The sequence below is a fragment of the Lycium barbarum genome, chromosome 4 (assembly GCF_019175385.1).
Source record: "Lycium barbarum isolate Lr01 chromosome 4, ASM1917538v2, whole genome shotgun sequence".
Taxonomy (NCBI): Eukaryota; Viridiplantae; Streptophyta; class Magnoliopsida; order Solanales; family Solanaceae; genus Lycium; species Lycium barbarum.
The window spans coordinates 142281637-142353725 of record NC_083340.1 but is presented as its reverse complement, the minus strand read 5'-3'; the positions used below and the strand labels follow the sequence as shown (position 1 = coordinate 142353725).

Below are 72089 nucleotides of genomic sequence, written 5' to 3'. Positions count from 1 at the left end.
AAACATATACATATACTTATATCGAAAAGCCGGCAAGGCTATCAAATGTATCAAAAGCCGACAAGGCTATCAAAAGTATCAAAAGCCTACAAGGCTAACAGATGTATCAAAAGCCGACAAGGCTAACAGATGGCGCAACGGCCCAAAACATATACAAAGTGCACGCCGACAAGGCTGCCATAACGAATGGGATCATACCAAACACACCCATACAAAAGTAGGCACACACACCCACAAATACGTCTACAGACCTCTAAACAGACCAAACGGATCATATGGCGGAACAGGGCCCCGCCGTACCCCTGAACAAATATATACATATGCATCAAACAAGTATATATACCAAAATGTAGGCTCCGGAATAAAAGGAGCACTCCAAACAGCAGAAGAGGATGTCCTAAACTGGTGGATCACCAAATTGTGCGTCTGTACCTGCGGGCATGAAACGCAGCCCCCCCGAAGAAAGGGGGTCAGTACGAAATATGTACTGAGTATGCAAAGCAGAAAATACAGAAACAAATCTGAGGCATAAACGAAATAGTAGTACAGAACATAAGTATAAATTCAACATATCAAAATGTTTACTTTAAAACATAAGTCATGCGTAGGGTACAGAAGAATATGGTCGCCCGCCCGTCGATGGCGCCATAACACAGCATAACACCAGAAAGTTTCAAATCTCCGTATCCCCGTCACATATCACCTCACAACATAACACCAAATATATGTGGAACCCGACCCTCTTTTGCGAGTAGCTCGGTGAACCATAAACACAGCATAACTCCGGAGTATATCAAAATACGCACGATAACATAACCGGCCCGGGAACCGGCGAAAGATACAACAGAACGCACGAGCAGAGTCATGAGTAACCATATGCATAAAATCATTATCATAGACTCAAATGCAATTAATATAGCCATACTTGCAAATCGAAGTAATAGTCATAACAAATTCTTTCAAAAGTTCTCCAAATTACATAAGGGAAGGTTACGGGACCCACGGACGGGTATTGACTCGAGTCGGGCCCGCCTATGGAAAACATAATCATCATACGCCATACAAACTTCTACGAACATATCAAAGCAATCCGAGCCTTTCTGTGAAAGATACGGCGTTTCGTAGTTACGAAATTCTTTAAAACAACTTTTTTTTTTGTACAAAGTTTGGAAATCAATTCTTTCGAAAACATAAAGGTTCATATTTCATCATATCATACATAAGAATGCCAAGAAATAGATATAAAGATCATAGAGTACTCGGATTTCAAATCTTAGAATTTTCCTCAAGGCTCATAACCTAGCCTATTGAAAACTAAGGCATGCCAAAAGAAAGAAGGGTTGCGCTTTACATACCTCGAACGCACTTCCAAGATAGCCAATCTAAAGCTAATTCAAATCTACGCCTCGGGCTCCCCAAGGTCTACAATTACGCCAACGAATACCAATCATTAGCTAAGGGCACTTAAGCCATTCATTCCAAACTAATCATTAAATTCTACAGAAAATTCGACAGCACTTCCCCTGTAAATAGGCCATCCCGAGAATTTATCTCGCTCAAAATCAACAACAACAACCACAATAACCAACCTAGTAACATTGATAACCAATTCGAAAGGCAAAATAATAATAGTAACTCTCTTTTACATCATTCAACAACTTTCATAAATTCAACTCGACGACTTACCTTCAAGCCAACATCGATGCTTATATATTTAAATACTAACCCGAATCCATACCAACAATACTTAAAGACATTCTAAGCAATTCATACAACATTTCCAACAATCCAAAATTTTTCCCTTCCTTTCCACATAATGTAACTCTTCCATTCTAACTTCACACCATCCAACTAATATCAACATTTTTCCATATTCATTAACTAACTCAAGATTACCCAAACATATTTCAATAACATTTTAAACAATATCCAAGGATTCGAACCATTCCGCCCATTTCCATATTCCATTCGAAACTTCTACAATTGCAACGAAACTACCAAATCGCATTGTTTTCTTCCAAATTCATTAATAACAACCATAGTTCACATTTAGCATCTTACTTTCATAATTGCATAAAAATTATATAAAAATCACATAATTTCTCATAACAACATACAACCAATTTCAACACCAACTCAACTCGTTAACCCTTTATCTACGTCATCAATGTCACAACGACACCTCTAACAAGCTAAATAAATTTTTAATTCACCATTCTCTTTCATTACTATGGCTCACGGCCACACTCCTCTTCACACACCCACACGACCTCTATAAAGTTTCTAACCATTAAATTCCTTCATAATGCTACTAAAATCAATTCATCATTCTTACTCAAGACACCCCCCTTACACGGCTCAATTTATAATTCAACATCAACATACATAACCCGTTTGTATTCAACACACATCTACCAAGCTATACAAGTCTAAACTACCTCCAAAACATGTAGAAAAGAATTAAATCTTACCTTAGAGACAAGCTCTAATTTTTCACCATGAAATGTCTTCAAGAAAGCCATAGCCGTGAGTTGCCATGGCTACCATGATCTCCATATTTTTCCTCCTCTTGATCTTCAAATCTCTCCAATTAATTGTGTAGAAGGGGGCAAAAATGGGTTGGTGTGAACAGTGCCCATGAACAGTGCCGCCGCCCGTGAACAGTGGCCGCCGTGAACAGTAGCCGCCGTGACCTTCTCTCTCTTTAGGCTTGAGAGCTTCTCTCACTAACTCTACTTTGATGGATGAGTTTTGTGAATAATGGAGGAATATAAGTCTATCTTATGCTTTATATAAGTAGCCCTTAACATTGACACATGTCCCACTAATTTACTTGGCTAACTTTAATTAATCAATTTTTGTGATAATCAAAGTTGAAAATTAAAAGCTCTTATTTCATGTCCGAAAATAATTCCTCCTTTAACTTGAGTCGATTTGCTTGCGGATAATTTATCGTATAAATGTACGGGGTATAACAGAAAGGTGTCACATAAATTGAGCCAGAGAGAATACATCATCTAGAAGTCCATTGTATTACACTTTACTATTTGATGAGGGTCTACAATTCAACACTGGTGAGTTTGAGTATAAATTGGCTTCTTTCATAGCTTCAGTTGGATCATGCAACACAAGTGCAAGTAGATATAACAAAAAGAAAAGTCTTTAAAGAAAATACTTTGGGCAGCTTATCTATCTATCTACATATATTAAAAGCACACAAAATTTTCGCTAAATGTTGAACGACCAAAATATTATTTAAATGTTGATCGACTTTTATGTCCTTAAAATTTTAAGTTAAGTAAGGATAAAATTGTAATCACCATCAATATTTAATTTTTGATTAACTAAAATTTAGAATTTTGAGGTTAATTATGAACTTTCCACTGCGAATAAAATCCTACTTCGTAATTGTTAAGCTTCAATATCTTCGACTTTGAATTGAACTAGAAATTGTTATCCTTAAAATTGGTAACATAAGCCGTAATATTATGTGGATTAGTCGTAATATGAGTGGACTGCTGATTACATGATTCTTAGTTTTAATAGAAGTGTATCATCTTTATATAAGGTATACTCATTTTTATTATTAGCCCACGTATTAATAGAAGCTTATGGGTTTATTGAAGTATATGACATGCATCTTTATATAAGGTTCAGATCTTTGTAATGAAAACTGCAGGTACGAAGTTTAGCCAAGCATTGAACATTTCTGGCATAACCACATCTATTAATTAAAATTACTATATAATATAAGAGGGAATGTGAGGACTTTTGTAGTCCTCACAAGAGTTTCCCAAATTTTTAAAAACTTTTTAATTAATTACTTTTATGTCCTAATTTTATTTATTTAAGTAAATTTTTTAATTTTTTATTTTTAAGGTCTACTTTTCAAAAGCTATCGAACCTGGGGACTTTTGTAGTCCTCACAATAATTTCTAATTCTTTTAAAAAAAAAATTAATTACTTTTAGGTCCTAATCTTATTTATTTAAGTCAATTTTTTTATTTTTTATTTTTAAGGTCTACTTTTCAAAAGCTATCGAACCTTCTACCTCATTTTTCATGTTCTTTGATTTTCTGGTTCGTGCTCGATATCCACATTTAAGCCCAATTAATCTAGATAATTAGCAATTTAGCACTGTATCGCGCCTATTCGGAGGGAACGCTTCCTCCAAAGATTTTTTCCATATCCATGTTCGAACCCCTAATCCCTAATTAAGAGAGGAGCAGCTCCATCCGCTGCACAAGTTAAATTATGTATTTGTCTTAAAAGTTCATTAACTATGTATAGATTATTTATTTAGAACTAAATAACTTCAGAAAATTAGGATACATAAGTTATAAATGTCAAATTCTGGCTCCGCATTTGATTTGAAGTAAATAATTTTATCAAAATGGAAGTTAAAATATTAAAGCAGTGGAATGAAAATTTTGCTTTTATATAATTACCCACTTGTGGGACTACAATGGGTATATGGTTGTTGTTGTTGTTGTTGTTGTACACTTGTACTAACACAGATTATATTTTTTTAGTTAAAATATCTACTTTTATATCTTGAGTTTGGGTCCGGGCTTAGCACGGGCCTCACATAACTAGTATATATATATATATATATATATATACTCCTTTGCACATGAGTAGGTAATAATTGTTAGACCATATTTTAACAAGCTTAGGTGTTCTTAGTTTACCTTTTCCCTCTTATGTTTGAGGTTAAAAATAAAATAAGAGCCACTAAATTAAAGTATTTATTTCAAGAGAATGAGTAAAATTAATATATCAATGTTGAATAAAATTATAATTTTGAAAATGTTATTCAATATCTAGGGCTCTGAATTCCTAATTAACTAACAACATAATATTACTATATTAAGCTACATAATAAATTCGAATGGGTGGGGTTACTTATGGCTTGTAATATCTAAGTAGACCAATAAATTAGTACCACCCATTTAATTAAAGTCATACGTATGACGTCTTATAATTCCATTAAAATGAGGGATATTTTAACCATAAAAGGAAAATTGAGTCCAATAGGTGGAAGGAGGGGCATTTTTAACTTGAAAACTAAAGTTAAGAGCAGTAGGGACATCTTTTACCCTTTCCATTTTACATTTAATGGCATTGCACATAGGTAAAAATGTGTGAAATGTTGATTGATTTTTATGCCCTTCAAAATGATACTTATTATTTTTGAAGAAAATTATTTTATTTCGGATAAAATTGGAATACTTGATAATTATTTTTAGAATATATATAAATTGAAAGTTTTTTTTTTTAAGTACGCATTTCATAGTATTTGCACAGATATATTCATGCAACACACAAATATAGAGATTAGTTAAACCAAAAGCACTGATAGTTGGTATATAACAGACATGTTAAGTTAAATTAGACCATGTTAAAACGGATCAAATTATAATAAACGAGTGACAACCCAATTCACTTGAACTTAATGTGAATTGGTTAAAAACGAGTCATAATCTAACTAGTGACAGTAGACAGAGCCTAATTTAACGAACTGAATTCGCCGAAAATAACTGTATTGTGTGTATAGGTCAAAAAATCTATGCACATGTATATAAATTGCTAAATTTCCTAAATACAAGAAAGTAATTTTTTTTAAAAAAATTCCCTTAACAAAAATCTTGTCGGTACCATTAAATCTAACCCGCTCATTTGAAACTTTTAGGAAAATATATAGAAATGTGATATTCATGTCTTCTCAGATATACAATGTACGTGATAGTTTTGTCCAAGACAACACATACATGCCTAGATAATTCCCTTAAATTCAATGACATCATCTTTTTTTTAGTACTAGAAATTTGACTTTTTGGTGATTTATATTTTCTAAGAAATTAACAAACAATTCGATAATTTTAACAATAAAAAATATTATGACTTTATTAATATAACTTAATAAAGTTGAATAATTTTAGTGATATATTAAATAATTTTCTAATTTTATTGATACAACATGTAAAGTTAGCGACCACGCGTGTGCTTCACTCTTTTTCTTCTTTGACCTATATATATGCTTCTCATTTTATTATGTAGGCGTTTGGCCATAGAAATCAAAAACTTTTTTATATTTTTTGGAGTTTTGGAGTTGGAGTTGGAGTTGTGTTTGACCATAGTTTTTGCAAATAGTATTTTGTTGTTGAAATGTACTTTTTCAACAAGGTTTTGGTCGTGAAAAATAAGGTTTTGGATGTTTTTCAAATTTCAAATGCAACTTCAAGTTGAATTTGAAATTTTCATGGCCAAAGACTAATTTTTGGAAAAAGAAAAAAAAATCCGGAAAAAAGTGAATAATTCTTATGGCCAAATGGGTCCATATATATCTTTTATTTTCATTTCTAAGCAGTAAAAGATAATTTGTTTATCACCAAATTAAATGATGTGGTGTATCGGATGTGACTATTCCTCCTTTAATTAGAGGTTTTGGGTTCAAATTCTGAGTATGAAAAAATTCTTTCCCGATTATATTGTACGCGGTACGTATTTAAATTTAATTGAGCTTCAATACGAATACAGACTACCAGTTGAGAAACCATAATTTTTACAAGTAAGCTAATTCTACCAGTTGAGAAACCATAATTTTTACAAGTAAGCTAATTCTGTCGGCGGTTTTGTTTTTGGTAGAAATCCTGGTGGCTGCTTCTACTCCTGTTTTCTAGATTCTACTAATGCAAACATTCTAACTACGTAGTACCAGTAAATAGTACACGTAATTAATTAAGAACCTCAACCACTACGAAAACACATCATCAAGAATTAGGGGTGTTCATGGTCCGATTTGATTCAATTTTTAATTAAAATTAAATCAAACCAATTAAATTGATTTTTTTTTAATATTCAAACCAAATCAAATCATTATAGTATAAATTCTATCAGTTTCGGTTTTGTCGGTTTTATCGGTTTGGTTCGGTTTTTTCGGATTTTAAGAATGTATTAATACAAAGAATCTTTGATTCAAATGGTAACTAAATACGGCTTTGACCGTGATCCATTCAAATCTAAGAATCTTCTTAATTAATTCATTAACTTTATTTAGGTATAGGCCTATGATATGAGTATAGGAATTATAGAAACATAACATCTAGCTTTCATGATTATAGTTACCTCCCTACATATAGCCTTTTGATATTACGCAACCCTCTAGAATTTTTGTTAACTAGACTCATCGTGTTTATGAAGCATTGAGAAGAAAGCACAGAAGTTAAAACGGAAAATGATAAACAGAAAGACAAAGTCATCTAGCCAAAATTTTTAAATTCCAATTGCCATTTTCTTCCCTTTAATTTGTTACGGATAAAATACTAGCTTATTAGTAGTAATTTAGTAAATTTCTTTTTATTTTACCTTAAACTTAAATAGGCTACACTTTTCTTTCTAATTATTTGAATTTGTATTGGACTTGGAATGAGCCAAATTTTGAAGAATATATATATATATATATATATATATATATATATATATATATTTACGTATGTATCTATCGGTTTGGTTTGGGTTTTTTTAGTTTAACACCAAACCAAACCAAACCAAATGTTATCGGTTTTTTAAAATTCAAAACCAAATCAAGTCAAACCAAGCTGGTTTTCGATTTATTAAATCGGTTTGACTTGGTTTATCGATTCGGATCGGTTTTCCGGTCTCATTTGAACACCCCTATCAAGAATTTTGACTAATATGTTGTTATTTTGTCTGTTCCACAGTATTTTTAGTAGCCTGGGACACTCAATAGGAGTTACTAGTACTAATGTCTACCAGTGGCGGAGTCGCATAGAGCGAATGTCTACCAGTGGCGGAGCCACATAGAGCCGAGGGTGTTCATCCGAACCCCATCGGTGGAAAAAAACACTGTTTTTACAAGGTTAAAATTACTTTTTATGTATATATTAGTAGATGTTGAACCCCCTTAAGCTTCTTCGCATGTTAACTTTTTTATATTTTGAACCCCCTTGGTGGAAATTCTGGCTCCGCTACTAATGTCTACTCATTGAGGAGGTATATAGATTTTGAATTGAGAGAGTGGATAATATTTAACTCTATCTACATATATCTAGTTAAGAAGCTGATTCAGAATTTAAATTTGATAGGTTTGATTTTTGCTATTTTTAGCACATAACTTATTGTACTTTTAAAATTGTGGAGTTTAGATATATGGTATTGCTTGAAATTTTAGTGAATTTTCTCATATGTGTTTATGCACCGCATTAAAAATATTGAATAAGGATGAACCCGTTGCTGGAGAGCTACATCAGTTGCGTGGTTGGATGGCAATTGATAGTAAATCGTCCCTTAGCCACCCAAATAATAATAATAAGATGTTTATTACTATGTATTAATTACGTTACAATTTGACCCATAAATTATTTTAGCAACCTGCCATGCAACAAAAAATCAAGAGAAATCATACCCAATCATCAAGTGTCTGCTATCCTTGTGTGTTATAGGAGTATTTATTATTCAAGAGTCAACTCGATTTGGAAACAAATTTTAATTTACTATCAGCCTCACAAGTCACAATCTCATCATTTAATATATGCCAAAGACCGCATGATTCACTATGTCAGCTAAACTCGCCCAATGAAAGAAAACTAACATTTCTTAGAAATCATAAGAAATTAAAGACATGCTAAACATAGTTTATAAGGCCCCATTAAAGTTTATAAGCCTACGATAATGGCATTGATCCAAATGAACATTTGCTTTTACATATCAAAGCATTAATTGTGACCCCCCGCTTTTATTTAAAGGTTTTTGGATTTGGTCATGAAAATTGAGAATCTTTTAGTATAAAGTGCTTTATCCGCTTCATTGAGCCTATCTCATGTAAATTTAAAGTAGTCGAGCTAGTGAGTTTCAGATACTGAACGCTTAAAAACAAAAAAGAAAAGAACAAAGGCTAAAAATATTCTTTTGCTAAACAAAATATCTTAATTTTAACGTCCGTTATAGTTGGGTTGTTGACACCCAATTTTGTCTCTCCTTTATTCCAATTTATTTCCTTGGGCTTCTAAATTTATTAACGAGTTAAATACTTTGTTTTCGCTACTATTTTTTTATTTCTACTGCTATTAATATCTTTACTTTCATTTTCATCATTTTTACTATCAACATTACGAGCATTACTATATCACAAATTTCCAAATGGTTCGTCATCATTTTATTTTTGGATTTTTTGCAAGTTAAATTAATTATACTTTATCAAGTCTTTTATTTCTACATATTAATCACTAATTATCATAGTATATATTGTACTAGTTATTAAATTAGAAGCCCAAAAATAATTAAAGTAAAGGATGAAGGATCCATATTTTCAGCCAAATAAATGGCCCAAATTCGGATTCCCCACCAGCCCACATTTTAATCCATTACCTTTTAGCCCATTACCCTTTATACCCGACCAGCCCATCCACAACACCCGACCCGGCCCACTATTTTTTTTTATTCAGCTAAAACCTAAACAAAACAACGACGCCGCACATGACCTCTCTCTTCTCCCTCTCTCTTCACGGCTCACCCCTCATCTCTCTCTCTCTACCTTCCCTCATCCCCATTTTAGCAAAACCTTGACCATCTTTAGCCATGGCAGTTCTGCCTATGCCATTTCCACACAAAAAAAAATGTCCGCTGTACATCTGCTTCACCCAAGCTCTGTCGTTGATAGAGAAAGGGTTTTCCCTTTTTTGCTTCAAGACGCAATAATCTCCAAAATCAGAGAATGGTCGACCCATTTTTGGTAACTCCCGAAGCTGAATCACGTGAAGATTGGTTGGGATTTCAACGGATCGATTTTTGGATTCGTTTTGAAAAAACCTAGACCAGAAAATCCCGCCCAAAATCGAAACCCTAGACTTTAATTTTACACCTATAAATACATCTCTAAGTCTTCAGTGAAGGGGGGAGTTCTTTGGAACCACTGAATACTTTACCATATTCAACATTTCCACCTACCACTTTAAGTCTTAGCTTCGTTCTAATTCCATTCTGTTTCGGAGTTCTTTCAGCCACCTTAACCCTTCCTAAATATTTACATTTTTTTTCATTCACTATTTTGGTAACACCCACTTGAAAGATTAAGTCATTTTGTTCTTTCGGCTGTTACTTTAAAAAATCGAGTGTAGATCGGGACTGAAAGCCTAGTTCACTGCACTCGAAGAAAGTAAACAATCCTTCCTAAGTTAGTGCAATTTCAGTTTTTGGTAATTTGGTAAATGTTTATGTGTTCATACATGTCTGTCGTTTCAGCCAGTTTAGTTCGTTTATGTGTGTTCTGTTGTCAGTTAATCTAATCTTAGTTAGTAGCTTGATCGGATTCGTGTATATTTTGGTATTTAGTTAATTGCAGTTTAATGGTCGATACTACTTGCGCATTCATATCTTGGTTCGGTTTCAGTCAATACTTTCATATGTTATGCTTAGTATAGTGGTTGATTGGTATGTGTTCCTATTCATTTGAGCATGATTAGTTAGCTGTCAAACTCATATTAATTCAACTCACGTGGCTTGGCATCTATGTCTATGTGTGATCATTGCTTCGTGGTTTGCCCAACTCTGTTTATGTCCCTGCCCTTTTAAATCTGTGTGTGTTAGTTTTCCCTGCAAATTTGGATAATCTGAGACTGTTATCATTCCACGTGTTTAACTCTTAATCAAAGTCTGAAATGTCAAAAAAAAAAATACTAATCCCTGTTTACCTAAAAGTTTTGTCCAACTGTTGGTATTTCAGTAGCTTTAGATTGAACAGCCTTTCTTGGTCCTCTCAATCATGGTAATTGTTTGTTTCTTGAACTAGCATGCATCAGTTGACTTCTGAAATTGCATTAAATAACTGAAAGTTTAATTCAATCCTGTCTGTTGTGTTTAAGTGTCCATTGAAGTATTAGTTTGACATCGTGACCTGAGCATGAGGTTAAAGTGTCAGTTTGTAGTTTGATTTGGTCTGTCTAGTAATGCATTGGATCTGTGTTGGTATACATTGTCAGTTTCCTATTCTTCATGGCATAGCACTCTTTAAAATTTGATTATGATGGTCTCTTCTTGGGCCAATCTTGGTGTTAATTCTTATATAATTGGAATCTCTGTGTTATTCTTTTTGAAAACCTGGATTGTGACTTGTAATCTTGACAACACTTATGCTGTATTTGACTATTTTGGTGTCATGGTTTCAATGTTGTTTTCAAGTTCAAGGCATGGTATTTATTTCTCATTCAAAATACCAAAATGTGTTCGAGTGTTTTCTACTCATGTCTGAGTCAAGCCTATTTCCTCTATATCCTACGCGTATGTATTTTAATTACTGTGTGATACCTCGCTACATGTCCTATAATTTCAGACAAGCCCTCCAGGGTATAACATAATTGCTGAATGCTTCTTTATGGTTTGTTTAGACTACTTAGTCCATGTTCTTTTAGTAACTTGGAAGACAACATGACTGTCACATTTGTTTCTACCTAAATAGGATTCTTTTTTGTTCAAAAGGCACAGTTTTCAAGTCCTTTGGCTCTTTGATAAGCTAAAACCAAAATGACTGCTTTGCTTATGATTCTCCTTTTTTTTTACAAACCAACAGCCCTTAAAAAAGAAAGAGACAGACAAAATATATTTCAGTTTCTGGTTTGCGTTTTTGCACCCTGCATACACGACCCACTGGTCTGTTTTAAATTTTATATCATATATGGCTTGCCTCTCTCTATGTTCTGTTATTGGGCTGAGTTTTATTCCATTAGTAAGTTAAATCTATCTGAGCTGCCATTATTTATGTGATGTTTTTTATCTAAGTTTCGGTTGTTGCTTTTCTTTTTTATATATTTGAAGTATAGGTCTTATAAATCCTCACCGTACTAATCATTTTCTTTTCATTTTTTATGCATGACATCTCGCATACGAGTCCAATGGACTCGTCATCTCCCGCATTCGGTGTTGGGCCAAAGCCCAACAAAATCTTCTTCTCGAGTCAGCCCAACCCGCAGTGTATAAAAAGATTCTTGGGCCAAAGCCCATGTGGCGGAAGGAAAATTTGCAGCCGTGCTTAAATGGGCTAAGCCCATTTAGTTATATTTGTTCTTTTACTTTATTGTGTGTGTTTAATTTGTATTATACGACTAGCACTTTATCTTATTTTTGTTTTTTTCTTGACTTAGATGGATTTTGGCGGGGTTTATAGGAATTCTAGTTTTTTGGAAGATTAAGTAGAATCGTTTAAAACTTAGAATGAATTTAGTATTAGTATCTACAACATTTTGGGCTACATGAAATGATTTCCCAAAAGGATGTCAAAGGATAAATAATAACGATACCTTCCAAACAAATCATGTTGATTTCAAAATATTTTAAATAATGAAGACTTGAATCATTCCTTTTTTATTAAAATCCTCTCTCCGATTTCCGACGATTCCGTCATATTTTAATACCGTAAAACCTTAAACTTTACCGCTATTAATCTTACAATAACTCTTTTAAATTTGTTAGTCGGCATAACTTACTTTCTCCAAATACATATAAACGTTACATATCCCGCTTCTTTTAGTTTATTTATAACTAAGCCCTTTTTTATGCAAATCATTATTTTCTACAAGTCCTATTTTAAATAGCATTCTTATATGTCTATCTATAACTTTAATAATACTTAAAAAATATATTTTCTTAAATATTGCAAAATATTATATTCTACATTTTCAGCCTTAATTAATTAACATAAGTCCGGTCGGTTAACCATTGTTAATGGGTCTTAAAGGATGCCTAATACCTTCCCTTTAGACTAATTGAACTCTTACCTAGATCTTTTTGGTTTCGTAGACTTTAAATAAAATCAACTTTAGATAATTACTTTAATTAACCTTAGGTGCCCTAATTCACCATAAATAATTAGGTGGCGACTCCTGTACTTTAATTAACCCCGGAATTATCAGGATGTTGTAAACTATTTTGACTTCGGTTAAAATAGGGTATAACATGGGTGTTGACACCCAATTTTGTCCCGCCTCTCCTCCGAAATACCTATTTACGCTTCTAATATTTTGGGAAAATTAAAAAATATATATTTATATTTTTACTATAATTTTTAGCCTCTTATTAATACTCACGTTTTATTATTCTATTACAGTTACTATTATTATTATTATTATTATTATTATTATTATTATTATTATTATTATTATTATTATTATTATTTACTATTATTATTATTTTTATCATTTTAGCACATTTTACCGGTTTACGCACTCACATCGCATTTATCTTCGCCTAATTAAATAATAATTTTATTTACTGTGGATTTTCGAAATATTATTGCACGACTATTACAACGCCATTTTTATTATCTGAGCACTAATAATTGCATATTTTATATTAAGTAATATTTTAACACAAGTTATTTAAATAAGTCTTTTATTTAAATGTAGTAGCCCAATCAACCCATACTATTTTCGGACCAATTCATAAATCAGTCCACATTTTAATTTACCAGCCCAATTTAATTCATCTTATTCCAAATAATTAACCAACACTTCGGACCAGCCCATTCATTTAATACCCAGCCCAAAAATTGATCCAACCCATTACCCACGTTACCCGACCCGGTCCAACCCCATTTCCTTATTCTTTTACCCTAAAAACCTTTCCTTCTTTTTCTTTCCCCTTCACCCTCATCGCCGCCTCCCTCACTCTCTCTCTCCCGCTCCCTTTCCCTTTTCCTCCTCCTTTCTCCCTCTTTCTCTCCCTCCATGCTCCTCTGTCACCCACTATTCCCTGTTCCCCGCCACCACCGCCGCCTACCCCACTCCCATTTCCCTCTGTTCCCCACTCGTCTTGTCCCCCCCGCTCCTCTCTCTCTCTTCGTCGAAGAAAACCCTAATTCGCCCTATATATAATCGTTGTCCAAGTCAAGTAAAAGGAGGATTTTTGGATGGGTGAAATCCCTCAAGAACAGAGGATCTTTGTTCGTTTCATAAAAATTCCTCCAAGAATCCGTTTTCTTTTAGCCATAAAATACCCCCTGAAAATTAAAGGTTGGAGAACCCCCAAAATTGCCTTGCAAAAACGAGCTAGTGGAACCCGAAATCCCTAAAAAATAAGGAGGATCTTTTGATTCAGAAAATCCCCTCAAAAACTGAAGCTTTCGAATCGGTGAAACCCCCAAAAGAATAGGACCCTTTTGATTCAGAAAATTCCCAAATAACTGATTTTCCGGTTCAAGAAATCCCCTGCAAAGTATATTTTTTTAGCTGTCACAATATTATCTAATATCGATTCAAAAAATACCAAACGTTTTTTTGGTTTATTTTCTGTTGGCTGTTTCGAATCCGAGAGGATATCGACTTAGAACTTGGTGGTGTTTCGAGGTTGGTCGGAGACTCGAAGCCTCACTTCGCTGCACCCGAAGAAGGTAATTCTCCCTCCCTTTTTTGCTTTATATATGTTTTCTGCAATCGTCGCGTAGTTTTAAACATGCGGATTTAGTTAGGTAAGTTGATTAGCATAATGTTTATGGCAAGATTTGAGTGTTGTTAGCTTTTAAATTTTATTATCGGCATGTGTTAATTTTGCTTTCATCTGCTGAGTATGTAATTTAAGTTTCCTGTGGTTAATTAGCTTGTTGGTTTATTTATGCTTAATCTTCATTAATATGTGTGGAATTTGCTCAATCTGATTCAAAGGTGCTTGGCAGCATATGAACTAATATATTTGCTTAATCTTCTCTTTGGCTTAGATTGATGTGTAAATTGATATTGATGCCTAAGGCGTGCTCATGTTTGTTTAAGTTAAGTTCAAGGTCACTTGTAAACTATGGTGTTTGATAGACTGGCATGGTTTTTCTCTGCGATGGGTTGGTTGAGCCATTGTTTGTTTTTTTTTTCCAAAATATGTTGTTGATACTAGGATAGCATCTTCACGCCTACTGGACCTGAAACTAAATTCATTGGAGTAAAAAATATTTACTTTGATTCAACAAGATGCACTAAACCTTTGCATGCCTATGTGGTCTTTTTTGTATTTTTTTATTTATTATAAGCCTCGGATTGTATTTTCAAAAGAGCTCCAAGCATTTTAAAGTCAATTCAGCATCTGTGGACTTGTGCTCTTACTTTGCTGAGTACTGTAATGGTGATTGAAGCTCCTGTTGGCAGGATCTGTTAGTCATGCATCAGATAAACCTGTGGTTTTACTTGGCTATAGTAACAACATTTAGTTTAGGTTCATTATTATCCCCATACTAGTTTAGCAGAAGTCTTATTGGTACAATTGCATATGTTTATTCAGATGTTTTAGTAGTTCAATAAAGAATGTGAATGTTGTTTCAGTTTAGTGTCTCTTTCATATTAAGTTTGGCATAAGCATATTGACCCTTGGTATCTCTGTAGTTGTTGGTTTGATTTGAACCTTGTTTGGCAGTTGTATCATGGTAACCTCACTCAAAATATGAGAATGGCCTTCCTTATTTGATTGCAATATGTTGTTAAGGTCAGCTGGTAATAAAAAAGAAAAAATGAGTTTCAACATGTTAGATTAAGTCATAGTCCAAATTTGTTTGTAGAAGGTCCGGCAGAGTCGAACTGTGATCGTAATGGTCTGAAATGTGATTTGCGTATAAATGATAGGCTCTTCTTTTAAGCCATTTATTTGCCTTGAGCATTGAAACAGAATGGAAATTATGGTGAATAAATAAATGTATACATCTCTTAAGTGTAAATATCTTGTTCAACAGATTTCAACAGAACCAGTAGTTCCAGTACTTTTTTTTGACATCAGAAAATTCATTTTTGAACCAAGTAGAACTTCTAGGAATCATTTCATCTATGGATTATTGTTAGCCCTGTTTGTATTTCCCACATCATGTTGTATAAGCTAGAAATGACATGTCAAGATTCTCTCTTTTCCAGTCAACTGCTGCTGGTAGGCTTTAAAACAGTAGTAAAAATGACTCTAAATTCTAAGTCTTTAAATTTCGGACTGATCTGTTGCTGCTTGATAAAATCATTATTATAGCTTATTGTTTTGGTTGTTGAGTCTTAAAAGGAAGAGCAAAGTTTAACCAGAGATGGGATCTTGAATCTTAAAATCACTAAAAATGAATCATCTGATCACTGATCGCTTAAAGTCTCTACCCTTCAAAAGCAAGACTGATTTCCTGTCCTTTGCCATATCTTTTAGTTTATAGCATGTGCAAGTCTTGAATTTACTTATACATTTCTTGGTATCATTTTGAACCTAGCTAAAACTTGATGTTGTTCTTATATCATGCCTGAATAATTGAGCCTGTCTGTTGGTGTTTTTACCAAAACATGATTAGTTGAATAAAATGTTAAGTTAAATGAGTGATGAGTTATCTGAGGTTGGTATAAAGCCTATTTGATCATTTGTTGACTTAGACTGATAGAGTGTGATATGATTAAGAGAAATCCTGGTCTAATTTGGAGTAAGCTTAAAATGCCATCCGTGATAACGACATATAGTGTCATTACGTATGCTTAAGAGTTAGTTTAAAGTGGGACCTGAGTATGCTGAATTTGTCTTAATGTGGTTGTTCCTATATGTGGCTGCCTGTTACTATTGTTTACTACAACATACCACCGACGGTTTGCTGTTTATCTGGTTGAATTACTACTGCTATATATCCCTTTGAAGGCAAAAGAAACTTACTATTTGAAACCAAACCTATATCTGGGGCCATGTCTTTGGCTAGACATTGTTTGACTATTGTTGGTTGTTGCTCAATTGTTATGGGCTGCTGCTCAGTTACTCTTATGGCTGTTGAAACTCACTTTGTGGCACTTCCCTGTTGCACTTTATGTTACTTTGCTGCTGTTCATTGCTGCTACCTAAGGCTGCTACTTGGTCTGCTTGCTGGTGTTATTTCTTGCTAAAAAATGAACAGATCACTATACTAAAAAAATAAAAAATGAACACATCCTGTACTTGGTCAAAGATCGTTGATTCGAACATGATACTACGCTTGGGTCGATGAAGAGTTGTCTAACTTGAGGCCTCACTTTTAAAAGAGCGGATTTCTATACTCGATATTATTGAAAGGAATAAATATTCTACTGAAAAGAACAATACTATATTTGATCCACACCACAAGTTTTAGTAAGCAGCTGTGTCTATTTACTGCAATGTCTTATATATGAGTGTTTCGATACAGTTGATGCAAATCGCTGTTGCAATTTTAAGTTTGCAACTCTGCACTTGGTTTGGCAGATCCTACGTCGTAGTATAATAAATTCTGTATTTCAGTTATTTGTTGATCTAAATAATACTATCAAAGCTCGATAATGTATACACGCACACCATGTACTGTTCTGTTTATAAGATATATATGCATATACACCAGATATAAATCTAATATACACAATCTACCAATCTGTTTCGAGTTTATTTTTTTTTACGTCTAGTCTTATTATTGATTATATACTAATCCTTTTTCTTTTGTTTTATGCATGATCATCGCATACGAGTCCGAGGGACTCGTTCTTCTCCCGCATTCTGTGTTGGGCTAAAAGCCCAACGACGTCTCCTCCGTATCTGGTTCTACCCGCAGCAACATATAAAAGAAATCTGTTGGGCCGAAGCCCAATAGTAAACAGTTTCCAGCAGTCCCAAAACGGGCTGGACCCATTTGACATTATTTGCTCCTTTATTTTATTTTCTGCATTTAATTCATATTATGCAACTGACTCTTTGTTTGTTTTGTTTGTTAACTTAGATGAACCTTAATGAGTTAGTAGGTTTAGTTTTAGTAATGGGTGGTTAGTTTAAGGAAGACCAACAATTAATTCCATAAGTTATTCTCTTCTTTTTATGTTTTATTTTGGAATAATTAATTTGCAAAATGGCATGATTTTATATTTCGAGTTAAGAGAATCGTATTTTATTCTTAGTATCCTAGAAATTTCAAAACATCATTAATATGCAAACATAAATTCAAACACATTTTTAAACTCTTCAAATTTTTGAGTCAATCACGCATATTCTTCATTAAGCATAGTTGATAAAGATAATAAAAATGGATAAAGGAAATCTATTAGCTATTTTGTATTTTTTATTCACACTTCTAAAACTCAAAGTCAATTAATACCTCATTGCTTAATTTTTTATTAAAACATTGCATAAATCTGCATCTTCTTCTACTTATATGTAAGTTATCATACTTTGTAAACTTCATTTTTATTATGCTACTTCCTTTAAATCTATTAACAACTATTATAAATTTTATTCAAATAGTATTTTAAGATTTTCTTTTATACAAAGTATTAGTCTTATTTTAATAACCTTCTTATTTAAAACCTTAACAATATTCATAAGTCGTGTTTTCAAAATGACATTTAAAGTCTCTTTTATACAAATTATTGTATTTTCTGCAAATTTTATTTTAACTAACATTATTTTCTTTTAAAACTTTAGCAATATTTTTTTAAGTCATTTTCTAAAATTTAAGCATTGTATTTAATCACTAATTAATTAACCTAAGTTTGGTCGGATAACCGTAAGTTAACGGATTCTAAAGGATGCCTAACCCCTTCCCTTTAGGATAATATAGAGCCCTTACCTAGAATCACACTGGTTAAGCAGACTATTAATTGAGGTTTAGTTTTAACTTTCCCTTAGTTAATATGTAGGTGTCCTAATTCACCGTTAAATTAATTAGGTGGCGACTCCTTAAAATAAAACAAATAAATAGGAATCACCAATACGTCATACTTCCTAATTTTGATTCCGGGTTAAAATGGGGTGTGACAATGGGTCATTCATAAACTTGCCCTTAACATATTGTCTTGCATTTGTTCTTGACTCTCACGAAGCTCCTACTCATAGTATTATGAATGATAATTTTAAATTAAACCACGATAAAAAAAACAAAGAGATATATTCAGATTTTTCTCGAAATATTTTAACATGTTAAATTCACTCAATTTACATTAAAGCTCCATGAAATTCAAATACAATTAAAATACAAGACAATTTGTTAACTAACAACCCAAGAAGTAGTCACCTTACACATGTTGAATGATATAGATTGTGGAGAGGCAAATTTTAAATTGAGTTTTGGTATAGAAGAACTTAATTTTACAAGATTTTCATTTATTGAGGCAAGAAGAAGCTTTATACAAGCAAAAGTCTCATATATGTTGCTACACCTTATAAGAAACATATCACATTTGAATTCTTTTACCTCACTCTCATTCAATCAATCTACTATACCTCCATGTCAAATAAATTGAGTGTTCTATGAATTTCTATTAATCATTTGCATCTATTTAAATTCTTTTCAACTTTATTATAATTAGATTATTTTTACCATCATTGCTGACATATCACAATATTCATTTTTTATCCAAAGTACCAAATTCTTAAATTTTGCCGCAAGAGAATTTAATGATGTAAGAAGAGATAGAACAAGTGCAACTCCATTTGGTACGGCATCAATTATGTCTAATCATAATTAGATTATATTTATTGTTATAATAGATAAAATTTTATCAACTAGAATAAAAAATAATTTTATAACTTTTTATTGTCATAATAAAGAAAAAAATCAATAATCGTACGGAAAATTTACGCGATAAATTGAGCATGTTTCCATCCCACCACATCATATGGGCCATAGTGTGGTTGGGCTCTTATCTAAATGCTGAAGATGCTTGGGCAATTCGCAGAATTGCCCTTCTTTTGGAGTGGTCATTAAATTTTGCCCCTCATATTTGAAATCTTTAAGTTTTGCCCTTCGGCTAAATTCCATGGGTTCCAGGTTCGAACCCCCACACAGTCAAAATTTTAAAAAAAAATCGCAAGGCAGAGTTTAAATTCGCTATGCCCCCACCGGCATACACTTGTGAACGTATTACCAAAGTTATGCTGGATCCGACATACTTATGCCTTATGGGCAGACTTGGCATAAGTATGCCGGGTCCGGCATAACTTTAGTAATTCCTTCACAAGTTTATGCCGGATCCGGCATAAAAGTTTGCCCATTAAAAATATGCCTCCAACGACATAAACTTGTTAAGGAATTACCAAACTTATGCCGGTCCCGGCATACTTATGCCTTATGGGCAGACTTGGCATAAGTATGCCGGGTCCGGCATAACTTGGTAATTCCTTTACAAGTTTATGCCGGGTCCGGCATCAAAGTTTGTCCATTAAAAGTATGCCCCCACCGGATGAGGGTACCTAGGAAGAATTTCATTGTCCTCCTTCCAATATTATTACAGAACTAAAAGGCTTCATGGTAAAAACTTTGTGCGTGGCCTCTTCCACTCATCGTCATGCAAATGCTGTCAACAATTATCATAGTGTTAATACTCATGAAAAACTAGGCTTAGATATAATGGAACAAAATCACGACAACTACTCTTTTCTAACACTACCCCATAATATATTAACAAGAGCAGTTATAATATATCCAATACAGGAAATGTAGCAAAGAAAGTCTTTAGGCCATATTGACACAAAAACCACTTGAATTTTAATAGAGCATTTTGATGTCACAAAATCTGTAAAAAGTTGACATCAGATCTCAAAGTTATGCCGGACCCGACATAAACTTATGAATGAATTACTAAAGTTATGCCGGACCCGGCATAGTTATGCCAAGTCTGCCCATAAGGCATGAGTATGCCGGGTCCGGCATAACTTTGGTAATTTCTTCATAAGTTTATGTCGGGTCCGGCATACACATGACCCAAACCTTGCCTTGCAGTTTTCTTTTTTAATTTATGCTTGAGCGGAGGTTCGAACTCAGAACCTCATGATTTCTGCGTGAACGCTCAGTGTTGCAATGCGAAGGGCAAAAATTAAAGACCAGCAATATGAGGGGCATAATTTAAAGACCACAAATATGAGGGGCAAAATTTAAAGACCACCCCAAAAGAAGGGCAATCCGCGCAAAAAAATGAAGATGCTTAAGCCCAGATTCTAATAGGCCTATGAATTTTGTGACGAAATTGACAGTGCCGGTATTAAATTTTTATAGGGCTATTTGCAGGATTGGCCTTCGTTGGGGATGGTATTTAATTTTTGTCCCTCAAATCAGTAGTCTTTAATTTTTGTCCTTCGCTAAAAGCCTCTTGGTTCCGGGTTCGAACCTCCGCTTAGCTAAAAATTAAAAGAAAAAGAAAAATTGCAAGGCATAAATTGAGATTCGCTGGGCATAAGTTGGGTTTCAAACTCTGCCTTAAGGCAAAAAAAAATCTGCTAGAATTTTGCAAACCTCTGCCTTAATGCAGAGGTTTGCAAAAATATTTCAAAATAGTGAAATATTTTGCACATAACTTTTATTTTATATGCAAAACTAATTTATGTGCAAAACTAATTTATGTCACAACTTATGTCTGATGAGCAACAGAAATAAGTTGTAGTTTTTGCTTATAAAGAAGAATTTATGGTCAATTGAGCAAGTTCACAATCTTGAAATATCTTGAACTTTGACCTCATAGTTAAAATTAAGGGGAAACTATATGATATAACAAACATATAGTGGGTATTGACATTAGTAGCTACAGTTTAACTTAATTACTTTTCATAGCAGACATTTGTATATTAATGACATTTAGTGACTATATATATACACACACTAAGTAGAATACCCATCACATTATTCACTTCCAACTCAACTTTCTCATCTCTCTCCCCTCTTCCCCACTGTTCCGCCGTCGGCCACCACTGCCGGAGCTCAGGCGAAATCGACAAAAGTTCATTTTTGACCAGAAGTTTAATGCCGCCATGGCTGCTCTATTTTTCATGGTTTGATAGAAGGATGTCGTGTAACTGCTGTAGCCTCGGATTTTCAGTTTGACGCCGCCATGGCTGCTCTATTTTGACCAGAAGTTTGACGCCACCATGGCTGCATAGCCAGAAAAGAAAGCAACGGCGCAACAGATCTGAAAAATTCCGATATGAGAGGGAAGTTTTTGACCCGAAGTTCAATGAATTTTTGACCGGAAGTTTTTCTCTAGATCTGTGTATACATACAGTTTTTTTAGATCTGTGTATACATACACGGTATATAATATTTTTTGCATTTTTCGAAGAAGATTTTTTTGTATACAAATGAATAGAGTGAATTTACGCATGTATACAAATGAATACAATCAATTTTATTTTTTGTATTCAATATTTTGAGTGTATTCATTTTTTTTTGGTGTACATATGTTGTATACAGTGTTTTTCGCCTGTTTTTATTAATATTTTTGGTGTATCTATGTTGTATACACCTGTTTTTGTTGTATACATATCGAAAAATATGCTATTTGTTAATTTTTGGTGTACATATGTCTTTATGTATTCATTTTTCACTCGCTGTATCTATGAATACAGCAAGCCAATTTATGAATATAGATAATCATTCTCATGAATAGTGAAAAATAGGAAAGTTGTATTCATGAATACAATGAAAATAAAAAATGAATAAAGTGAAAAAACGTATACAACCATTGGTAGCTAGGTTATTGCTATAAAATGTAATTAGTGAAACATATGCTATGTGGCTTGAGTTAAGCCCAAAATATTTATCATTTATGTAGTTTCCCCTAAAATTAATTTACATTCACAATTTATACCTCATGAGCAACACATGCTTTTCCTAAATTGATTAAATGAGCCCCTATAAAACATAACTAGCGCCTGTGTCTTAGTATTTCAGAATCGGCCTTTATTGAAAACTTAACCCGAAATTAGCAAAAGCAAAGCCCAATTCTTGTAGACGGGTATCTTCTCCTTTAGGGCACAATTCAAAATATCTCCGACACGGAGAAAATGAACGGCGATCTGCAAATCTCCGTCGATAAACTTCCGATCAAACGGCTAGAATTCATTGAAGAACAAGGCGCCGAACGCTTCCCTTCGTACTCTCTCTCTCTCTCTATACATTTTTCGTAATTGTTGCAGTGATATATATATATATATATATATATATATATATATATATATATATATATATATATATAAGTTTTTGAGCTGGATATTTGTGAGCTAATTATTTAGGTTTAAATTTTGCTTAATTGTTGAAGTGATATAGGATTTCTCTATAGATGAAGAATTTATGCATAATTAGTTTTTTTGGATGATGTAAGTGTTTTATAATCACAAATAGTTACAAAAGAGGGGGAAATAACAAAAAACCTATCATAAGTCTAGAGAGCTGACAAATCGAAGAATCTGGAGCTAATAAAATCCAAAAAAGAGTCTGGGTTATATGCGAGGTATAACCCATTGCAAACCAAACAAAGTGAGGAGCATATTCCACACATCTGTAGCAACTGGACAGTGTAAGAACAGGTGGTTGATGGTTTCAGAGGTGCAATGGCACATGTAACATCTATTAGCGAGATGAAATTTCCTTTTCATGAGATTGTCCAGAGTTAAACAAGCCCTTTTTAGAGCGACCCAGCAGAAACAGGAGACTTTAGGCGGTAAATTGACTTTCCAAGGCCCATTGGTCAATCAGGTCCTTGTTGGAGCTCTGAAGCAGGTAGCCTTCTTTGACAGAATAAGAACCGTCCTTGTTACTGCCCCACTTAAGTCTGTCATTTCTCTGAGTGAGAACTGGACTGTTCTGTAGACACCCAATCAATGCTATCATGTCCTCTATTTCTCAGTCATTTAGGTGTCTCCTTAGGTGCAAATTCCATGAATTGTCCTCCCAGTTCTGAGCAATTGTTGAATTTGGGTTAGTTGTTATAGGGAACAACCTAGGAAAAGCATCCTTAAGAGTAATAGAACCAGGCCATTTGTCTTTCCAGAATAGAAGATGAGCCCCATTTCCCACTTGGAAGGAAGAGTTGAGAAAGAACTCATCCCACAATCTCCTGATATCTTTCCATAAACCAGTTCCATAAGGAGCTAAGATTGGGTTGGAGCACCAATGGCTAGTGCTCCCATATTTAGCTTGGATAATCTCCTTCCAAGGACCAGCATCATCTTGGTTAAACCTCCAGTGCCACTTCATTACCATACATTTGTTGTGTACTGCTAAATCCTTTATACCAAGACCACCTAGATGTTTACTTTGTCCCACTCGACTAGATGATAATTGTGATTTTCGCTATTACCTTCCCATAAAAAAGTCCTCCTTAGTTTGTCAAGTTGATATTGAACCTTTGATGGTATTGGGAACAGAGACATGAAGTAAGTAGGAATACTATCCAAGACACTATTGATGAGTGTTACTCTGCCACCAAGAGAAAGGTACTCTTGTTGCCAAGAGGACAATCTTTTCTCAAACTTTTCAATGACCACATTCCAAATCTCCATTGATCTGTGACTAGCTCCCAAGGGGAGTCCTAGATATGTGGTGGGGAAAGTGCCAATGCTACAATGCATGATGCTGGCCAAAAACTCTAAATCTGGAACCATATTAACAGGGTAGATAATGCTTTTAGTCATGTTAATGTGGAGCCCTGATAAGGCTTCAAAGATCATAAGGGTGAGGTTGAGATACCTCACTTGAGACTCCTCAGCAACACAAAAAATAAGGGTGTCATCAGCAAAGAGAAGATGAGAAACAGGAACAGTAAGACCAGGCCTGTTACCCACTTCAAAACCACCAATCCACTGCAATTGCTTTGCCTTTTTCAGCATGTTACTGAGACCCTCCATTGCCAAAATGAAGAGAAAGGGAGATAGGGGTCACCTTGCCTTATCCCTCTCTTAGGGGAAAAGAACCTTACAGGACTTCTATTGACCAGAACAGAAAATTTAACTGTAGAAAAGCTGTATTTAATCCATTTGATCCATTTCTCACCAAACCCCATTTGCCTTAGAATAGAAGTGAGGTACTGCCAGTTGAGTTTGTCAAAAGCCTTATCTATATCCAACTTGAATAAGAGACCAGGGGCATCACTTTTTTGTCTCCAATCCAACACTTCATTTGCTATAAGAGCTGCATCAGTGATCTGCCTGCCTCTTATAAAAGCATTTTGATAACCTGAGACCAATCTCCCAATCACTTTTTTCAATCTTTCAGTCAGCACCTTTGCCACCAACTTGTAGACACTACTGATAAGACTGATAGGCCTAAAGTCTTTAAGTTCTATAGCACCTTTCTTTTTAGGGATAAGGGCAATAAAAGAAGCATTGAAGGATTTTACCATGTGGAAATTGTTGTGAAAATGATGAAAAGTTCCCATGAGGTCCTGTTTAATAGTGTCCCAGCAGTTCTGATAGAAGGCCATTGTGAAGCCATCTGGTACTGGGCTCTTGTCAGGGGCACAAGAGTTTAAAGCACTATTTAGGTTTATATTTTGAGTAATGTTGTTGCAGTGATATAGGATATGATGAGAAAAATGTGAATTTCATGCATAACCAGTGAGCTGGATATTTACATTTCCTGTTTGGATATAGATTTTGAAGTTGAAAATTGAAAATTCGATTTTTTTGAAGTTGTTTTTGGACATGCATTTAACTTGAAAGAAATTTGAAGTATTGTGAGTGGAAGTGAAGTGAAATTTCTCCGAAAATAGACCAGTTTTTGGAACTTGAAAATATCTTGAAGATAAACTTTCAAAATCTTAACAAATATGGCAAAACAGATATTTGAAAATTTGATCCAAAATTTATGGCTATACGCTAGCTTAGATTTGGGAAGATTACGTTCTATGTCTACTGGGAAAGAATATTTACCCGGTTTAGCCTAGTTCTTCCTTAATTACCTGCTTTTTTGATGACATGGGAACCCGCAGCCGCTACCCTTCGGGTGAGCACAGGGTAAACCTAGTTCCTGTGCAATAGCTCGCAAACCACACAAGAGAGATAACCTGCACTAGGCAAGCCCTGTGCGACGAGCTCGACCCAGAAGGCAAATTCCCTGCTGTTGTAGGCAGGGGGTTTCGAACCTGAGACCTCCATTATGAAAGCCCCTTGGTCAACCAACTGAGCCACCTTTGCGGGTTCCTTAATTACCTGCTTTAGCGCAGTTTTTCCTTAAACACCTCTTATACACTCGAGCACATTGTTAGCCGTAAGTGTATAATGTTGTGCTCCCTCCGTTTCAATTTGTTTGTCCGTTTTTGACTTGGCATGGAGTTTAAGAAAATAAAGAAGACTTTTGAATCTTGTGGTCTTAAACTAATGATACATAGAATGTACCAAAATGTCCTTGAATCTTGTGGTCTTAAATATGCCAGGTGGAGAGTTAGAACTAAAGAGTTGCCAAAAAAGACTGAGTCATTCTTTTTGAAATGGACTAAAAAGGAAAGTGATACAAACAAATTGAAACAAACAAATTGAAACAGAGGGAGTATAATGTTTGTATAATGCCGTATAATGTTGTATACCGTGTGTATAAGCGCTGCTGCGAATAAAGCAAGTTGGTTATGCGAATGTAAACTGAAAATATGTCTATGTAGGGGTAATATATTATGCTGGGTTGTATATTTTTGTAAAAAATCCCTTTAAATTTTGCGTAATTGTTGCAGGGATATAGGATACGATGAGAAGACGGTGAATTTAATACGAAGAATTGATTTTGCATGGGCGGTAGAGAGAGAGGAGCCAAGTAAGAAGCAGAAGAAAAACAGTAGTTCTACTTCTTCGAAGGAGACAAGTAACGATCAGCCATGGAAATGGCAAAGTTTGGTGGAGAATTTGCGATTGGCTCATCAAGAGCTTCAAGTCATTATTGATCTCATTCACACTGTAAGTTGACATTAGCATTTTATCTCACCATACAGAATTTTGTGACATTGTAATCTTAATGATTGAACTTCATTTCCATAAAATGTTTGATAACAAGTACTCCTCTATTTGAATTTGTTTGTGTTACTTTCCTTTTTAGTTTGTTTAAAAAAGAATGTCACTTTCTATATTTATTACAACTCTTTACACCGAACATCATATGTGATATATTTAAGACCACAAGATTCAAAGGGCATTTTTGTACGTTACACACATCTTTAGTTTAAGACTAGAAGATTCAGAAGCCTTCTTTATTTTCTTAAACTCCATGCCAAGTCAAACTAAGACAAACAAATTGAAATGGAGGGAGTATTTATTTTTTATGAGATGGATTATTATTAACAAAAGCATCAAGAAGATGCATAGATTATAAAAGAGAAGAAAATACCAGCTCAAAGACAGAGAACATGTTTGATAACAAGTAGTTGTGATTAAGGTTCAATTGTTGTTATACTTGCACTTGGTCTGGTGTTTGTGTGGACTCTGGTCAAAGACTCATATGTCAGTGTAGGGATAATTGTGAGATTTAGAGAAAAGTAATTTGGTATTCCGATGAAATGAACTTGCATAGAGAAAACGAATATTGAGCATAGGCGGAGCCAGAATTGAAGCATATGGGTTCATGATTTTATCGTTTTGAGTTATTGGTTTCTAAATTAATATTTTGTTCATATTTAATGAATTTCTTAAATCAATTATAGGATTTGAACCAAAACTACTGGGTTCTCGCAACCCTCTTCCCACACTCTAGCCCCGCCCCTGATAGTGAGGTTTCGTCAATGCCAACTAGTATGGGATTGAGGTGTTAGTTGATTGATTATTTGTTGGTGCACGCTTAGTATGTCTTGTGCGTAGCTGATTGTGTTTTATGCACTTACCATAAGAGGAAAAAACTCTGTGTTTTTGCTTGATAACGTGCTTGAAAGTGGGAAGGTTTATCTTTAGCTATACTCATTATTTGTCCAATAAGTTTTTGTCGGTGTACAGTTTTAGGCTGAAAGATGTAGAGGGGCAGATGATACATTGGTTGCATCATGAATAAATGTAATGTAATTTTATTATGAGAGCATAGCACACTGGTTTTGATACTTGGAAGGTGGTTAGAGAATTAAGATTTAAGACATCCTATTCACAATGGAGTAGTAATTATATTAAAAAAGAAAGCTACCTTTAAGTTGTTTCAATAGGGTCTTCCATATGTGCGTGATAAAACAAAGCCTTCTGGAAAGGTGCAAAGTTGGATATACCACATTTCCATGTGTACTTGGTAGCAAGGATGTTTTGGCTTTTTGAACTGGATCAGCATGGCAGTGCCTGAGCTGTTTTCTTCCTGTTGGACATGACTACTATTATTTCAGGAAGAAATGGTCATTAGTCTCTATATCCTCATGTAGATTCTTGGAAAAACTGTGCGCTGAATTTGCAGTAAGAGGAGTGAGTCATTGGCAAAATGATGCTAGCTTATATGTTAAAGTTCTGATGCAGAATGAGCTCTGCGGATTGTGGTGATGCCTCATCCTATTAAGGATTGATATGTGGATTTTAGCTCCAGGAATCCAATTGAGATATGCAAAGAAATACGCTAGCTGATGCAGTCACTTGTCTTGAAGGGAAAGTTTTCTAGCGTGGGAGTTTTTGCTTAGGGTATTGTAACTTCTCTATAAAACGAGCTAGTTGTGGGAGTCAATGATGTATTCAATGATTTTGTTCTCTTCCAATTATTTCTTTGTTTTGCTTTGTCTGATAGTCGTAAAGTTGTGCATCACCTTGGTGGCTATTTTTGTTGGTAAGACATACTTATCAAAAGAAGTCACTTCCTCAGCGTCCTTTTAGTCTCGTTGTCAGTTAACCTACTTAGGTAACCTGTTCTACATAGTGCATGTGCCTCAGAGTATAAGTCTTTAAATGGTTTCCATTTCTTAATGGTCCAGTAAGGTTATGTTTACATATATTTGTTATTGTCAACTTTTTATATTGAATGTGTTGCTGAATTAGCAAATGTTTCACTTGGGATCATTTGTGATCCTTTCACATGGATAGTGTTTAATTGCATTATTATGTATGATGAAGCACTGACCAAGTCACAGGTTATAATTCTTTTCTAAAAAAATTAAATTGGATAAAAAGCTTGAAACTTATTTAAGAAAAAGAAGCAAGCCATGACTAACTTTGATTTATCCAAGTTTAGTTAATTTGATTCGCTGGTTACTCCGTCCTCTTGATTTTATTAGTCATTATGTGATCCAGTTTCACAGATAATGTTTCTAGAAGAAACATGGATAGAATGGCATGTCAATTTATTCTCATTGTCATAATGATAGAGACAACTAAGGATTAGAGATTTTGACTTAAGCTTTTGGCCTTAGTTATTTAAGTGGCATGAGGTTTATCAGTCCATTAGCCTCCTTCAATCCCTTCCTGCCCCTTCTCCCCCGCATTTAAGACAGCACCTTTTCATAGGCATAATAATAAGCAGAATAGATAAGTGCAAAAGGGAACTGTGGATTATATATTGCATTACTAACTCTGATGTTCCGCATACAGGTGGAGACAAACGATGCAGTGACAGTGGCTGGCATGACCAGGCCGAAGCAATTGCCTAACGAGCATCTGTCAGATCTTGCTGTGTCTATGGCAACCAAGCTGCAATGCTTCCGTGTATTTTTCTTTATCCCTTCTGCAAGTTCTAAATTGAGTTAAACAAATAATCTACTGGAGCATTTTTAAAGCTAATGGTTTGTTGACAGGGCATTTGTGATTATTTTCTTTTTGAATTATGCACTTCAGTGTTAAAGTTGTACGTGTTTCATAATTTGGTTTTCCTTTGCAGCATTTGGGGAAATACTTTAAGCAATCTGCCAAAGCTTTGGAACAACAAGTGGCTAGAGAAGCAAGATTTTATGGTGCTCTTATCAGGTCTGTTCTTTGTGGCTACTAACGATATTAGTACATTGTGGAACACACCAATGTGTTCAGTCATTTAGACTACCGTGTCTTTGTGCCTTTCCTCAAAATTTTGCCTCTGCATTTCCTGATGAGCGAATAGATTGCAGCAAAATTGGAAGGTTAAATGGCATCGGATGGTTGCCGCTGCTTCTGGAAATGAAGGGTTTTACATTGATTTATTTGACACTTCATTATATGATCCAGCAGTTGCATTTCGCCCATCTTCTGCATCTGTGGTGCGCATTGAGCATGATCCAGCTGGGATGCTGGCTGTGAATGTGCCCCCAAATTCCTGCCGCACTCTTCAATTTGACTTTTTCGGTGCAAGCGCACCTAGTGGCATCATAAAACATAGCAGAACAAAACCAAAGGGGTCTTTCGAGGATTCTTCTGGAGAAACTAAGAAAGAAAAAGGTGATGATGAGCATGTGAGAGAAACCCACTCAACCCTCCGTGAAGTTCATCGAGCAATCTTTGATGAACAGGTATGTTTCTAGGTTCACTCCTTTCTCTTTCTAGAACTCTTTAAGTTTTTCTTATTCATTTTTTCGTGACCTACTTCTGTTTTCTGATTATTTTCTTGGCCCTCGTGCAGGTGTTTGATTTGGTTAATCGTGAAGCATTTAATCCAGCTTTGGGTGCTGATGTGACAGGACTACAAGAAAACTTGTTACGTTTAAGCATAGGTCAAAGAGCTTCCCTGTCCATTTCACTTGTGCCATCTACTGAAGATGATCAGACAGCTAGTGCTGTGGATGATGAACATTCTGAAACTGCTATTGTGTCTTTTGAATCAATTGATGCTTCAAAACCAGATGAAGGCAAACTTGACTTCAAGAAGTTGGGGTTTCCCAATCGAATTAGTTTTGAAATTTATTTGCAACAACTTTTTCATGAACATGTGTTTATAAAAGCCAAAAAGAGATTATCATCTTTGGGTAAACCTCAAATATCTGCTCAGCCCATGAAAGATGGCCCTAATCTTTTGGGACATTTCTGCGTCTCTCTAGCTCATAGGATCTTCTCAAACAAAGTCCTTGCAGAGCTTGAAAGTCTGGTATGTATCTGTTTGGGTTTGTAAGCTGCCAGGCAATGTGGCCATTATGTATCTGAAGAATTTCCTGTTCTATCTGTAGGTTAGCCGGATACCATATGTCCAATTGATATCGCATCCCACTTGGCATTCTCGAACATCATCATGGACAATCTCCATGAATGTACCTGAGTCGATTCTCCATGCAGGAAGCCTATCTCACTCATCTGACTATGTAAAGAATGTGAAATCTCACTTTCGTACAAAAGTCATGGTGCGTGATGATTGCATCAGTCTTGAAGGGGAAGGTGCTCCTAATGTTGTTGGCCTCTTCAAAGGAAAGCCTGATAGTACTTGCCCCATGAACAGATATGACTGTGACTTGTCAGATCTTCCAATGGTACTACTACAGCAGGTCCGTCTCCTCCTCTTACTATTGTGTTTTAATATCTGAAGGTATGACATACTATTATGTTTTAATATCTGAAGGTATGACATACTATGAAAAAGAGTTCATTTTCTGGCCAGATAAACTTCTGTTCTTCCTAGAACTGGTCCTTCCTTGAAAGAAAGCCTATGATCTTAGACATTATTATTTATTTTTCCTGTGATTCAGTTGAACCATCCAAATTTTTGAATCTTTTTCTGTTGTATTTCTTGGATGGTTTATTGAGACACGAGGATCACCTAGAGGGTGATAGCGACAAAGGTTCTCAAACTGTTTGTGTTCTTGCCTAGGATAATTTGCTATCTTGTGGTTAAGGGCCACACTTGTGGTGGATAGCTATGGTCATGAGGGAGAGGGAGAATTTTGTTTTGTTACCATAAAAAACCACAAATGTCATCCCTCCCCCCCAAACCAGAGACTTTGGTCTAGTGGTAAGAGTGTAACTCATGATGTATGGATTTGGCGTCTGTCACGAGTTCGAACCTTGTTGCAGACAAGCCTGAGAAGGATAGAGAGGTAAACCTATTATCCTCTAGGTTTTAAACAGTGCGCCAGTTGGCCTCGAGGATTTCTCAGTTATCACAAAAAGGAAAAAGAAAAAGCACCCCAATTGTACCCTTCCTTTTCTATTAACAAATCGGTATACAGTCAAACCCCTCTATAACAACATCGTTGGGTCCGAAATTTTTTGGCTGTTATAGAGAATTGTTATACACCTATAACAGCATTTGCCATTAAAATAATATGTAGCTGTTATAGGCAAAAAAGATGCGTAAAACCTATGCTTTTTATTTTTAATGTTGTAAAAAATAACAAATCATTTAAAATTTAAATCTCAGATATGAATACTTCACTAACTAAACATTTAAGAATGTTAATACAATTTCAATAAATTCATAACTGAATGTATAAAGTTTTAAGCTCTAAGACGGACATTTTAAATCTATAGAAATATAGTATATTAAAATATCAAATTAAATATTTTTCCATGAAGCTCTTTTGTTTATTGTAATAAAACAATGATATTCATATGTATATTAAATAAAGTTATAGAAGACAATGATATTCTTAGATTACAAATATGTATTCATATGTAATATTCTGTCATAAATATAGTATATTAAAGTATCAAACTAACTATTTGATCAAAATCTATACACTTATTATTGGTAACTATATATATTCTATTTTTTATAAAGATAATTAACTACTATATTACCCGAAAAAGCAGATAGCTGTTATATGCGGGGTAATTTTACAAAGAGTGTACTATCATAAAGTTGGCCGTTGCCGTTATAAGTAAAATGTTGTTATAGAGAAGTAAAATATAACATAAAAGATCGGTTCCGAAAAATCTTAGCTGTTATAGAGAGGTGTTATACGCGGATGCCATTATAGAGAGGTCTGACTGTATAACCTACATTAGAAGGCAACGCCACTTCCATTTTGCAGCAACACGGTCATCAATTTGTCCTTAATTCAAGCTATTAATTTCTGCTACAGGTTGCCAGCCAGGTGATACGGTGGCTTCATGAAGAAGCCCTTATGGTTGGTATCAAAGCAAACAGGGATTTCTTATCCTTGTCATTTGAGCTAGAGCAAGGCGAAACGCTTAGTCTGGTGGCACACGTGGACCCTGAAGATATTCAAGGATGTATTTCCTGGTGGTTGGTGATGGATGATGGATTCTCTGGAGAAAGCAAACTTCGAATGGACGTTAACAATGGAGAATCTGAAACAAGGAAATTTTTAGGTTATTTATCTTTGAAAGTGTTATACTCGACCTTAATGGATATGGTTAGCGTAAGTAGTACTGCAGGCCATTGAGTTATAACTTTTTGTACTTGTAATTGACTAGCAGAATTTGCTGATTCGCGTGTCGACGATTAAGTTGTTCTTTTGTCTAGTATGGTTGCAACTAGAACTACAATCTAGCAGAAAGAAACATTCTCATTCGAAGAAAAATTATATGTACAAATTGTGTAGCTGACAATATCATACATCCAATAGCTCATGACCAAATCATTGTGGATTCAATTTTGCCTAGTAAATTGTTTGCAGGGTTAATTCCATCAGTTGGAGAAACTTAAGGTACTTGAGCGTGCAATATTATTTACTTGTTCGCCTTTGGGAAAATAATTATTTCTCTTGCGTAGAATTCTTGAAATCCCACTTCGTTCATACATCATTTTGCAACTAAAAACTATTTTAAGTCTTTGACTTGTTGAGAAGAATAATTTTCAAAGTTTCTGTTTTCAAGTTAAGTTTTGGCAGTTTCAATCATTAAAATATATAGAAAGAAACTTAATCAAGAAACCTCTTATTTGTGGCTGTGAAGAGTGCAGTATGCATTTTAAATTTTTAATTAGGTCTCCTTTTATGTGTCTTTATCCAATTCATCATCATTCATCAAGATAAAACCAAACACTTCATCAATCATCACAATAAATAAGATTACAATTTTTGACAAGACTAACAAATCACTAATGAGAGAAGCTTCATCAACATCAACTCCACACTAAAAAAACCATCTTAGACCAATGATTAACATACTCATTTGCAGTTATTATTGTCATTATTTTATCTATATAGGTAGACCAAGAAATTCATCTATTTAAGCTTTGTTTAACGATAATCTTTTAGATTAGATAATGAAAAGGTCCGTCCTTGATGGCTCTCCATCTGTGTGGGGATGTGGTTTTTGTTGGCTCAAGTTGGCAATTAAAAAAGTGAAGTTAATAAAAGGAGTGGAGTTGTGGGCAAGCAAAAGTATGCTCACTTTTGGACATTACTTTCCATGTCACCAAAGGCAATATCGTCCTACTATTTTGAAATTTTCACTCCTGTCTCCACCCAAATATATTACTACTATATATTTTTTTTCTTGTACCACAAGCATTAGGGATCCTATTAATTCGGATTCGCGTTGCGTAAGTTTCATTAAAGAGGAAAGTTTCCTATCAAGATTTTCTTCATATTTAGGGTTCGAATTCGAGAACTCTAATTAAAGATAGAGATCCTATTCATTCCATCATAACCCTTTGTCGTATATTTAAATACATTTCGCATGTAGTGTCACAAAACCCATTTATTTTATCTATACAATAAAGTTTGTTTCCGTTCGGAGCTGTCACATAGTATATTAAACTAAAGGAGCTGTCACATAGTATATTAAATTTTAAGCTAATCCCATGATGTTCAATTTTTTTATTTTTCCAAAAAGTTCTTTTGTACAACGGAGTTATCTTCCTTAAGATGCATAATTAGAATACTTGCAATTTTTCAGCTTTATGTTGCAAAATGAGACTCCATTCTTACTAGTGAATAGTGATTATCAATAATATTCAATAATGAAGCAATGAATTGTGAGCCATATTTATAGAAGACAGTTTTTATCGAAATAAAACTTCATTGTAAATTTAAAGAATTTTGCTAGTTTTAACTCTTCCTATGAAGATGAGCTTTTTTTTTTTTTTTTTGGGATGAGTATGCATCTTTTTGTTGAATGTTCTTGTGTCGTGCCACTCAGTGACTTACGTGTGATTTTGTACCCATACCTCCTATTTGTTTAGTGTGGGGCACGTGAACTTTGATTCGATTTGAATATTATCATTTGAACATTAAAACAAAATCACTTTTTCCCGAAATAATTTTCACTTTTTTTGGAAATCAGCATCTGACCATGAAAGTTTCAAATCCAACTTGAAGTTGTATATCTGTTTCCAACCACTTTTCACTTTTAAAGTTGTATTTATGTACGTTCAAGCATGAACATTATTCTAAATATTCTTTACAAAAAGTATAATTAAATACAACTCCATCTTCAACTCCAACTCCTTAAATTTCAAATAAAATGAAAAATATCTAGAATCTATGGAGAAATACCTAATTAATCTTCTCATCCCTTACCCCTTTACCTCTTGTTGATTAATACTAATGATTGTATTTAAAGAAGAAAAAAGAACTTGCAGAAATAAATAACAAACCCAACTTGAATTATGGAAAATTAAATTATAATAGTTCCGGTCTATAAATTTTAATTAAAAAATAGTTTCCCAAAGTTTTAGTGTGAGTTTGGTATGACAAAAAATGTTTTTTGAAAAATATCTTGAAAAATGTTTTCCTTAAAAATAGTTTCTGAATCAATAAAAACACACCAACCCATCCCCAACCTAACCTCGCACTATCCATCCACCCCACCTACTTGCCTACCCACCCACCACCCACCCGCCTAACTCCCTATCCAGCACCTACCCTCACCCCTGCCCCCCAGCTTAGCCTATCCCCACCTATCTTCACCCTTTCTACCCCACCATCAGAAGTTACATTCCAAATTAAGAAACCTCACCGTGTTTTGCTTTGAATATATGCAAATGCTCTTAAAATGACATCTCCAACTTGCATACCAAACACAAGCAAAAAAGTAAAAAAATCACTTATTTTCCTCGAAAACATTTTCCGTCATACCAAACACACCCTTAATCTAAAAATAAAGGAAGAATATAAATTTTAACTTCAATTAAAAGATAAAAAAATTATATTTAAAGAGAGTTTCAATCAAAACATTCTACCTCAAGGTACAAAAAACGAATCAATAAAAACACACCAACGCATTCTCAACCCACCCGCCTAACCCCCCCCCCCCCCCCCCCCCCCCACCTTGTACTTTTCCCCACCTACCCTCACCCACCATCAAAAGTTGCACTATGAATTCAAGAACCTCATCGTATTTTGCTTCAAATAAATGCAAACGCTCTTTAAACTACATTTTCCAGCTTGCTTACTAAACGCAAAAAAAAAGAGTAAAAAAATCACTTATTTTCCGTCGTACCAAACACACCCTTAATCTAATAATGAGGGAAGAATACAAATTTTAACTTCAACAAAAAGGTCAAAAAAAAAAAAAAAGTATATTTAAAGAAAGTTTCAATCAAAAACATTCTACCCCAAGGTACAAGAAACGAATCTGGCATTACCCCAACTGACAATTTTTTTTTTTCAGTATACTCACTTTATATGCACAGATCTCTCTCTTTAAAGCCACCAAAAAAAACCTCTGAAAAAACCATTTATTGTCTTATTTACTTGTCATTATTAACAACACTTATTGTGTTTAGTTGTTACCCTTGTGGTTATCTACATTGAATTGTTCATTAAATTACTCTAATCTGAAAAAAAGAACCCCCAAAGTTTGGGTTTTTACATTTTGGGTATTCAAGAATTCAGCTTTCTTGATTTATTGTAATAGTTTTGCTATTCTATGAATTGGGTGGTTGTAAAAAAGTGATCTTTGATTTGGGTTTTTGAGAATTTTGAATTCTTGATATGGGTTTTAGAGATTGGAACATTTAGTTGAGTTTTATGTGAATCTTGATTTAAGTTGGCATGTAGGGTTCAAGTTAATGAGTTGTAATTTGGTAACTGTTCTAGATACAGTTACTTTTTACTGTTATATAGTTTGTATTTTTTGATTCTTTATAAGTGAATTGGCATTGGATATTTGTTAAGGAGTTTGTAGAGAATTTGGAATTTTAGCTGCTAGTGGCATGTTTGGTTGCTTTCAGCTAAATTGGCTAAGTTGTATACAGAATTTTGGGAGAGAAATTTGTTGATTTTTTTTTTTTGTTAGAGCAAATTTTTTGTTAGTATGTCTGGTGGAACACCTGTTGGAGGTGGAGGATATGTGAGGCAAAGGCTAAGTCAAGGATATGGTTCGAGTGGCGATGATCTTGAGGATGATGCTTGTTCTAGATATGTATCGCAATCATATTCGATACCAAGGACAAGAACATGGACTGAGATATTAGAGAATGTTCTTTGGATTGCTTCTGCATTTTTCATTGTATACTATGGTGATCGGCATCATAATTTGATATTCCTTTTGTGGCACGATGATCGAATTAGGAGGTAAGCCTACTAGTTCAATTTGATTACTTTAAAGCAACCTATTTGGTATTCCATATATTGCATGATTGTTTTTCCCACCTAAAGTGAAGAAAGGGCAAAAGAAAGGGATAAATAGATAAATGTGGAACGATAGGTTATCAATAACTATATCTCAATGCCACTCGAGGATAGGTTAAAAAAAAAAAAAAGTGTAGATTAGTCGTTTACTAGTACTGCCTGAATAAGCATATCTCTGTATCACAGTATCACTCGACATCAGTTTTTGCCGTGTTTTTAGTAGTGTGTTTGGTGGTCACCGGTAGTTTTAAGTCCATTCTGTTAGTTGGACCAAAGGTGCTCCACTTTAGCAAACATAAGGTTCTAAAGATGCTCAAGATTGCATTTGAAGGACCAATATAGACCTACTCCCATAGATAAGGGCTATGTTGCTCGGACCCTTCACTTTTGCCGCCGTACCCGTGTCCGACACGACACGACACGGGTTTGGGTACGAAATTCGTGTCGGATCCGGTCAATAGAGATCGGATACTTTGACCGAAATTCATGACCAAATTAAAGAAAAATTTTGAGATTATGATTTCTCAAGATAACAAAAAGTAGAGATTTGAAGACATGAGATGGCATACCTTCAATATTATGTAGAAAATTTAACTAGTTTCTCGGAGCACGCAGTCTAGCACCTAGTAGAATGGAAGATTGAATCACATGTCTGGTACAAACTACATGTAGGTGCTTCCACAAAAAGGTCTCATAATCTAGGCATATTCTTGTAGCTATATTATTAGAATTTTGAATTATTTTTGCCGAATCCCCGCACCCGTATCCGTACCCGGATCCGTACCCACGAATCTTAAAATTTAGATCATGCCGAGTCCGACCTCTAGATCCATACCCGTATCCGACACCCGCACCCGAGTCCGAGCAACATAGGATAAGGGACAATTTTGGCTAAAAACTGTAGATTGCTCTTGTTTGATGTTTTTAGCTCACATTAGATGATTGGATAGATGTAGCTAATGTTTTGGCTACTGTGCTTGATAGGTAGTTACCGATTTGCTGGCATATGGTTTCCTTGAATTCGACTTATTGGTTTTAGGCTTACATATGTAAACCATGTGAAATTTGCTTTGAATTATTAGTTGAATGATTTTTAAACAACCTTCTGCGTTGTTGAAAGGATATGCTTGTTTATAATGCTTTTATCCTATAGCATAGTGAAAAATGATAAGCAAATTCTAGTGCTTTAAATAACTTGTCTAGACGCACACATTAATTGTTTGCCATCTTTTCATGTGTTCTACATCTTCTTTTGTCTTAATATGAGTCCTTCATGTTGTCTCCATTTCACACTCCCACTGAGTTGACAATCCACCTTCTTGTTAAGTACTAAAATTCTCCTTTAGTTGAATCATGAATTCTAGGAATGTAATCTCTGAAACCTCTTCAGAGATGGAAACATACTATGCACTCAATGGCAGGTTATTTGAAATATACCATGGTAATCTATGAATAAGCTCTCTTCTCTTCACTTTTAGTTTTTTTTAGTTTTACTCTAGATCGAAGAAATAAAATACTCCCTCTGTCCCAATTTATGTGATACACTTTTCTTTTTAGTACCCAAAAAGAGCGATACATTTCTATATTAGAAATAATTTAAATTAAAACTTCCCCTTTTACCCTTAATGAAATCATTTACAGCCACAAAAATATCTGTGGCTTGTTTTGGACCACAAGTTTCAAAAGTCTTCCTTTCTTGAACTCCATACCCAGCCAAACTATATCACATAAATTGGGACGGAGGGAGTAGCATATTTAGGGAATGGAGGAATGCAAGGGAAAATATGGCATGTTTGTAGTTGGAACTTTTTGGATTCATTCATATATAGAGCTCACCCAAATGCTTCATTAGTTTCTTTAACTATTGATGCTATTGGACCGTGTAAATTTCATTTTCGTATCCCCTTTGATAGCTTATGCTAAAAGCATGATGAGTTAAGAAATGAAAGATTGTATGTTAGCACCATAAACGTAGTTTATAACCTACTGGGTTAAGTTGTTTTTTTAATTTAAATCTTTAATCTGATGAAGAGCAACTATTTGAGGATCTTTTGTAGAACAATGTACACAAAAATATCCAAAATGTCTAAATTTCATATTTGTCTGTACTTACACACATTCCCTGTATTTCCCACCATTTCCACAGAGTTTTTTCATGTAAGTGTACTTTTAAAACTTAGCAAAGTGCAGTTGTAAATATATCTTGCACCATTTTGGCCATGATGTGGAGCTTTTTATTTTTTGATATCAAGTACCTTCACTGATTCTTCACATTTCTGCTGCAGAATACCACTATACATTGGGATGTTTGGTGTTGGTTTGAATGTTTTATTTTTCATATATACAAGTATGTTGGCTTTGGGCGTCCGGAAGTCCTATGAGAAGTGGGAGATTTCCAGCACAGCTGCCCTTCCCTTCATCACTATGCTGGGGATCCTATCTTTTCTCTTGTAAGAGACGTTATGACCGCATGAATTACATGTGCATTCAAAGAATAACATACAGATATAGTATTCAAATGAGACTGTTGTTGAAATACAAGTCGTTTGTTTCAGGTTCTGTTATGCTCTATGGCCTATTTGGAGCTTGTTAACCCTTCCTCTAGTGGTAAGTCCTGGATTTAGCTAAATGTGACTTATTTCATTCAGCTATTGCTGTCCATTTATGTTTCTTTTTCACCCCATTATAACAACTTGATGGATATACATACAATTGAGCAGCTTGATATAACTTGCATTTTTCTAATGAATTATGTAAAAGAATCAATTATCAATTGACAATGGTGCCCCTAGGGCTTTGGTCTAGTGGTAAGAGCACATCGTGTGATGTGTGGGTTAAGCAGACATCCATGTTTCTAACCCTGCCAAGCCTAGTATTTAAGTGGAGAAGGGTAGAGGGGCGGGCCCATTACCGACTGAGTTTTAAACTGTGCGCCACTGGCTCTTGGGGATTACTCTGTCAAGAATTTAAAAAAATCAAATGATAATAATCTACAAAGGGCAGAAAGAAACATCTATATTTAGCACAGCATTTTAGAGTATTACCACTTTTTTTTTTTTTTTTCCATTTATTGTCTTACTAGTTTCGTAAATCTGATTAAACTATGGTGCCTTGTCTTCTATGTTTCGCAGTTCACTCTATTCATGGCTTGCATGGTTATACTGCCATATTTGGTTCTCGGGACATTCAAGCCGCAAACAGATTTGCTTCGTACAGATTAGATACGTCGGGTTCACAAAGATAGTTTTACATCTGTTAGTTTTACATCGCACTGACTTAGCTGAAGGCATATACGAGTATTGAACGATTCAGATTCATTGCAGTTGTCCAAAGTTTGCTTTACACATTAGTTTTGAATGAAGTAAATATTTGTAAGTTTTGATAGTGTTTCAGAAGTGCGTCGGATCGTATAAGATTTTGCAACATACATGCTGAACAAGAGTGAAATTGTTCCCCTCATGAACTATGCAACCTTGTAATGACTATCACTTTTTTGCTTTCTTGATGATTGAGAAATTTTCGAGGGCCAGTGGCGCACAGTTCAATATTCGGTGTATAATAGATTCACCCTTCTACCCCTTTTTATTTAAATATCAGGTTTTTAAGCATTGTAGGTTCCGAATCTGTGGCGTGCTCTAACCTACACATCATGCAATGTTTTGATTTCATCTTCAAGCCGATGAACCACATCTTTTGCTCAAAGACAAAAATCATTGATTAATAGGACAAACATTGTGACATTTTCTTCACTCCACATTCCAATTGGACTAACTGTAGCTGTGAAATTGTCAGTGATGCAATTTGCACTGCATTAACATAATGTCTATAGTCTTTATAAACGGGGGTTCAATAAATCTTAGTACTATATAAAAACAGAAAAAAATTGGGTGATTTGCTTTGAACTACATTTATTCCATAACCCAAGAACATCGTCGGAGCCAACATTTTTATTTGGTTCAAAATAAGTGTATACTTATATAATCAAGAAGGAATTAACTTTATTTTTTCAAAATTTATCCTTGTTTACTCAAGGTTATAGCTAATCAAATCTTATTAATTAAGGGCAGTTTAGTCAATTTTTTTTTATAGAAATTAACATTTTCTTAAGAGGTATGTTAAAGGCTAAGTAGACATTTATCTAAACCTGAAGGAGTATAACATTAAGAATATTTTCCTACAGATAACCCTTGGAGAAAGATAGCTCCACTACTGCCTAAGACTATATTCCATTTTAAACCTTAAACCACTTATATATATACATAAAAAAAACATCTATCTACATATTTCACTAATATATAATACTCCCTCTGTCTCAATTTAAGTGTATTAGTTTGACTAGACACGGAGTTTAAGAAATAAAGAAATACTTTTAAATCTTATAGTCCTAAATTAAAAATGTTTATAATAAACTAAAATGTCATTTAAATCTTGTGATTATAAACTTGTCACGTAGATTTTCTAAAAATAAAAAGAGTTATTCTTCCTGAATATATTAAAAAAAGAAAATAAAACACTTAAATTAAATTAAGACTGAGTGAGTAATATAGTGAGTACAATACATAGCTGCAAAACTAAATTCTTGCATAATAAAAGACAGGAGAAAATCAGTGCCAATTTGTAAAACAGAGCTCGAAAGGGAAGGGTACTTCACTCCTTTTCGCAATTTGACCAAATTTCAGGTGCTAAAAAAGGTAAAGATTTCAACTTTTTCCTCAAAATTATTCAAACAATTGATAATAATATTGAAAACTACAAATTGGTATTGATTGATGCTACTGTAAATATCGCTTTCTACAACTCCGTTAACTCATCCTTCTAAATTTTGTCTTTTCCTTTCAAATAACACTCTGTCTATTTCCAGAAAATATTTACCCCAAATGGCCCATATTTCTAATTTTACCCAAAATGACCCTTTTATTTTTATACGAGGTTGATACATTGTCTACCGTAAGTGTATAATATTGTATATCGTGTGTTTAAACGCTGTTCCCCAAAAAACAATTGGCTATGCGGATGTAAATTAAAAATATGGCTATGTGGATATAAGATTTTATGTTGGATTGTATATTATTGAAATTATCCCTATAAAAGGTCTTTTTTTTTTTTTTTTTGGTTTGGGTTTGTACTACCTTATCTATTTCTATACAAATTTAATGTTGATGGTATTGCCCATTTGTTTCTTGGTGTGAATTATAATGTTTTTATGGACTTCTATAAGTTATGGCTTTTATTAGAAATGAATTATAACTTTTGTGTTTTAAAAAAACAATTTAGATAGGGTATATTCATGTATTAGATATAAGGTGTTTGTTTTAATGTTTCTAAGAGCTAATTCTTGAGTTTTTGAAGGATTTGAGAAACTGAGTATGTAAATCTTCAAAAAAGAAAAAATTACAAACTACTTCCCGTGGTTTCAATTTAAGTGTCTTACTTTCCTTTTTAGTATGTCCCAGAAAGAGTGCCTCTTTCTATATTTAGTAAGTTGGCAATTCAAACACCCTACATGACAAGTTTATAATCCCAAGATTCAAACGATGTTTTCGTACATTATACGTATCTTTAATTTAGGACCATAACATTCAAAAGTTTCTCTTTATTTTTTAAACTGCGTGCCTAATCATACTAATACACTTAAATTGGGACGGAGGGAGTATCTTTTTTTTTTTTTGGTGGCCAAAACAGTTCAAACAAACATTTCTTACAAACACTCATATGCAAACTCAGTTTTTGGAAGCTCCACCTTGTTACTTTGTTGAAAGCTTTTAACAGATTAGGTGATTTTATCCAATTTTGGTGGTCTGAGATTATTCATTTGTTGGAACATAAGGAGTTGACTGTTACTATAATGCTATAATGATGGGAAGCCATTGCTAAAGATGAAAAGACAAGGAGCATTTGAGGGGTCGTCATTTGTATATATCGGGATGTGGAACCCTTGGTGAAATTACATTGTTATTTGTCTTCTTTTCGTTTGTTCGAATATAAACGCACCCTAGCATTTACCCCCTCTTAATTACTCATTCCCCCAAAAAATGGAAAAAAAGAAAAAGAAAAAAGATCTCCTGACCTTTAAGGCTTTAATGTATATCCATATTTTTTTCATGACATTCTATCTATAATATTCATGTTAGACTAGAAATGTATTTGGGTGCCTCACTTAATAGAGATACTGTTTTTTTTAAGCTTTAGTACTTTCTTCCAAGACTAGGCATTGGAGAAGATCCTTCTGGTTGTTTGATGCATGCAGGAAGATGATTTCATATTTTGTCGCATGGTTGTGAATGAAATAAATCTGGCATCTCTCTCCCTTCTGGTTATACATTCTCCCTCATATATATTGTTAATGTGCATTCATATTGTTATAGACAAATTTTATTTGTTTATTCATGTTAGACTAACATTATATCTCTAGATATCTCCCTTAATGGTGATTCTTAGGTTTTTGCTTTAGGACTTTCTTCGATGATTTGACACCGAGAAGATTCTTGTGGTTCTTAGTGCAGGCAGGAAGATAATGTTCAGATCATCCCTTCTAAAGGCTGTGTCTAAACAGCTTAGTTATCATCCAGCTGTCACTAAACAGCTCTGTCGTCATCCTTTCCAGTTTCATTCAGAGGTAAAATTTTCAAATTCTGATACAATCCAATTCTGGGATAGTAGTGATATGCTTTCTAGTTTCTTTTAGTGCTAATTTTTGCGTCTGTGATAGAGAGGAATGCACAGAAGAAATAAGAAGGCAATGGAGTTCATAGCTAAAGGGTGGAATGCTCTGCAGGAAGTTGATAGAGTAATTGATTACTGTGAGATGAATGACAAACGTCTCATTCCTTCACTTAAGGTACGTTTAGTAGCAAACAGCATGATACAGTTAATCTTCTTTTATTTATGGTTCTTCAAAGGAAATTAATGTGTCTATGTGTGTGTTTTTAACCTCTGTCACTGCTTGCTAGTATCTCCGTTTATCTTGGGTGTTGTGCTGTTACCACCAGAGAATTGTTATCATTCTCATATTTATGTTCTTAGAATAGAGTGTTATCCTTGCTGTATGTCTATTTAGGAGATAGCAACATGCCCAAGGTAGCTCATTGATCATTAGGATTGCCCCGGGTTTTTTGAATACATCATGGAAGTTAGTTGCTGCTAATGGTTGTAAAGGGAGTTGGTTCAATTAAAGTAGATTTATCGATCTTTTAGGAGTAAATCCTTCTTTTCTCAAGCACCACCTAACTTATGCTTTTTGCTGCTTTCTGAGTTTGAAAATGGAGCATGTCAATTAGTTTTTTCTGTTTTAAGGAAGGATTGAGGGTATTCCACATATATTTGAGAAGCATCCAGTATTGACCTGGTAGCTAAACTACAATAGCATTCCTGTTTACAGTCGACTTTCTTTATGACAATATCACCACTGTATATTTTGTTTGCTTCTTTCCATCTCATATGGTTACTTCTCTGTTAAATCAATAAGCTTTTACTAAGAAGTACCTTTCTTTTGTTTAATATATTTCTTTTGAGTGTTTGTATGTTGTTTGTTTTTCTAATAATGATACTTACACATGTATTTCCTGGTAGAGTGCATCTATTACATTCTCTTTTGTTGATTTTGACTTATCAAATTTTCTTTTTCCATTGGTTTTTATGTGGTAGACAGCAAAGGAGAATTTTGAGTTGGCCCTGGAAGCAGACAACTCAAATACGCATGCGAGATATTGGCTTTCAAAACTTCATCTCAAGTACCATGTCCCTGGGGCATGCAAAGCTGTGTAAGTTTTTGTCTATTTGGGGTAAAGATTGGGCATCTGCAAAGTGCACACACTTATCATCGTTCATATGCTATTATTGCATTCTTCTAAGCAAGCCTAAATAGATCTTCATGCTCCACTTAATACGTTTCAAGCTTTTCCTTTTGATATTCTTGAACTTATCATGTGTATGAATGAGGTTTTCTAAAGTTTCCTAACTGATTTAACCATTTTCTAGTTATTAAAAATAATTGATTTTTCAGTTTGATTGATCACTACTTACATGATATGTATCTATCTAACTTCTTGATTTCCTTTGGAAATGAGGGAGTTAATTATTTGACTTCTATGATACCTTCAGCACCTTTTAATGGAGTAATTAAATTGAAATTGCGCAATACTTTCAGCACTTCTTCATGAATTACACTGTTAGAACTCACAGCTAATATTTCTTCCTACTTTTAATGACAGAGGGGCTGCTTTGTTGGTGGAAGCTGCAGAGATGGGTGATCCAGAAGCTCAATTTGAATTAGGTTGCCGTTTAAGAGTTGAGGTGTGATTTTCTTTATCAGAACATATTAATTTTGTCAAGAAGAATGGCTAATCCTATATCACCTATGATTTCGTATCGTGTTAAGAATCTTTCTTGCTGTAGTGACAAACAATTTTAACGCCTTTGTAAAACTAGTTTGAGTTTAGATATCTGTTTTTGGTCCATGATGTCCGTCAGGAGATTATTGGTTTAAGAGTGCAGAGTCGACTATCTTATTGAGTTTCCCCTGTCTTATTCTGCCTTGAAACATTGTGCAAAAGTTGATTGTTTTTATATAATGGATGATCTTCACAGAATGAGTATGTGCAATCAGATCAGCAGGCATTTTACTACTTGGAGAAGGCTGTTGACCAGGTGTGTATTTTATTAGCAAAGCTGAAGTTATTCTTGCTTGCATGAGTGCCCTAAATTTTTTGCAAAAATTCCCTTCTGTTTTTTCAGTTGCATCCAGGTGCACTTTACCTCTTAGGTGCTGTGTATCTTACTGGGGATTGCGTGAAAAAAGATGTTGGCTCTGCATTGTGGTGCTTCCATAGAGCATCTCAGAAGGTACAGAGCATTTCTACTGCTTGATGAATGCAACTAATCAGTATCTAACTATGTAATAACAAATTATATGCTGTAGTGAAAGACGATTTTCATATTAAACTTAAAAGGAAAATTGGATTTTTCAACTTACCTGATTTGTACATTTTCAGAAGCATATCGTGTTAACGAATTGTCATTGGTGTAATTTGGCTCTATCTTGTAGAACATTGTTCTACTAGCAAATAAGTCGAGCTACCTAGGGTTATCCCCACCTTATTTTCACTGCGTGAATGTAGGGTCATGCTGGAGCAGCTGTAGCTTGTGGATCCCTTCTACTCACAGGTAAATTGTTCCCTCTTGTTATCTTTTTTGAGAAAGGTAACAATTTGCATATATCATCAGCACAGAGGCAGTGCCGGAAGCCGTATTTACAATTCAAAAAAGAACAAATGTGTGTCCTTGCTCTTCTTACAAGGATTATATAACATCTAACAGTTGGACTGTCCCCTCTCGTTATCAACTTAGCTGTGTGCCGAGGGTCAATCGGAAACAGCCTCCCTACCCAGGTAGGGGTAAGGCTGCGTACATCTTACCCTCCCCAGACCCCACTATTGTGGGATTACACTGGGTAGTGACCAAGACCAAGATTGTTAACTTAAAGGGGTTCCTGCTTAATTTTAAGTAACGCAATACACTTGATTGGAATATCTTACGAACTTTTGGAATATCTTACGAACTTTTTTCAAAGGCATAAGATTGACATACAATTTTACAAAGAAAAAATTGAAGTTAAAAGAAAAAGACCATGATGTCATAGTTGGGAGCGGTATTCTGGTGGGAAATATGACTTGCTCAGAATAGTAGGAAGAATAACTGAAAAAGAATAAAAAAAGGGGTGGGAGGGGGGGGGGGGGGGGGGATGCTGATCAATGATCACCACAAAACATTTGTCAAACCAGTGGAGGAAAAGGTATCATGAACTTATTACTATTGCACAGGAATTCTTGATTATTCTTTCAATGTAGAGAGACATGTTGATATGCTCCCGCTTGGGTATATATTGACTTTTTCTTCTCAGCAAATTAAGATTCTTTATTTCATGTGGCATCATTCAGGTGTGGAACTTCCAGAATCAATAACAAAATTTTATATGAAGAGGGGGGCCTCAAGCAGAATATCAAAGAGGAATGGAATTGATCCTGAGCTTAATCCGATTGATCTGGCCCGAGAACAATTTGAAATTGCTGCAAAAGCAGGATCTGACCTTGGATTTAGATGGTTACAAAGACTTGCCGAGGAATTGAAATGTCTGCAGTCTTCCTAGTTTATGAATATCAGAGACTCTAAAAGAGTCTATTGATTATGTACCTACGTGGAAAAGTTTGAAACTATACATCTGATGCTACATCTCGTATTCGTTCATTTTAGATTGAGATTGTGCTGGGAAACAGTGAGAAATTCGATGATGAGTCAATGGCTGCTGCAACTGAAATATCTTGGGAATGATGAGAAACAGAGTCAAGCTTGATGAGAAACAGAGTCAAGAGCAAGCTGTGTTTTCTTCATTTTTTTGTTGTATGTCCTTAATTAGGAAAATATGAACTTTTGGAGTCAGCTTTTTGGTGCAAGAAAAGAAGAGGGAATTTGTTAGGGATATATTGTTTTCTGCTAGGGAAGTGTTTTTTGCTTAACATCTTTGGCCTTTTTGCTGAATGTATATTATGGCTTGATCATGGAATGCTGAAAAGTGAATAAGAGATGATTGATTGTTTCTCTTAAATTTATTAGGGCTTCTATTTCTGTTTATTTTATTTTTCTGATAACCGTGGTGTTCGGGCTAGTTTGCGTGCACCTCGGCTAATTCCACGGGATACCTGCCACCTCTTACCAACAACAGGTACAAGATAACTCTGTCCACGAAAGCTAGGACAGATGGGAAGAAATCATCTAGTTTTTTTTTGTATTCTGTTTCTGCTCATCTTGTGATGAGAAGCTGGCTCCTGGTTAGAGATATGTTTGTTAAAACTATAAGCTTTCTAACCCTCAGGGGTTGGCCTGGTGGTAATTGGCTTGAGCCTTGGGGTGCTCCCTTTCAAGGTCTCAAGTTCGAAACCCACTGGGTGCAAACAATTTCTGAGGGCCATCGGACTGGGGTAAAACCCTGAATTACGCGTGGTGCACTTGCGGGAAACTCCTTGCCGAGGGCCTGTGCACCCCCGGGATTAGTCGGGGCTCAAAGAGACCCGGACACCCGGTGCTTAATAAAAAAAAAAACTATAAGCTTTCTGTTGTCTTGAAGCAACTGTCCATTTGAGCTTATCAAAATTGGAACTTTATCCTATTTTCCAAATGATATCAAGTTATCTTGTTGTGTCAAACTAAACACAAAACAATGAATCTCTCAACTGCACCTATCACTATCCTCCACTTTCTCCCAAACTCAAATCCCCCTTACAAACTCATCCAAACACACCCTTCTTTTTCCCTCTTATCCAAATGCAAAAACATGAAAGACCTCAAACAAGTACATTCACACTTCATCAAATTTGGTTTACACAATACCCAATTTGCACTAACCAAATTACTTGAATTTTGTGTCACTAATCAAAATGGTGACTTGTCATATGCTTTGTCAATCTTTAACACTACTCAAGAACCTAATATAGTTATGTATAACATGACAATTAGAGGATACTCATTAAGTTCATCACCCAATTTAGCTATTGATTTCTATGAAAAATTGCTTTTTTCGGGTAATCAACTGAATTCTTATACATTTCCTTTTATTTTGAAGTGTTGTGTGAAAATAATGGATACCCAAATGGGGAAAATGATTCATGGACATGTTTTTAAGGTTGGGTTGATGAATGATGTTTATGTACATGCTTCACTTATTAATATGTATGCTCAAACTGGTGAAATGGATGATGCTAGGTTAGTGTTTGATAAAAGTTTTCAAAGAGATGCTGTGTCTTTCACGGCGTTGATCAATGGGTATGCGCTGAAGGGTTGTATCGATGATGCTCGTGAACTGTTTGACCAAATGCCTGAGAGAGATGTTGTTTCGTGGAATGCGATGATTTCAGGGTATGCTCAGATGGGTCGGTTTGAGGAGGCGTTAGCGTTGTTTGAGGAGATGAGAAATGTGAATGTGACACCTTCGGTGAGCACGTTGTTGAGTGTTCTCTCTGCTTGTGCTCGTGCAGGTGAACTTAAACTGGGGAATTGGGTTCGGTCGTGGATTGATGATCATGGTCTTGGTTCGAATGTTCGTCTTGTTAATGCACTTATTGATATGTACGCAAAATGTGGCGATGTTAAGACTGCAAGGATGTTATTCGAGGGTTTAGAGGAGAAAGATCTCGTGTCGTGGAATGTTATGATCGGGGGTTATACACATTCGGGCAATTATAAAGAAGCGTTGGCTGTTTTTCATCGAATGCAGCATGAAAATATAGATCCTAATGAAGTTACTTTGTTGAGCATCCTTCCAGCTTGTGCACAATTAGGTGCTCTAGATCTTGGCAAGTGGATACATGCCTATATTGACAAGCATTATCAACACTTGAAAAACACTTCTCTATGGACTAGTCTGATAAATATGTATGCAAAATGTGGAGCTATTACAGCAGCAAAACAAGTCTTTCAAGGAATGAAAACTAAAACTTTAGCTTCTTATAATGTGATGATCTCAGGATTAGCAATGCATGGGGATGCATATGAAGCTCTGGAGCTTTTCCGGAAAATGACAGAGGAAGGAATGAAACCAGATGATATAACATTCGTTAGTGTTTTAACAGCGTGTAATCACGCTGGTTTAGTGGATCTCGGTCACGAATATTTCAATAGCATGATCCAAACCTACAAGTACACACCAAAATTGCAGCATTATGGATACATGATTGACCTTTTAGGACGAGCAGGAAAATTCGATGAAGCAATGGCCATGATCGAAAGCATGGAGATAAAACCGGATGGTGCAATATGGGGTTCGTTGCTAGGGTCTTGTAGAATCCACAAAAATGTTGAGTTGGGTGAATATGCTGCCAAGAATCTATTTGAACTGGAACCTGAGAATCCTGGTGCTTATGTGCTCTTATCTAACATCTATGCAGGTGCTGGACAAAGGGACAAAGTAGCATTGGTAAGAACTTTTTTAAATGATCAAGGAATGAAGAAAGTTCCTGGTTGTACCTCCATTGAGATTGATAGAGTAGTTCATGAGTTTCTTGTTAGTGATATAAAACATCCGCAAAGTAACGAGATTTATAACATGTTGGATGAAGTTGATAGGCTATTGGAAATGGCTGGCCATGTTCCAGATACATCAGAGGTACATTATGAAATGGATGAAGAGTTGAAGGAAGGAAAGTTAAGTCAACATAGCGAGAAGTTGGCAATTGCCTTTGGATTGATCAGCACAAAGCCTGGGACAACTCTTAGGATTGTCAAGAATCTTAGAGTGTGTGGCAATTGTCACGAAGCAACGAAGCTGATATCGAAGATATTTAATAGGGAGATTATTGCAAGAGATAGAAATCGATTTCACCATTTCAAGGACGGTTCTTGCTCATGCATGGACTATTGGTGAAGGATTGATAAAGATCAAAGCAGAGTGATGGCTCAGTTTATTGCCAGAATGCTCTCATTGTGGAAATCAAATGATAATAGCCGATAAGCTGATACTTGTATAAGCTGATAAAATAACTTGAGGTTCCTGATTTATCCAAGATGTTGATCATTAAGATGGACATAAATTTTGCACATACTTCTTCTGTAAACTCCCTTGATGGATTCAAACACTGCAACAGTCGTTGGTAAGCTTTATAAAAAGATGTTGTAGTCTTGAAATGGTCATGAAGCTAAATGCACTGTTTGAGAAAAGCCAACTTCATTATATTCACAACAATAGATGTTGATGTTGGGACTACATAGACAGAAACATTTTTTTTGTGATCTATCCCCGAGGGATCAATAGAGGTTTCTACTAAACTGATCTCTTATCAATCCCATAATTGTACTTAAACTAGGGGATTACAGTAATGTTGATATTAGATAAAACTTAGTGCTAAAATAGTTTAGCCCTGTTTGAAGGAGTTTTGCCTAGCTGTTTTCAGAATGGTCTTGTCAGCTACAATAAAATATGCCATGCCAGCAGCAGTGGAGACAATAAGAGCTTTAGCAGTTGGATTGAGATTGGCTCTTGCCCAAGGTACCATCTTCCCACAAGCAAACTGTATATTTCATCAACATTAGAACACATGAATATTGTGTGTGTTTGGTAAGACGAAAAATAACTTATTTTCTGGTGTTCGGCAAACATTTCCCACCAAAAGCGTAAAGAAGCTTTACTTTTGGGCGAAAGTCATTTTCCTTCAAAATTATCTGAACTCTTAATTTTATCTAACTACATTAAATAACACTTAGACGTTATTATCAATCTTTAATATGCCAACGTACAAAGCACACCCTAATTCTTGAAAAATATTGAAATAGATGTTATAACTTACAGTTGGAATGGCAGTAGCAACTGATGCAACAACTGCTGCTTTTGCTCCTGCAACTACTCCTTCTGCATTATACACAATCAATTAAAAAACATTCATCAGATCATCAAGTTAATAGAAAAATCAAGGTTTTTTTTAGGTACAAGCAAAGAAAGGCAAAGTACCATGAGAGCAACGTTTAGCCATGGCTAATTTTTGGTCCACTGATGCCAAACTCACATTCTTTGCTGCCATTTTTGTTTTGTATCAAAAAATACTTAATTTTAACTTAGGAAGAAGATAGGACAGTAAATATATGATGCTTTGCAAGAATTGATGAGTTTGTGAGTGAAGTAAGAATGGATATTTATAGGCATTTCAATTTTCAGGAGTTGGAGTTTGGACAAAAGAGTTTGATGGTTTTGGATAATTTCCAACGTCCCAGTCACTTGTTTTTGTTTTACGTTTTTGTTTTACACTTGTACTATGTATTGCACACTGGGATATTTCAGTTTTGCTAATAGTATATATAGTATTATAAGTAGTAGTTTATTCACATGTTACCAGGTTTTGTTGTGGTCGGTTTATTAGATTTGTTTGTCGGTACATGAACTTGACTCAATTATCTGGATCTATGGTTTTAAGAATTAATTTTATTTCAAAAAACATAAACATTTTACTAGTTCGACCCTCATATCCTGTCACATAAATTGGAACAAATGAAATTGTATGAAAAATGATTTTTAGCTAGTGGTCGAACCATAATTTTTATTAATTGAATTTAAAATATAAAAAGTAAACATACGAAGAAGCCAACCAAAGAAGACTCTACATCAACTATATATGCATAAAAGATAATTTAACCTTATATATATATAAATAATTTTCTAATGAATAGGATTTTAATTAATCCCTAACGCTTCCTAATTTCGCTCCAGCTTTCAATCATAAATGAGAAACATTATTTCTCCCTTTCAATAAAACACTAAAAACAACTATTAAATCAAAATAATTATCTCATAAAAAATATTTTATTAAAAAAAATGACTTCAGTCATATCAAACGCAAGCATCTATGATCAAGGATATAAAATGGTCCCATAGTTTTGAGGGTGAGAGAACCCAGTGGTTTTGGAAACTCACTTTGAAGAGCCAAAAGCAATGGGTAAAACGCCGGTCATCTATTAAGCCAAAAGATTAGAGGCCTAAAGTCATATATACTTCACGGAGAGGTCTTAATTTTTTTTTTTTTTAAAGAAAAGATCGTAATATATATTTTTATTTAAAGACTATCTTTTTAGCTTTTTAGATGCGAAATCATTAATTACTGTTTTATAATCGTCAAGAACAATGTAAAGTTGTTAACAATTTTTTCAAATCAATTTATTCTTAAAAAAAAATCAACTGTGACAATATAGCTAATCAATCACGTGACTTAAAAACTTCTTCGTGTTTTATATAAAAATTGTGTACTCCCTCTGTCTCAATTTATGTGAGAATTTGAATTTCGAGAGTCAAACTTCCTTATTTTTATCATGAATTCGTACATACAATCTTTAAATTTTCTTAAAAACAATTTACATAGTTGAAACTACGTAAAAATAATATAAATCACAATAATTTTTAAAGCAAATTAACTATAAAACTTAATAAAAAATGGGGCCCAAAAAAATGGGGGCCCAAAAGCCATTGCCTTAGTGGCTTTGGCCTTGAGCCGGCCTTGCTGTTCAGCCTATCAGCCTTTTAACACCTGTTCAAAATCCAGGACTCTCATCATTTCCTCAATTTTGATTATATAATGTTGGGTAAGGAGAAATATTTTTCAGGAAATTTTCTCTTGAAAATTAAATGTTTACTTTATGAAAATACTTCAAAACAATATTTTATAATATTTGTAAAATAGTATAAGTCTGCTTGTAGCATTCATGAGCTGCTATTTGAAGAGAACATTCAATCCTTTTTTGCTATCAAATTTGCCTTGACGGCTCAAATCATTATATCAGTAAATATAGATGAAAGCTTCCAAAATGTAGCTTCATTTTCTAATGGCAAGTAGAATCGTTAAATAAAATATGCATATTCATTTTTCAACCTCTATTTATTTTATTGTTAAAAAAAAAAAGTACATAGAATGGGAATCGAAATGATGAACCAATATAAGTTACTCCCCCGGTCTTAATTTGTACTTCATATTTTCTTTTTAAGTTTATCTCAAAAAAATGTTACTTATATTTTTATTTATAAGCAGTTTAATTTTAAATTCCATATTTCATCTTTAACTAGTCTCTCTGCACGTACATTGCACATGTATGACTAATTACTTTAGGTTGATTGCTCTTTTCTGCAGGAATTATTGTTCAAACATCGCTTTTTTTTAATCTTGTCATCTAATGATTGAAATCTATTAATCATACTTTAAAAGTTATGCAGTCACTAATAATTCATTGAAGTTTTCAACCCAATACTATTTGTTATGCAGTCATTAACAATTCATTGAAGTTTTCAACCCAATAATTAATAGTAAGGATAAAACAATTATGGAATGGTAAATTATCTCTTGGTTTCTAAACTGTACAAATAAAACCGAACATCGATTTTTAATATAAAGGACAAGCAAATATAGACAAGGGAGTAACATCGGAACCAAACGCCTGTTTATTAATGCGAAATTTGACATTGGGATATTTATTTATTTATTGTAATATTGGTAACTAAACAACCCTTAATTAGCTTATCCCAAATATACGCATTCTAGAGAAATGTGACTCTTCTTTTCCTTGTTCCCCCTCCTTTTTTTTGTAGTTCTGAAGCTATATAATAGGATCAATTAGCACCATAGAGATGACGTCTTTCAAGTTATTTTTGGAAAAAGTATAAGCATCTTCATCTTTATATATGAACTCCACCGCTCTTGTCTGATTGATTATAGTCATGAGCAAGATTCTTGGTATAACGGTTGTGAGGTTGAGGTATTCTTGATTCAAATCCTTCCAATGATTCTCTATTATTTTCCTTATCTCTATGTGTGCTTCTTTGTGACACCATATTCATTCATATAACATTCAATAGCAGAAGCTACATCTCCTCTTTCCTGTTCATGCTGCATCCGCAATATAAATAAACAAACGAAATAAAAGACAAAATTAATTACTTCATGTATATGAGATCATATATATCCTAATACTTGAGCTACTACTTGTACAATAACTTTTGTCCAACTTAGGAGGGAAAAACATATATTCGAGGATTGCACTAAAACAATCATTTCTTTCATTTTGTGTGCTGAAAGTGTAGTACGGTTGATAGGTTCATCCCAGTGGCGGATTCAAGATTTTTAGTCAGGGGGTTTGAAAAAACAACAAAAGCTAAATATCAAAAATAATGTTGTCAATGGGAATCAAACCTAGGATGCAATGACAATTTTGAACACCCTGGACCGCTTGACCTAACCTTTTGCATTTATTCAGGGTGTTCAAAAGTTAATATATGTACATAAACACAGAAAATTTACCCTACATATAGAGCATATTTTCCATCATGTCGGGTGAACACCCTCGACATGCTCTAAATCCGCCCCCGGTTCATCCCCGTATAGGTGATATGCTCGTTTCTACACATGCCAACTTATCTAAGACCAAGTCAAAGAAATTAACGACCAACAGCAGGTAACTATTAATAGCAAGTCTATATATACGGTAATCTAGAAAATAAAGTGAAAAACATACTGTAACAGGTTAACATATACACTGCTAGCATAGAGAATATTCACATACGGGGGCGGAGCCAGGTGAGAGCAAGGGGATTCGTCCGAACCCTTCCGACCAAAAGTTATATTATATATACAATGTTAAATTTATTTTTATGTATATATAGTAGATGTTGAATCCCCTTGGCTTGTTCGTGCGTTTAACTTTTCATATTTTGAACCCCGTAAGTGAAAATTTTGGTTCCTCCACTGGCTCCGCCAGTTTCACATAACTATCAGTGCAAATAAATCAAATCCAAAAAATTATACAATATGTATACACTATATACCTCATGTGACAAAAGATCATTGAGTAATCTTGCAATGATACAGGAAGCAACAAGTATCGGAGGTTCAGTTGCTATCCAATCAAATGCATCCTTTGTTGCTACCTCTCCCATGCCTAACCAACAAGTAGTTGCAAGCAATTGGTAACCGCTTGATGGAATTCCGTTCTTCACATAATGCTCTATTGTTGGCACTTTCTTCCCGTGATACCATTGTGCCTCTTGGAAGTAAGACCTCAACACCTTTTTCATCTAAAATAAATAAATAATTAGTAAAAGCTGCTATTAAATAATTCTCCGAAATTAGAAGGAAATGAGCTTATATGGCGCGACATGATTGATGAATAGGAATAACATGATGTGTAGCGTACACAGGTATACTAGTAATTAGCTAAAGCAATTAGGTCGCTAATCGGAGGCGTATCTAGATTTAATGTTTATGGGTTCCTACAATGACCTCAAGCTGGATTTATAAACAAATATTTATAAATATGTGGTAGAATTTTTAATATATATACAGTATGTTGGGTAAATATTACTCGATTCACGTTAACCTGTAATTGGGCTTCTAGATCAGCCCGTGGGTAGGTTAGTTGTTGGTTTTTAAGTTTTGTCCTTCGCCTAATACTCCGAGGTTCTGGGTTCAAATCGCAGCTCAGTAAAAAAAAAAAAAAAAAAAAGAAGAAGAAATTTCGCAAGGCAAAATTCTGAAGCCCAAAATTGAAACTCTGCCCGAATCATGCAAAATTCTGCCGTGCGAATTTTTATTTTATTTTTTTACTGAACGGGGGTTCCAACCCAAAACCAAGAGGTTCTAACGAAGGGATTTTTTTTTTAAAAACCACCAATTTAATGGGCAAAAATTAAAGACCACCCCAAAATAAGGGCATTCCTGTGAATTGCCCGTAAAAAAACATGTGGAGTTCGTTAGGGAGTTAGCAGAGGTTAGAAACACCGTATATAACACTGTGACATTGGATTGTAGATTCATTACATTGAATGTTGGGATACTTACGTAAATATACCCTTTGACCATTTAGTTTATCAAACATGGTCGAAGTATACACTATCTATGCACTTCAGATGAATAGGTGGTGCATAAGTATGTATAGGTATATATGTATATTATATTTATAGGTATGTATATTATATGTATATTTAGTATAAACTATACACTATTTATACAATGTGTACATATTTTCTAAGCTAGATGATCGAAGTAGACACTGCCTATACACTTCGATTGTATAGGTAGTGTATAAGTATGTATAGTCGTATATGTATAGATATGTATATTTAGTGTAAACTATAGACTATCTATGCATTGTGCACCTATTGTAAACTAGATAGCCGTATGGTATTTGGCTGTAATTTTCTTTTTCCTCTTTATCCTAATCTATTATCTCCTCTTGTTTCATTCTGTTCTTAGGAATTGTGGCATTCTCAATTCAAGTAATTGTTTCCTACTTTATTTATACGTACCTCAGTTATGGAATAGTCGACTAGAAATGACTTGTTTTCTTGTGCCAACTCTTTCTCAACTTCATTGTAAACATCTAGAAGACCACGGTAAATAATCTTCAGATATGGTGGTAACTGTTCTGAAGCATCAACATTCCACCTACATATATGACAAACATAAAATTCAGTCAAATTGTACTTTACTGTGTAAAAGAGCAATTATAAAATTTTCTTTTAAATTCTGAAATATAAAAATGTTGTAAGCTATCAATATGACCAAAAAGAGAAGAAGAAAGAATTACCTTTCAATTGCCTCTGTGAGGAGAGTAAGTTCATCCAGTGTTCCATAGATATCATATGTGTCATCCAAAATAGAAATGAAGCATAAAACTTCTGTTAATATTTTCCTCGCAACTCCGTACTGAGGTTCAAAGTAGACACCTAAACTCCAGAAGTATAACTCAACCAATTTGTCTCTTGCATAAGGTAATCCCTTCACCATTTCAAGTTCTTTCCACCACCTAATATTATCAAATCGTAACAACAAATTGTGTGTATATTCTTGAGTAGGCGTGCGTTGGACGATGTTTGATTTAAATTGAAAAAAGAAAAGAATATCGTCTAAGGGGAAATTTTCGAAAAGCCCAACATAGAATATTACGCCACGATATACAATATTATACAACATTATACTGAGGGGAAGCATTATACATAACGCAATCTTGTATAAAAGTGTATAATAATGTATAAAAGGTGTTTATACACAAATATGAGCTAAACGGGGAAACAAACTCAAAATAAAGACTACGTGGCTTAAATATTTTCTCGTAGTAGACATAGAGCATATTTTCCATCAAGAAAGTTGGAGGATAATATAAATTTGGGAGTAAATGTTGTGTTTGAAAATAAGTTTTATTTTGAAAAAAAAAGAAGTGAAGATTAAATGCATGCGCGCGACTCTACGAGTAAAAACCATTATTTAACTTGATATACTTCTAAAATAAGTTTTTTAAATAATTCACTAGTATTTCGGAAACTACAGAAGTTCAATATTTGAACTTTGGTGTTGTAATGTTAAAGTGTATTATATAGGTGAATTCAGTTACCTTGTGATATCACATAGCTCCTTTTTATGCAACCTTTGCAAGATGTTAAAGTCCAGTTTGGCAAAGTTTAGTAACACTTCATTGTGTGATTCATTTTCTTGGTAAAATGATACGTATTTCCTTGTTTCTACCCTCACCATACCATCTTTAATTGGAAACTTCAGTGCGTTACTGACTTGTTGTGCAAGGGAGTTGCTCAATTTAGGCAAAATTACTTTTAACTGAGTGATGGTGAAATTCAGTGCTTCATCCAGAATTTCTTCGCCGTGTACCCTGAATTGTGCTGCCTCATATAAGCTCAACATTCCATGCACGTCTTTAACCAATTCTTTGTTGAAGTTTCCTTGGTCGTCAGTGAACTTCCTAAAAGCATCTGCTTCAAATATTATCCATAAGAGAGCAAGGAAAAAAAAAGTTCTGGATCGATGAGCAAACAAGTTTGAATAATTGTGGTGGATTTAAAGCTTTAGATCGTATTTCAAATTGACATTTACTTCCTATTATCATATGTTGCTCGGACTCTTCAAAAATGCAATGTTGAATCCTTAAAAAATAATTCATTTTTTGAGGATCCGACATGAGTGCGATAATATTTTTGGTGAGTCCGAGCAACATAGCTATTATCTTCAAAGTAGTGTCTGAGCATTGTAGAGATACACATATTATCTTTTTATAATATTAAATATTGTTTACACACATATATATATATATATATATATATATATATATATATATATATATATATATATATATATATATATATATATTTTTATAAGATTTCTTACGAGCTAATTTGGTTTATATATAGGGAAAAGGACATATATGACTGGTCGGCCATAAATAATCCCACCCTCTAACTTAAATTTTCCCAAACCCAAAGTATAGCAATTAAACAAATCCCATCCATTAGCCAAAATTTAAATAAGATAATTTTCAAATAAAAATCCAAACACAAAAATGTTTGAGGCATTTTTTATATATAATATGTGTCATTTGTGTATAAAATATGTATCAGTACCTATCTGTAATGTATAGAAACTGTATAAAATATGAATCACTAAGGTATGTATCATTTTTATATATAATTTGTATCAGTTGTGTATATAATGTGTATCAGCACAGTGCAACTGCCTTGTATAGAATAGAAAATTGTATCATTTTTGTATATAATATGTATCATTTTTGCATAGAAAGTGTATATATAATTCCAGCATGTATATATAAACTGTATCAGTCTTGTATATAAAGTGTACCATACGTATAAAAAATGTATTATAGAAACCGTATCATTGTGGTATATAATATGTATCACTATTGTATATGTAAAAAAAAATATCATATCATTATTGTATAATAAATGTATAATTAACGTATAATTTATGTATAATAAATGTAGGATTAATTCTAGCATATGTATATAAACTGTATAATTCTTGTATATAAAGTGTATATGTAATCCCAACATATGTATATATGTTGTAGAAGCCCTTTAGTGGCGATGTAAGTCGCCACAATTTTGTTTTTTTTTTAAAGTGCCCGGGTTGTTGAGCCGGCCAGCCTTGGCATTATTTTGGGTCGACCGGCCATTTTTTGGCATTAATTTGGGCCGACCGGACACCTAGTGCGATTAAGCCCAAACAGTGGTTAAATGTGGAATTAGTTTGTCTGAGTGGACACACAGTGTCCTTTCCCTTATATATAAGCCAAAATCAGCTCAACTTTTAGATCGACTGTATTGGGCGTGTCCAAATCATGAGTTAGATTAATAAATGAGCGAGTCATTAAAAATTTCAACGGATTAGACAGATCACATTTTCATGGACTAATTTTGTCATCCCTTAATGGACGTCTATACTTACCACATGAGGCATAATAACCTTGTTGCCTGAGTAATCGAAAGCATAGAGCAATAGCATGTAGGTCACTTCCATCAACTTCACCAATCCATTCTTCATAACGGGTGTACATGTAACTCAATGATTCATCAATCTCACGTTCAAACTGATAAGCTACGCCAAGACATTGGATTGTGTTGATCAGATCAAGATTTTGCAAAGATTTTGAAGGAGCCATCTCTAGCATCTTTCTCACTTCTTGTTTTAGGTCTTCATGCTGCTTCTCTTCCCCCTTATTGGCTCCCTATTTGGCAATACGTTACTATATTCTATATTCAAAAATTATATATGAATTTGTTCTGTATATTGATGGTATAAAAATATTTATTTACCGGAAGATTAGCATACACAAGAAAATGGTCTCCCCAAACAGTAGGATGATGCTTGCCTGAACGACGTGTAATAACCTCATCAGCCGCAGTATTTTGTGTGCACAACTCCATTTTTCAGCTTCTCCTCTCAAAGGAGTTACAAAACTGTTTGGTAAAGGAAATGAACCAAAATTTGAACAAATATGAGTTAGTGCGATAATGAACTCAAACGACGAAGTTATGGGCAGCCAAAATTTAAAGTTTATGGATTCTAAACTTGCCATTGAACTCATAATCATCATAGTACTAGGTACGTACACTAAAAAAAAAAAAGGTAATTTGTGGAGGTCGAAAGTTGCAATTCACGGAGGTTTTAGCCTCTTTTAGCAACTAGCGGAAGCTAAAAGTTCTTCGAATTGCAACTTTCAACCTCCACAAATTACCCATTTTTTGTAGTGATAATTAAAATATTTATACATATTTATGGAGTAATTTTTTTAATACAAATACAAAATCTAAACAAAAGTTATTGATTTCGTCCGAACCTTAACTAATATTCTCCCTCCGCTACTGTGGTCAGCATCAGAGGCGGATCCAGGATTTAAATTTTATGAGTTCAATATTAAGATTTTTAGCATTGAACCCATTATATTTTTAAAGTTAGGGGTTCATATCTACTATTTATTGTAATTTTAATAATTTTTTACATATAAATTTAGACTCCGCACCGAAAGTTTGAGGTTCAATCGAACCCCAACCTTCTATGCTTAGATACGCCTCTGGTCAGCAACCCTCAAAAGTTCCATTAACTCTTTTTTAGATGATCTAGAAATCGCCTGCCTAGGGTCATTGACTAATTAATAGGATTATCCCCTATATATTTTTCTCTATATATGGAATTTTGAACAGACTCCATACTTACCCTCTAGTAACATTTTATGAAGAAAAATAAATAGTACCCCACCTATAAATTAAGCTAATTCTCTGCAAAACTAAACGGTTACATGAATTGATCTCAATCAAAAAAAAAATAAAAAAAATAGGGCATACCTTAAATTGATCTTGGCTCTAGTACTGCCAAGTTGCAAAGTAAATATTTCTTTAACGTACCAATACACTGAAGCATGACTTGATTCCTATTTATAATGCTTTAGAAAAGGTGGAGGAAGTACTGGTGTTGATTTAGAGTTTTATGGATGCATGATACCTTTGATATATCATTTCATGGATAGGGATCCTTTTCATTTCTCATCTCCATTCCTTCAAATTCCTATTTGGATGAGAGACACGTGATCATAGTTAAGAATTAAAGGTTGGAATCTAATTACCGGAATCAAGGTCCTGATCTTGGTTGTGAATGTCGACTGGGGATGATGTTGAATAGTATAATGGTGGGTGGGTAGTAGCTAATGGTGATGGTGGTTGGCATAGAGGTTGATGGTGGTGACGGTGGATAGTTGTGGGGAATGACAGTGATAACTAATGGTGGTAGTGAATAATGACTGTCACACCCCTTTTTGGGCCCCGCGCAATAAACGCACAAGTTTTTTATTTATTTAAGGGTTTTTCCATTTGAAGTGACGGTTTTGAATAGGGATTATTTATTTACAGAATCGTCACTTGGAATTGAGTTCTGGTGTTCCAAGTCACCTTATTGAATCCCTAATCAAAAGAAAATGACTCTTTATTTTTTTGGTCTACGAAAACAAAAGACCAGGTAAGGAATTTTGTTGACCGGGGAGAAGGTGTTAGGCATTCTCCGAATCCTGTGGTTCTAGCACGGTCACTTTTATCGGTTTATACTTGGTTATAATTAATTCTCTGATAAAACGCATCTATATTGTTTAAACTTAGGAGCGTGCCTGCATACAAGGTCTTTTATTAATTATTTATTAGAGTGTCAAGGAGAAAGGTAGCCGACATGACTTTTCTTTAATTATATGCATTTAACCAAGGAACGAGTCTATCCACATGGTCAACATAATTATTATTAGGGTGTCAAGGAACGGGATGGTCCACATGACCTTTCTTTGATTATATGCATTTAACCAAGGAATGAGTCTGTCCACATGGTCAACACAATTATTATTAGAGTGTCAAGGAACGGGATGGTTCACATGACTTTTATGAGCGAGTCATTATCTGAATTTAGCTTGGAAGTACTAGTCTGCATTCGCGATTGGATTAGATCGGAACGACACAACCAAAACTCAGAAGTGGTGGAAGGCGAAGAGGAAGAGATTGAAGATCTGATACCAAGTGGAATAGACCAAATGAAAAACTTTAAAGATATCTCAATGACCGAATATAATATTGCGGATATTAGCCAAATGATTGACACTGTTTGATTTTATTCTTTGTACTACTTTTTTGCAACTCATGTATTATTTGCAAGTTAAAAAAAAACTACAACTTGCAAATAAATGTTATCCATGAATGAATAAAATATATGGCTCATTGAGCTTTCTTCTATTTACTCGTGTTCATATTTTTACTTATATTAAGTTAGGAATATATCTAAAATATACTTATAATATACATCTACTTAAATTAAAAAATAGAAATTTATATATTTGGAAAATAACTTAAGTTATAATATATATATATATATATATAAGTAGTTAAGCAAATAAGTTAAGTTTCTTCTAAGTTTATAACTTTCTATTTTATAACTTAAGTATATTTATATTATAAGTATATTTTAGGTATATCTAGTATAAATATACTTAGTTATAAATAGAAAGTTATAACTTAATATATATATATATATATATATATTCATATATGTTGTTAGCTAGTAAATATATAAACTTTAGTTATAAACTTATATAACATATATAAATATACCTACAATATACTAAGAAATACTATAATATACATATACTATATAAAAAATTAAAAAAAAAAGATTTTTTTTTATGTTTAAAACCGGCCGGTTCCGGTTTCCAATTTTGAAACCGGTTAACTGGAACCGGTTAATCGGTAACTAATGGTCGGTTCCGATTTTTTGACCAGAAATCAGTTGGTTTTCTAACCGGTTGCCTGTCCGATCCGGTTTCAACCGGTTAACGGGCTTACTTCCACATGCTTATATATTCAAGACCCATCTTAAAAGAAAAGGTGAATTAGTAAAAACTTTTATTATTCTTTTAAATGCCACAGTGCTCTAAATCAATAAAGCTTAAAAAAAAAAATCCTCTTCCTTGTTATCCCAGACGCCAAAATCCATATTGTTTTCCATTTCATTTACCTGATTCAAACTTCTTTTTAGTTCATAATTAAATCTCTAATCCATATTATTACACAAATGAGTGCAATTAATTTATTTAGACACCAAGCAAGATAAAACTGAAAAGGAAAAGAAGAGAACAAAAAAAAAAAAAAACGTCAATGGCAAGCCCACCCTCAACAATTTTTTTTTTTTTTTTTAAAACTAAAATTCCACATAGCCTCATTCTTCAGCAATACCTCCATCAATGTTAAGTCATTTTTTCACCAACTTCATAAATTTACCCATTGATAGAAGAAGACATATCCAAGAAATAAGATATCACTTCAGTAATGAACTAAACATAAAATAAACAAATCCACCCATATATCTTGGATTCACGAAAGGAAAAAAATAAGTAAAACCAAATACTAATTCTAGAGCAAACAAAAGACTAATGAAATTAAACAAAAAAGTACTCCTTCTATCCCAAAAAGATTGTCCTCTTTCTATATTTAGAAATAATTTAACTTTATGAGATGGTTTATAGCTGCACAAATATCTAAGGCTTGTTTTGAACCACACATTTTAAAAATATTTCTTTATTTTTTAAACTTTGTGCCAAGTCAAAAGAGGACAATTTTTTTTTGGACGGATCACAATGCAAGTACTAGAACTCTTGAAATAGAGGAAGAACCTACCGACCGATTTCGAGAGCAGCTACAGTTCTACAATTTCCAGTTGACCGAGAAAGATCACACTTGTCAGAGACTTTTTTCCTAATTTCAAGAAATACAGATCTATTCTCCCCCCCTCACCTGAAGCCCTCGCAAACCTTTCATCCCCGCTATCTAGCTTTCCCGTAGTCCAAAGCTAATTCAATCGTATCTGCTGAGGAAAAAACCTCGGAGGGAGTATTATAATAAACTACTCATGAACAGCCAAAAGAGTTAAAGAGGAAAAGAGTGCATTAATATGAGAGAGATTTTACCGTTGCATTTTTTAGTAGTAGTAAATGAAAGTGGCGGCTGAGTGTAGTTTTTTAAGGTCTAGGTGTAGTGTGTCCGCCTTTTTTTAAGGGTTATGTCCAATTATATAATATGTATATGTAGTGTGTGAAAAATGATAGAAAAGGTTTTTGGGTCTATAGACTTTGAAATAGTGCAGATGGATTTTTATAATGTAAATGGAATATTTGTTTTTTTGTTCTTTGGTTGTTATTTTAAGAGAAAATATATATAAAAAGGGTGCATGTGGTATGTGTATGTAGGTGAGCTATTAAAATTGAGTGGTTCCCACCCTGTTTCTTTTATCCACTCGTATGTGTGTATACGCAATTGTGTGATATGCAAGTGTGTGAAATGACATATAATTAACAAGTGAGAACATAAAATATACTACTCCTATTAAATTAAATATGGTAAGGTTAAACTATGTAGTTACTCTATATTTAACAACTTTTAACTTGGAAGTTAAACTAAAAACAAATAAAACATATTTTTGGACATTTTCTTTCTTTTAAAACACTAAATTTGTACTCTAAAAATAGTGAATATTTTTGTTCTTTTGAGTTCCGCAAATAAACCTACTAAATAAAAAATAGAGAGTAAAATCGACTCATCAAAGCTAAAATTAAAAGAAATATTTAGATACTAAAATGTGAAACACCCTGGGGAGGGTCAAAAATCACGTGTCTACAATGACGGCAGTTTACGATATATAACGTGGAGACTAATGATAATGATTGATGGTTGGGGTGATGATTGTCAATGGTGGCTAGTGGTGGTGACAACTAATTATATAGCGATTGGTAGTGTGATGGTGGTTGTGGTTGAGGATGGTGGTTAGTGGTGGTGGGTGGTGGCACGTATTTGATAATGGTAGGAGGAAATGGCGGTAGTTGATAATGGTGGACCATGACGGTAAAGATAAATGGATGGAATTGGTGAACTACCATTTTTGTGCAAATCTTAAAATAGTATCTTAATGATATTAAGATTTTGTTACAAATCTTATTCATTTATATCTATCCAGACTCATTAAGTGGTTATAACATAAGAAAAATAAACGCACTTAATGATTAATAGATAAAATGGAGCATAGTTTAAATTCTTTTACTTTGCCTTATTTTCTTGAAGTTATGCATGATTGGGTTTTAGGTAAGCGAAATAAAAAACTTTGACTAATTATAAAATGGATTGCTTGTTACAAGGATTTCACTATTTTTTGCTTTAAATTTTCGATAAAAGTTTGAAGTATTTATTTGTCGGATTACCGTATTCTTAAGCCATTAATAAGAGAAATTGTTCCAAATAACACTCCGATCATGTCTTAGTTTTTTTTCCCCTCAAAACATTTATTTCAGCTGTCAAAAAAATTTCAGAATATATTAAATTTTACGGATCGAAAGAAAAAAATTAGCCTTTTTTTTTTTGGTTAAATGATAATTTTAACATAACATAACACAAAATTACAGAATAGGCGAAGTAATAAAAATGAGAAGAAATATTTTTGCGCAATGCAAATCATACACTCGCCATAATCACATGCTATCAGAAAATATGTCGAATAATAGAAAATTGCAAACAGATTCTCACCTTACACCTTAGAGTTAATTCCTCAAATGGTCATTGAACTTATAGAAAAGTTCTACTAAAGTAACTTTTGAATTTTTTTGGACAATAAGGTCATTAAACTATGTCCTTGTTTCCAATAAAGTAAATTAACTACTTTTTAGACATAAAATCCCTTAATCCATATATAAATTATAAAACCCATTACCTAGGCACAATTTTTAGATACTTCCAAAATTCTTGTTCAAGTTTTAATAATAAATAGAAATATTCAAATAATATTTCAAGCTATAAGAATAAAACATTATAATCGTTCAAACTTTAAGTATGCTATAAGTTGATTTTCTTTGTTATATCAACATCTTTTGAACTATTTTGATATTTTTCTATTGTTCAAAGTCGGAAGTTAAATATTTTACTGAATAGAACTGCTTGGACATAATTGAAACACATGAGACGTTATATAAATCCATGATGCATGTAGATATTATTTTCGGTAGATATATATATATATATATATATATATACAGAGAGAGAGAGAGAGAGAGAGAGAGAGAGAGAGAGAGAGAGAGAGAGAGAGAGATTGGTTTATTGGTAGAATATTTGGATAGATTTTCTCAAGAAAAAAATCATGTTGGATAACGACGTCGCAAAAATGAAAACACTTTTATAATTAGTTGTATATATGCTTTCTAAATATATAAAATGTTTACATTAATTGTAATCCACATATTTATAAAACTTAAATAAAATTAAAATATTACAAGTTTAGCTCCAAGAAAATAAAAATACTAAATATTTTCTTTTATTATTGAAAATTTTATATATCAGGGAGAATAGTTTAAAATCAGTTAAAAAACCTATAGTTAAGCTACGTGCTCAGTTCTATTACCATTCAACTGTATCCTCTTATTGTCCATTGAGATATAATTTTGCAATATTCTGAAATTTTTATTCAAATTAATATTTCACATTTTGAAAGTAAAATAGAAATATTCAAATGGGTTTTATAATTAAAAAATGAGTTAAAGGGTTTTTATGTCAAAAAATGGATGGTTTTACTTTTTTTTTTTTGGAAACATGGACATAATTTAATGACCTTATTGTCCAAAAAAAAATCAAAAATTACTTTAGGGGGACATTCCTACAAGTCCAATGACCGTTTGTGGAATTGACTCTACACCTCATAATATCGAGTTCAAAGGACATATGCATTGCTATCAGTTATATTGGATCTTCAATTAGAGTCAGATTGAAAATTTACACTTTTATATCTATAAATTCAGAATCTACTACTTCTCGTAATTTTAACAATTTTTAATATACATATAGATATATATTCCTATTTTGCCTACCCTTGTAAATTGTGATGCTTGGAGTCTATTCCAATCATGAAGGATCTGTAACGCAAATATCCTGCTTTTGTAATATTTGTGCCATGAAATAAAAGAACATCCAGTCTCTATAGAGTTGGATGACTTTTGATTTTTTATTTAAAAAAAAATTATTTTGCCTTGATGGCGCTAAATTCAATTGAACCTAATTATTATACGCTTCATTCGTAAGGCGTGTGGCTCTTTCCCGAACTCTGCTAACACGAGATACTTTGCACACCAGACTGCCATTCACAAGCGCCTTCAAAGTCTTCAACCATCATCGTCGAACACAAAAATTCACTTACGGCACGCTAGTGACACGACAAAGAAAAGAAATGAATGGAATAAATACACCAAGAAGAAAAAAAAAACAAGAATATTGAGCCAACAAAAAAGATCTATTTTCAGAAAACTTTTTCCCCTCGAAAAAAAAAAGAGAAAGTAGTCACTCATCTCTTTGCTTCTCTTCCTCACGAGTCACGACTCTGCCATCCACACAAACAAAGAGCACCTTTTGTCGTATTCTTTTACTCTGTTGTGTGATTATTAGTTTGGCCAAGATAAATAAATTAGATGGCCTAATTATTTGTAATGATATTTAAATTCAACTCTTGTATATGTCACTTGAGAAACACACGTTTATAGTGTGTACACTTGCATAAACAAAGATATTTTAAATACAAATTAAAGTGTTGTGGTTTTAAGGATATTAATCCCATTACATAAAAAATCTAATACTTTGACTGTTTTGATCATGTTTGTCACTTTCAAAGGTATGTGTATTTGTTGGGTGTGCAAAGGAAAAAAAGAAAGAAAAAGACACTACATATGAGGTGTAGGGATACTGCTAATAGTGTGAGAGCTTTCCGAAAAAAGAGGACATGTTTAGTGTTGACGCCCAATTTTGTCTCGTCCTTCTTCATATTTATTTTTCTTGAGCTTACAAATCACCGATACTTTAAATGCATTTATTTATCTATTTTCCCTCTCAATTGAGAGTCAATCGCTATCTCTTTATCATTAATATCTTTACTAGTATTTAATATTATTATTTTCATCATTGTTGTCGCAAAAAGAAAAATCATCTTTTATGCCTTTACTTTTGCTTCAAAATTGATCAAGTAATATTTTCTTCCCATAAAAATATTATTTTCATACATTGAATTAAAATTTTACTCTTTATTTTATTCCCTTGAACATTCATTATCAACAACATACTGCTATCTAAGCTTTAGAGATTTATCTTAATACATAATATATTCAATTGCTGGAATATATTCACCAAATATTCAAGTTTAGGGAGGCACATATGCATTAAGCCATAATTAATATGTGGAATCATTAAGATTTAAGATTAACGCAGAGTAACATAGGTGAATTTAAAAGATTTAGTAATTCTGGAATAAATCTATTGCGTATCATCATATTATAAGTAAAGAAAACTAAAAACATCACGCCAATTTGGGGGAAAATTAAAATTGAATAGGATAACGGGTGTTTTTTTTAAATCGGTTCGGCCAAACTGCTTGCCGGAAGTTTGTCCGCATAGATCTCGAAAAAATACGCAAAATAAAAAAAAATCGCATAAAACGGACATCCCAGCCCAAAGTTATGACCATATAAAGTTTGACCACTTTACAACTAGTTTTTCTCCCTATATGTTTTAGAATTAGATTTATTTCAAAATAAAGTTATGTCTTGATTAAAAAATAACACGCTTAAATCAAAACCTTAAAAAACAAAACTTACTTCGGGTACCTTTTTAACCCCTAAACCGACGATCCGAACATTTACGTATCCTTGATGTATTGAGCCTACATTATAGTACGCAGAAAAAAAATATCAAGTTCTATATAAAATATTGACGTTTCAGAGTCATGACACACTACTAATCGTTGGTCAAAGTATGGAAAAAATAATAAGTGTTGCAAAAAAAAGATTTACTAAAATAAGATGTTGCGATCTTTTTATGGAAAAAAACACTGAGTGTTCCTTAACTGTGTTATTTTTTAATGCGCAAGCTATCAGAAAATATGTCGAATAATAGAAAATTGCAAACAGATTCCCACCTTACACCTTATAATATCTAGTTCAAAGGGCATATGCATTGCTATCAGTTATATTGGATCTTCAATTAGAGTAGATTGAAAATTTACACTTTTATATCTATAAATTCAGAATCTAATACTTTCCGTACTTTTAATAATTTGTCATATACGTATAGATATATATTCCTATTTTGCCTACCTTTGTAAATTGTGATGCTTGGAGTCTGTTCCAATCATGAAGGATTTGTAACGCAAATATCCTACTTTTGTAATATTTGTGCCATGAAATAAAGAACATCCGGTCTCTATAGAGATGGACGACTTTTGATTTTTTATTTTAAAAATTATATATATATATATTTTGCCTTGATGGCGCTAAATTCAATTGAACCTAATTATTATACTCTTCATTAGTAAGGGGTGTGGCCCTTTCCCGAACTCTGCTAACACGGGATACTTTGCACACCGTCTTCCGCGTCTGAAATAAGACAATAATCCTTGGAAAGGTCACAAGTCCCCAAGGGAAGGAAGTCGTGGGATATTCAAGAAAATCATCCTAAGCGAATTCATTGTCTAGGGAAGTTTCTGGTACGACAGACAGCGCTGCCTACACGCGAATTAGCTTCCGAGGTTGAGCAGTCTCAATTTCACTACAGGATTTGTGAATGAATGCTGGGCTGGGCCACCTCAAATGGCGTCACAAGCGCCTTCAAAGTCTTCAACCATCGTCGTTGAACACGAAAATTCACTTACGGCACGCTAGTGACACGACAAAGAAAAGAAATGAATGGAATAAAGACACCAAGAAGAAAAAAAAACAAGAATTTTGAGCCAACAAAAAAGATCTATTTTCAGAAAACTTTTTCCCCTTGAAAAAAAGAAGAAGAGAAACTACTCCCTCATTTCTTTGCTTCTTGATAACGTCCAAATACACTCCTCAAAGAGAAAGTGTACACGGTCGTATGCAATATATTTACCCAACTATGAGTCGGGGTCGATCCCACAGGGAACAATATGCTAGGCGATTAAGAAAGTAAGGAACTTTCACCAACTAAGCTAAAGCCAAACGATAGATAATATTTTGGTTTTTGTTTGAGAAAATTATAACTAATGCGGAAATGTAAACTAACCTAGAAAGCGAGTAAAATGATCAATGGCCACAAGCATGGATAATAGGAGATCCACTCAAGTAACGATCCAACGTATTTTACGATTTTACAACTAAGAGCGGATTTGTGTTGATAGATAATGATATCTAAAATCTCATTGAAAGTCTTCCAACCAAATCAATGAATTTCACTCTAAGCTTTTCCAAGCCTTAGAGTGTGATATTAGGTACAATCAATTTAACCTCAAGTAACTATCCTCTTCCGAGCTCAAGTTATTAGATGAGTTTAATGACCCAAATTCTTGTTAATTAATCTTTCCCAACCTAGATTTCCTCTTCCAAGCTCAATCTAAGTAAATGGGTGAGTCCTAGGGTTAGCTACTCCCTTTGGAAACATTCAAGAATGAGATTAATTAAATCAACAAAGACCCACTTCAATAGCAATAAAAATCATTCAATACATAAGCAAAACAAGAGTTTCAATCCAAACTTTAATCAAGAATAGTTTCACAATCAAGATTCAAGTAATGGAATAAATACTACACACTTAGATATGCAATACAAAACAAGGAATTGAAGAAAGGATTAAGAAATATCTCATTGAAGTGCTTCCAATCTTCTCCTCCAATATTGTAGAAAAACCCTAACCTCCAAAACTTGCAAAATGACCAAAGATGAAAATGATATGCCCCAAATCTCTCTTTTGTAGCTGCCCTCTATTTTTCCAAGTCCAAAAAATGTCTAAATCTGCCCCCATATTTCTGTTTTTGCAATTCTGCCCGTTTTTGCAAAACTGTCCACTTTTGACAGTTTTGCAAATCTGTCCCGTTTTTGCAAAACTGTCCAGTTTTGCAAAATGGTCCAATTTGGTCTCATTTTGACTTTCTTTTCACTTGGTTTCTTCCGATCACTCATTTCAGCTACTTGACTTGTTTTGCTCTATTTTGTTCCATTTTGGTCCATTTTGATCCATTTTGCTCTTTTATGCTCTCCGGGCATCTTTTCCTACAAAACAACATAAAAACACAAAAAGTAACAACAAAAGTGCTTAAAGAGTCGCAAAAACTTAAGGAATTAGCATCGAATATCGCGTAATTTCACGACTACAAGCATGTGAAGCTTCAACCAAATAACTCCCTCATTCAAAATACAATTTCAAGAATGCAATAGAGATATAAAACTATCAAGCAACAACACTCAAGTCTCAATAAGTGACTCAAAACCACTAGTTTACTAGATATGCTCAGTTGACTCAACTTTGAATTTTTCAACATCACCAATCTATCGTAATCCATATGCCCTCACAAGAAAGAAAGTCCCAAAATCACTGTATTCACAACAACAACACAAGGGACAATTACACAAAGTCACTCACACTCAACAAAAAAAAATTCTAGTGCTAACAAATATCACACCATAAGCTTGCCCTTATTTTCAATCATCACTAACTCAAGAACATTTAGTTGGAGATCACATAGGGACTTTTTAAGCTTGTAATGTAGGCTTAGGGAAGGGTAGGATAAGTATTTGGGGTACAAGTGACTACGCCCTCCTTGAACACTACACAAAACCTTTCGTCCACTTTCCTCT

The 72089-nt window shown here is 33.9% G+C and overlaps 6 protein-coding genes across 11 annotated transcripts; 4 read left to right on the top strand and 2 right to left on the bottom strand.

Moving 5' to 3' along the window:
• The first annotated feature begins 22636 nt into the window (after positions 1-22636).
• On the top strand, positions 22637-33149 carry LOC132636741 (mediator of RNA polymerase II transcription subunit 17). The gene is made up of 8 exons (XM_060353752.1): positions 22637-22856; positions 26427-26646; positions 29230-29343; positions 29516-29601; positions 29732-30116; positions 30227-30688; positions 30768-31079; positions 32616-33149. Exons 1-8 carry the CDS (start codon positions 22768-22770, stop codon positions 32937-32939), a joined length of 1992 nt encoding a protein of 663 aa, XP_060209735.1. The 5' UTR covers positions 22637-22767; the 3' UTR covers positions 32940-33149.
• Positions 33150-36039: 2890 nt separating this feature from the next.
• Positions 36040-40684, top strand: LOC132636740 (uncharacterized). The gene is made up of 4 exons (XM_060353750.1): positions 36040-37019; positions 39362-39526; positions 39632-39683; positions 40208-40684. The coding sequence occupies exons 1-4, from the start codon at positions 36760-36762 to the stop codon at positions 40295-40297; spliced, it is 567 nt and encodes a 188-aa protein (XP_060209733.1). The 5' UTR covers positions 36040-36759; the 3' UTR covers positions 40298-40684.
• Positions 40685-41630: 946 nt separating this feature from the next.
• Positions 41631-47676, top strand: LOC132636738 (uncharacterized). Of its 6 annotated transcripts, none has more exons than XM_060353745.1 (9): positions 41631-41767; positions 43580-43692; positions 43786-43914; positions 44721-44836; positions 45287-45368; positions 45663-45722; positions 45810-45917; positions 46193-46238; positions 47012-47676. In XM_060353745.1, the coding sequence occupies exons 2-9, from the start codon at positions 43591-43593 to the stop codon at positions 47218-47220; spliced, it is 852 nt and encodes a 283-aa protein (XP_060209728.1). In that variant the 5' UTR covers positions 41631-41767; positions 43580-43590; the 3' UTR covers positions 47221-47676. The 6 variants fall into 6 exon arrangements, with proteins under 6 accessions (XP_060209728.1, XP_060209727.1, XP_060209729.1 ...); XM_060353744.1 differs by having other exon boundaries at positions 43575-43692; XM_060353746.1 differs by having other exon boundaries at positions 41666-41767; positions 43558-43692.
• A 262-nt stretch (positions 47677-47938) lies between these two features.
• Positions 47939-50753, top strand: LOC132636737 (pentatricopeptide repeat-containing protein At1g08070, chloroplastic-like). Its single transcript, XM_060353741.1, has one exon. It carries the CDS (start codon positions 48289-48291, stop codon positions 50485-50487), a length of 2199 nt encoding a protein of 732 aa, XP_060209724.1. The 5' UTR covers positions 47939-48288; the 3' UTR covers positions 50488-50753.
• Positions 50754-50770: 17 nt separating this feature from the next.
• LOC132636739 (early nodulin-93-like) lies at positions 50771-51727 on the bottom strand. The gene is made up of 3 exons (XM_060353749.1): positions 51568-51727; positions 51407-51468; positions 50771-51130 (listed from the first exon to the last, which is right to left on the bottom strand). Exons 1-3 carry the CDS (start codon positions 51635-51637, stop codon positions 50975-50977), a joined length of 288 nt encoding a protein of 95 aa, XP_060209732.1. The 5' UTR covers positions 51638-51727; the 3' UTR covers positions 50771-50974.
• A 2232-nt stretch (positions 51728-53959) lies between these two features.
• On the bottom strand, positions 53960-64480 carry LOC132636736 (terpene synthase 17-like). Its single transcript, XM_060353740.1, is given in 9 exon segments — positions 53960-54415; positions 54418-54481; positions 55417-55665; positions 56896-57034; positions 57177-57395; positions 57981-58353; positions 59840-60119; positions 60208-60351; positions 64096-64480. Coding segments are annotated over 8 exon segments (1659 nt in total). The 5' UTR covers positions 60319-60351; positions 64096-64480; the 3' UTR covers positions 53960-54191.
• Between the last annotated feature and the right edge of the window lie 7609 nt (positions 64481-72089).

Coding starts and splice junctions, on each gene's coding strand:
- LOC132636737 (XM_060353741.1), top strand. CDS start 48,289: ATGAATCTCTCAACTGCACCTATCACTATCCTCCACTTTCTCCCAAAC.
- LOC132636738 (XM_060353743.1), top strand. CDS start 42,953: ATGAAAAGACAAGGAGCATTTGAGGGGTCGTCATTTGTATATATCGGG. Junction 45,918..46,192: donor TCCATAGAGCATCTCAGAAG/GTACAGAGCATT, acceptor GCGTGAATGTAG/GGTCATGCTGGAGCAGCTGT. Junction 46,239..47,011: donor TGGATCCCTTCTACTCACAG/GTAAATTGTTCC, acceptor GGCATCATTCAG/GTGTGGAACTTCCAGAATCA.
- LOC132636739 (XM_060353749.1), bottom strand. CDS start 51,637: ATGGCAGCAAAGAATGTGAGTTTGGCATCAGTGGACCAAAAATTAGCC. Junction 51,469..51,567: donor GGCTAAACGTTGCTCTCATG/GTACTTTGCCTT, acceptor TGTATAATGCAG/AAGGAGTAGTTGCAGGAGCA. Junction 51,131..51,406: donor TTGCTACTGCCATTCCAACT/GTAAGTTATAAC, acceptor TGAAATATACAG/TTTGCTTGTGGGAAGATGGT.
- LOC132636740 (XM_060353750.1), top strand. CDS start 36,760: ATGTCTGGTGGAACACCTGTTGGAGGTGGAGGATATGTGAGGCAAAGG. Junction 37,020..39,361: donor CACGATGATCGAATTAGGAG/GTAAGCCTACTA, acceptor TTTCTGCTGCAG/AATACCACTATACATTGGGA. Junction 39,684..40,207: donor TGTTAACCCTTCCTCTAGTG/GTAAGTCCTGGA, acceptor TATGTTTCGCAG/TTCACTCTATTCATGGCTTG.
- LOC132636741 (XM_060353752.1), top strand. CDS start 22,768: ATGAACGGCGATCTGCAAATCTCCGTCGATAAACTTCCGATCAAACGG. Junction 26,647..29,229: donor TTATTGATCTCATTCACACT/GTAAGTTGACAT, acceptor TTCCGCATACAG/GTGGAGACAAACGATGCAGT. Junction 29,602..29,731: donor TTTTATGGTGCTCTTATCAG/GTCTGTTCTTTG, acceptor ATGAGCGAATAG/ATTGCAGCAAAATTGGAAGG.